Here is a 72,089-nt window from a genome sequence, read left to right as displayed (position 1 = left end):
AATTACCTGGATTGATATTAGCGGGTTTTTATAACAAAGGTAAAGTTTTAAACCCGAAATATATTTCCGTGACTGATGACAATTTTGTTAGATGGGCGTATCGTGTATACTACGGCAAAAAGGCGGTCAAATCTAACGATCTAAAATTTGCAAAACTTATAAAGGCAATGCAGGGGATTGACAAAGGTAGACAACCACAAGATCCTCCACCTCCCTATTCACTGCCTGAGCAAACTTCATCGATGCAGCAAAAAGGATCTCGACTCACACCTGTAGGATTTTTTTACCAATAAAGCTCTTAGTACTTTTACTGACCGGGTTAAATTACTCAATATTGCTGCACATGGTTATGATTCTAGAAAAGATTATCTAGAACCTCAACACGTTAAAGAAATAAAACCCGAACATTGGGCTCCTTTATTATATTTCGCTTCTAAAAATTTACCTGTTGATGTAGAAGATCCCGGGTATAAAAAATTGAAGGGAGATGTAGGGGAGAAAAAACGACCACAATCTCCAGAAGTATTTTACGATGCACCCGACACCGGCGCAACTGGTAGTGGTTTGGGGGGTGATTTTATTCCCTGCCCTAACAATATCATTAATGACGTATCACGGCTAGAAGTTCTCATAGGAGGAGCGCGGGCTGGAAATAACTCACCAGAAATAATTAATGAAGCAGCTGATATCTGTTAGCGATTATTTCAAGGTGGTATCATCGATACTAGTATATACCGAGAACTTATTGATGAACTCGCGGACGGTGACTACTACAGCGATTAGATAAATAACTAATTAAATAAAATGATCGTACACAATTCTCATCGTAGACCAGTTATGGTCAGGGTTGTAAATTCATGAGTACCCGTATACAGGATGACTTATGGAAATGGACTTGGTGATGTTGTTCGGGGTTTATTCGCGAGGATGGCACCTAAAGCAATACCAATCGCAAAACAATTATCAATGAAAGCTATTGACGTTATTAAAGATAAAGCTACTGGCGCTGTAAAGCATTCTTGGCAATCAAGGACAGACTAGCACGATTAATACGTAGACCCCAAGGGGGTCCACCTCAAAGGGGTTCATCGGTAAAATTACCAGCCACCGCAGACATGCCTGCAAATATTAGTAAAGTAATAAATGAAGCTGCAAATCAAAAACTAGCAGCGCTGATATTTCCTGAACAAATAAACACGAGTTTGGTGGCGGGAAGTGGTCTTCGTTTTAGACGATAACTTCTATAATAAAATGTTTAAACGGGAATCCGACACAGCATTCGATATAGACGAACCGGCCCTAAAATGAATCAGTGCGTGATTATCAGTATTATTCTTATGACGCACGAGAACCAAATAAACGAGGACAAATTGAATTACAGGTTCAGGATACAAGTAGATATTTCTTGCCCGCTGAAGCCTTTATTGAAGTAGAAGGTGAAATTATAAAAACAGATGATACAGTATACGGGGATGCGGTTAAAATCGGTTTTGTCAATAACGGAATTATGGCCTTGTTTGATAGTGCTGTCTACATGATTGATGGAAAAAATATTGAATCGATTCAGAAGGATGTCGATGTTGCTACAACAATAATTGGTCTAGCAAGATATTCTGATGATTATACAAGATCAGCTGGTCCATCAATGATGTTTGCCAAGGACACTTCTAATTATCCTAATAGTGATCAGTACGATATTAGACGACCAAGACACTTTGGCAACACCGCTGACGCTGATGTGACGCCGGTGGTTCATGGTGCTAATGCAGAATTTAATTTAGGTTTCGCTGCACGTAGACAAATGTTGAGCGGGAATCGTAGACATTTTTCATGTGCTATTCCGCTGTCGCACATCTTTGGATTTTGCAGAGATGTCAGAAAGGTAATTTTTGGAGCAATACATACGGTCGTGCTTGTTAGAAAAAATAACGATAATGATGCTTTATGGCGACCTATGGGTGACCCTGGTAAGGTAGAAATAACAAAACTATCACTGTGGATGCCGGTAATGACTCCTGCAATTGCTGCAGAACAGCGACTACTTTCTTTTATGGATCAGGGTGGTAAAGTGTTGTTATCGTGGCTTACAACAACCACAGATAGTATTCAGAGTAATATTAATGGTTTATTTACGTGGCATATACCATCACAGCAGGGAGTTTCCGCGCCGCAACATATTTTTATTGCTCTTCAGGATGCTGCACGAGTAGGTAATGAAACACGTTCGCATATGATATTTGATCAACTTGGTATCACTGACGTTTCTCTGAGAATAAACGGACATACTGTTAACATACTGTTAAATTTTGGTAATAATCATGTTGCACGTGTATATCAACGATTGGCGAAATATCTAGAGCGTGATCTAAATATCGATACTGGTTTGCAAATATCACAATTGAATTTTATATCTCATTGTCCAATCTATTACTTCTCACTAGAGCATCTTGATTTAACTAGACAGTCTGTAGTTGATGTGCACTTTCGGGCTACCGTGAATAGAAATGTGGCTGAAGTAGCTAATTACAGAGCAATCGCTGTTATACTTTCTGATAGAACAATGTTACTTGAAGGTGCTGGCGGTCGAATGAGATTCGTTGATGCACCAGTGGAAAACATGTAACAATTAGATCGATCACGTTAATTATAAAAATGTCATAGTCATGTTAATGTCACTCTGACTCCTGGTCAGGCCAAGAAATTACAATCGAAGAACGCGAGCACATGTGGGACAAAAATAACACTAAAACATGATCAAATCGCTAATGGTGGCCCAAACAAACTGTTCTTAACTAAAACACAACTTAATCATTTCAATAAGGCAAAGCAAGCGAAAACTGGGACTCAGCTTGATTTATCTCCTGCAGCTGTCAAAGATATGGTTAAAACCGGCGGTATCTTTCCTCTTACCAGCACTGATAGCTGCTGATGACCCAGCTGTTGCCAAAGCCGCCGCGTTAGGAGCTGTTAGAACCGCTGCTGGAATAGCACTAAAGAAAGCCACTGGGAAAGGATACGAAAAAAAGGGACGCGGGCTAAGACTTCCAGGAACTCCACCATCATGGTACCCAAATCGGTTTTGAAAACCACACCGATGTCCAATTTTGATTTGCTCGATGCTGTTAAACAATTAAATATAAAATTTTTTAGAGGAGTCTTTATGCGAGATCAATTACCACGACAACCGAATAATCCAGAAACCGGAATTATTAATCTTGATAACAGCGATGGTCCAGGAACTCACTGGGATGCTTACACGATCGATCCACGTAGAATCATCTATTTTGATTCGCATGGGTTAGCATCGCCAGTTTAATTCTCCGATATACAAAAGACGTCCCCGCGTCAGGGTCAAAAGTTTGGTACTCAACGCTGCCAACACAAACACTGACCGATCCTCCGATATGTGGCCGTGAAGTATTAAATGTTCTCGATGCGATATCAGCGTCAACCAAACCACCTCACAAAGTCGTGCACGAGTATACCACGGGTCGATTTAAACAGTTTCCTATCAAATAATGGTTGATATTTACGGAAGATCTCTTCTCAACAGAAAAGTGAAGCGCGCCAACGTGGATTTATCAAAATATGCAACCAAGGATGAAATCGATAATCTTTTAAGTCTGACCGGGATAGACCCAGATGAGGTTGTTATTTTTCAGGACCGACACGAAAAACTAAAACCAGTGATATCAAATGGCATGAAATAATTCGTAGGGTCATTGGAGCTACTCCGGGTAACATCCCTGTGTTCACTGACAGCGGAAAAATCAGAGATTCGCTGATATCAATCGCGGCGTTGCGAGATGATATGCAGAAAGTTGCAGTAAAAAAGACCGGTGATACAATGACAGGTAAACTCAGCATCAACGGTAACAAAATAACCGTTTTAAGAGATCCAACATCCCCGGAAGATGCCGCAAACAAACAATATGTTGACGCGTTATTTACAACCGTCGGAGACATACTCGTTACTCGTTTGAGAAATACCGGCGACACAATGACAGGTGAACTCAACATGAACAAAAATAAAATAACCGTGTTAGCGGATCCAACATCCCCGGAAGATGCCGCGACAAAAAATTATGTTGACGCCATTGACGGTAAACTATCCACGTTGCGGGTCGCTTATGACAAGCACATAGAAGCGTTTACAAAACTTCGTAGAAACTTTCAAAAAACCGATGAGACCACGGATGAGTTCTTTGGAACTCCTCCCGTCATCGATATGAAGCTTTCTGATATCAAGACCAACATTGACACGATCAAACAAACACAGTAGGATATCGTAACGGGGATTCTTGAGATCGTTAACAAAACCAGCTTGATTAAAGTCCCCACTGGAGTTACTCCCGGGCATATCACCAACATAGTATACACGATATCATCTGGATTTGCAACATGGTCTTAACAAAATAATACTATCAAATATACAGCAACAGTCACTGGAGTGTATAGACTGTCTGTGTTCAGCGCCGCTAAATTTGAAATCTTCACAACGTATCCCTGGCCACATTCCACTGACAAGTATTCCGGGGTTGTGACTATCATATTAAATAGCGGAGCCGAAGAAACATTTATACTGGAATCCGCCGACAAGAAATTAACCGCAACATCTTACTGGTGGTGTTTGGAATTTGTAGCTGAAACGCCTCAATTGGTTACTGCGTAAAATAATAAAATGGCAGCATCAACGACTACACTGGATGCGCAACAATAGAGATATGATCAAGTACGCGAATGGCAATCAGAGTTAAAAAAATACCATCAACGAATGCACAGCAAAGGTAAAAAAAATACCAACGGCGTGTAACTATGTTAGACACAATAGTGTATTCAGTGTCAGCGTTAGTTGCATCTACGGGAGTATTGTTATCAGCATTAACACCAGTGACAACTGCAATCGCGGTCACAATTACAGTTTCAACATCAACGACAATTGCAGGAGTTGCTAGTATTATCGCGAAAAAAATATCCTCATGCGCGCTAACAAAATTGCACGAGTATGAAAAGTTGAACAGCGCGGCCACGAGCACCTACTCGAAATTGTCGTCGTTGATATCATCCAGTCTTGACGATACAACAATATCAGATTCCAAATTCGCCGAAATGGTAAAGATGTATGAAGACTACACTGGTCATTTGAAGCGACAAAAGATAAATAATGACGGAATTACTTCAACAGATAGTCGCAAATACAAGCCCAGCGCGAACTTCTTTAATAACAGTAACCTGAACTAGACCAGAATTCAATATTAATTTTCCAACTGCGATTCCAGTAAGCGAGATCGCGTTAGCACAATTACGAGTAAATCACAGTTGGCCCAATATTAGATCAAAATCGTTTGGTGGATTCCCAGCAAATAATTCGTTTGTGTTTGCATATAAAAATAAACCCGATGGCACGCCAGACTGGAACGTCATTGGGCTACCAACCGGGTCTTATCAAATCGAAGAAATCAATGAGGAATTACAACGTCGAATAAAAAATATCACAACAAAGGAATCCAAGATAACAATAACTGTACATGAGCCAACGCTGTCTTCTGCCATTGAAATAAACACCCCAGACTACGCCGTGGATATATACAATAGTTCGATCAGAACAGTGTTAGGATGGACTGAAACTGTTCCACCGCCACCACCACCGACACCACCAGCGCCAAAGAAGTCTGATTATATCACTGACAAACAATCATATCATGAAATTACTCCAGATTACGAGGACATGTTAAGTAACGTAAAAACTACCATAACGATAGGTAAGATTTTCACATTTGTCGACAAAAACGATATAAGTTGGGAATTGCGTTATAAACCTTTTTTAACCCCGGCTCCCTCTACGCTGCCTTTAGTTTTACACTGGATTACATTACCAGATGTTTTGAAGAAGTTAATCAATTACATCAAACACAACTACAGAGGTTACGGCAGCATTTTCAAGAACATCTTTTTGATACATCGCTACGCAGTGAAATCATCAAACACGTTGAAAAGTTAATACAGCTTGTGTTTGATATGGAATATCTCAATCAGTGGGCAGTTCAAGAAATAATTGATGACAAGAGTAACAATAAGCAAACATTTCTAGCTGCATATTCACTGACAGAAGCCACGCTGCCGAAATTTAAATTTCCCTGGTATAATGCTCCCGAGCTAAAGAAATCCGTTACTGACCTCATCAATGAGTCCTTCGACGACATACTCGCACAATACAGAAAAACACTACCGGAGCAAAATATCCTCATACACAACAATAGTGTTTCGGGTGATGGCCGGCATGTATCTCCGGGCATCGTAAATATAACTGAAGTGGTCGCGGTCAATCTTGTGTGTAATGTCATTGATGGCAGTTACAGCACGGACACGACAGTGCCAAATCAAGCCCAGCAAGGATTTGTTCTTTGTTCATTTACTCCGAAAGATGTACCAACTGAATTTCTGATTGTGCAAGAGCCGATCAATCCGGTCTATCTACGATGTCATAATCCGTGGCTGACCAGGATAAATTTCGAGCTGACAGACCAGCGTGGTCATGTTCTTGATTTTCGAGGTGAAACGCTTCATATTAATCTGCTAGTAAAGTCTTAAGACTTTCAATCCTAAGGATTTTTCAGTGAAAAATTAATTTTATTTTATATTTTCTGCAACGCTGACAAATTCACTGAAATTTATAGGGTAATTACTAGTAAAAATCACAGAAATCGACCAATTTCTCAATTTGGAAAGGTAATTTACTAGAAAAAATCACAGAAATCGACCAATTTCTCAATTTTGATAGGGTGTTTACTAGTAAAAATCATGCGAATTTAGTAAAAAGCCAAAAAATATATAAAATAAAATATTTTTACTGTCAGACCGAAAATCATTTACGATTTCACAATTAATCAAACAAGTATTATATAATGTATCACCGCGTGAAATGTTTCATACATAATAAAGAATTTCTTGATGAAGCTGTCAGCGGGGGGAAAGTTACCCCGGAAAAAATAATTGTTGATGAATACGGTAATGACGATTTTATACTGACTGATACGCAACTACAGCGACTAAAAAAAGATCATATTGTGATCGCGCATTGCTGTATACATCAAATTTTAGAATATATACGCGTATTTAGATCTTAGATTAGATTTATATGTACCACCACATAGATGTTTTCGTGTATGACAAACAAGCGCTCGAGCAAGCGGTTAGGGCTGCATTTGCACAAGAAGAAATTAACGTTAAATTCATTATTGACGAATACGGAGACGAAGACTTCTTACTAACACAGCAACAGTTAGATAGTCTCAGACGCGAGCATATCATTTCAGTTGTATGCGACAGAGATCAAATTCTCAATTATGCACACTCCTGCATTAAACCCCACCGACTAAGGGAAATATTATCTAACTCGGACTGACGCAAGTAAAAAAGATATACCGTTTTTTTTACTTTCAATTTCATTTCCAAGTACTTGACTTCTAGGTATCCTAATCAAGGTGAGGTATTTACTTCCTTGACTTCGTCAGCCTTGACTTTATCAGCTGACATACAATTCATTAATCTTCTCACACGAGTATTTATTATCATTTTTGTTTCATACTCTTGAGCTAATTCCAACCTAATTTTTCAATTGCACAAGACAATGAAACAAATTCATTTATTTGTGCTTCTTCTACTGTAGCCAGCGATTTATACAAATTAGCCTGAATTCTTTTGATAAATCGATACTGAGCAGGAAGAATATAACGCCCTGCGCATTTAGCTTCATGTAGTGATTCAAAATCAGACATAATTGTTTCAGGATTTAGTGATATATTAAATCCGCGCTCTTCTAATTTTTTAATAGCAACAATCACATCATTGATATTTTCGTAATTCATATATATAATATTATATATTTAAAAGAGAAAAATGCACACCACATCTCCTTGAGTCTCTAGCTTATCAAATGATAGGCTACCAAACTCAGGAGCGGAAACACAATCCCCATGTGAGCCCCTAACCTGTCAAATAACAGTCTAGAAAGCCCAGAGGGTGTGTTTGCGAAAGACGAGACATTCCCCGTGTTGAGCCTCTAGCTTACCCAAATGATATGCTAGCGGGTTCATATAGGGACAATACAACATATAGTATTTACATTTGTAAAGCTTCTAAAGTGCCACCGCATCTTAGCAAGCTTACAGTAGGACAGTACAACATATAGTATTTACACTATTATACATAGTATTTACATGTATTTACATTTGTAAATCTTCTAAAGTGCCGCCGCATCTTAGCAAGCTTACAGTAGGACATAGTATTTACACGTATTTACGGTAGGACATAGTATTTACATGTATTTAAAGTAGGATATAGTATAGTAACTAAGGACGGCACAGACAGATACGGGGTTATATTCTACGCTCAACAAAGTTGCACACCCTCCCCCAAAATCAATCCCGCGGAGTGCAAAATGTCACCCCGTCAGGGTGATAACGCGGAAAGTTGTGCATTTTTGTTGGGTTTCGAAACCCCGTACATAATTCGGACGCTATAGTATATAAACCGACTGATACTTGGAAGTTCAAAAATGGCTCACTCGGTTTTTCGTACTTGTTTTCTTAAATATAATCGCAGAAAAAATACAGATGAACCAAAAAACCAAACGAATGTAATAAAATAAGGATTTTATCTGTGAAAAAAATATTATGTATTGTACACCCGCCTGCGTTGACAGTTTTTGATAAAGTCACCTTGACGAAGTGAAAGGGGAACTAATTGGAAACCGTGTTACCTGTACACGGAGAACTGTTTACCCGTTTGTAGTACATATCGTTAACAAATTCTTAATTTTAGCACGGTTTATGAAAAATAATACTTACCTATACTGACAAACTCGGAAGTGCAGACTGTAAAAAAAAAAAAATAATATACCGTTCTGCCGCGCTCGATAAATTGACATCTCAAGGAGTGTTGCGCAACACTTCCTGATGAAATCACCTTGACAAGGGGAAATAATTGTATCATTGACTTTTACACAGTCGCTGTAGAGTTATCTGCATCTACATAAGAAAATATGATCCAGCTATCAAGCTTGTATGAAAATGATGATTTGATTATATTTTCTGCAACACGTTGAACCGAACGCGGGTTAATATCAAAATACTTGGCAGCTGAGTTCATCGATTGAAATATTTTCTCTTCACAGGTACTTATGTTGAAAGATCTGACACCTCTTCTTGCAACGCTCTTAAATTTACCGGTATCACCTCGTGCACAATTCTCACTCTGTGTGATGGCTTGTAGATTAGATAATCCATTATTAAGTCTTTGTCCATCAATGTGATCAATTACAAGACCGTCTTCGATCTTCCCCAAGAAACACTCGAACACGAACCTGTGATTATAATAGCTTTTATCCCCAGCAACAGTAAATCTAAGATAACCAGAAGTATTAACAACACCAACTGGGTTTTTCAATCTACAGTGCCTAACTATCCCCTCACGATTCGCTTCGTAATTCTTAATGATAGGATGTGGGACAAATTCTTGGCTCATTTATATAATAATGTATTTGTCTAATTTATAATTTGTCTGAAAACTTAGTTAAGTAATCACGCTCGTATATCAGTGCAACATCGTTATTTTTTTGTTGTAATATCGCTTGAGTTCACGGTATCTCTTTCCATCGCAACTTTCACATAACTGTGTTTTACCCCTGACCCCAACACCACATCGCAGGCAGGGTATTGGTCCTAAACTTCCCCTTCGGACGCTTTGGGAATGGTTCCCGCAGAATTCTTTTCTGCAGGATTTATTACAATGAATTACGGATCCAACTTGAAACCACTTGCATTTATTCATTATATATAATATTTCTTATTTAAATTTTTGTCTTAAATATAATATGGAGGAGTTTGAAAGATTATCTGCCATTGGCACCGGGAAAGCTTCTAGATTCGATCTTGACAGACTAACCCCTGACTCGCGGAGACGGGCCCTGACTGATCTGTTTAATATTATCAGGAATGCCAAAAAATTAATTTCGTAACGACGACGCATCTCACGTATGGTCTACATTTAAAATTATACGCGACATTGACAGAGTCAATATTGACGAAGTCATTGATGCTACAATGAATGATGCATGAGCGAAAACAATTATTGATTATCTCTTTGATAATCAGAAATATCTTTTCAGAATAAAATTTATTGTGCAAGCAGATTCCGATACGTGGATTATCCGTGACAAAAATGACCCTGTCCTTGCTAATGGAAAAACCGTTCTGTTAAGTAAAGATTCCAAACCAGAAATGCTGACTGGGATTGATAAACCATATTATGTTCGAGCGTATCCTGTGACTGCGGTCATTTATGGAATCTATCCAATAAAAAAACCAAAAATCAATAAACTTACCCCAATGAGATTTTCAAGGCTGAATTGTGTAGCCGAACGAGTAATGGAACATTTTAAAAATGCGATGCGGGGAAACGGTCTAACTGATTTAAAACGTTCCAAGATACAGCGTGGGCTGAGTGAGTCAAGGACACAGGAGCATCAATAAACGATGTTGCCGAGCTAGAAAAAGCATTAAGATTTCCCATAACCGTAACAACGATAACAGAGGAAGTATTATACAAATCGAAATATAATCGAAACGGAGCTCCAATAAATATCGTTGATCATAACGCTCACGCTTGGACTAACGCAGTTACGATATTTCCGCGGGATCGTGTTGTGAAATATTATTCGGGAAATATATTTGATTTTATTAAACAAATAAGTAAAAATGACCCTGTGTCGATATGGTTGTTTAAAAGTTCCGAAGATGGCGAGTATGATCAATTTGTAAGATCTAACGGTGAATTATACCGAATCTCTGCAACAACAAATGAAAAAACTCGCAGAGAAATATTCAGAAAACACTGAGCAGTTATTAACTAATTGTTTTACAGTTCCGAGTGTTGCCGCTCACACCGACAGAGAAAGAAATTCGTGGAGACCAACACGAAGTGAGTTTCTCGAGGATATACAATTGAGTTATGTCGAGTATGGACACGGCGGTTTGTGGAATACCAAGTATGACCACAGCGAGATGATTTCCGTGGATATGATTGCGTGTTATGCGGGAAGCTTTCTTGGAATGGGCGAGTGTAACGAATACTTTAAAAGATTTGGACGTCCCACGAACTCGATGACACGAGTTGCTATAAACGGTCCTTTACCCGATTTTTCCCAGGCAGGATTTGCTCGTGTGACATCGTTTGAATTTGCTGAAAAACTGCATCCATGCTGTTATGTTTGGTTTGGCAGACACTTTAATAAAAAGCGCTGGGCACGAATAGTGTTATTGCGATATATGCTTGACAGCCGAATACTGGTTTCGTTGACGGTCAGTGAAGCATATCGACCGCAGACCTCAGTTTGGTTACCAACACCGGAGCGTATCAGTCTCGATGAAGTCATTGAAGAGTATGCACGAGAGAGTCCAAATACTCCCATGGATGTCATTGTCGGTGAGGCTCCTAAAGTTCTTAAGATTAAACTCAGCAATAGTGAAAAAACAGTAAAGTATCTCGGGAGAAGAATAATCGGTAAATTTACTCAAGGTGGTGCATATGATGATAAACTAGATCACTCACGATTGATTATCGATGACGCTGAATTAAATTTTATAATTGCTGATGCCACTGCGAGAAATATATTTTGTAATCGGGAGGACGCGCTCTTGTCCGACGGGAAAAAGTTAGGCACAATTGTAAGTTATATTAATGGAGAATCGGCTCAATACACACGTTTAAGATCTTCGATGCTGGCTTATGTTTCTATAAATTTGCTATCAATGATAAATCGATTTCCTAACACTGCAGTTACAGTTGCAACGGATTCATTTTATATCAATAAAAGATATTCAGAATCACTGGCTCGTTTTACAAGCAATGATGAATCATGGAGTTCGTGGAGAATAAAAAAGGAAATGTTATATGGATACTGTGAATCCGCTGATATTGAAATTAAGGATAATTATTGCAAATCAGAATTATCAGAAATGTCGAATGCACCATCTGTGTATGATCCAATCACCAGACACAAAACCGTTTATTTGAACGGAGCGGGTGGGTCTGGTAAGACAACTCGAGCGATTGAATTATTTCGTGGAAAATCGAATATGATTGTACTAACACCTACACACATACTCGCCAGGGAGATGAAACAACGAGGAGTCAGTTCTTGTACTTATCACAGCTTTTTCAAATACAGCTGCGGTGTATGGACTCCAGATCGAATGGGAACAAAATATATTCCTGAGAAAGTAATCTGGGACGAAATAGACACAGTGTCGTTAGATATATTAAAATTGTTCCAGGATTGGCCGCTAACAAAAAATACAGCTGTGATAATGTGCGGCGATCACGGTCAGCCACCACCTTTTGTTGGTCCATCTCCGCATTTGTGGTTAAAAGATTTTGTTGATTATTATGAAGAAGTGTCTGATGATCATAGAGCACTTGATGCAACGTTGAAGGAATTTAAAACATTAATCAGATTACAATCGAATAAAATTCAATGCGAAATTATTCGCGAAATGATTCCTGAAACTTCAATGAGCGACTTTTGGAAAACATGGAAACCAGACGATTTGATAGTGGCAAGTAGAAAGATAGTTAGAGGCACACTTCAACAGCAGTTATTTCAATTACAACAAGAACAGTTTCCAATGTTGCCAACGCCGCTGTGTTATAGACCAGCTGATACGCGGTTACAGAATATAGATGTTGATATTCCTGGGACAGAGTCAAGGAAACAGAACTTAGTATTGAATGATATTGTGCTAGTTGACATTGATGCTGTCAAAGACGCACTTAAAATGAATAAATCCCCATGGACGCTGGGATACGCAATGACGATACATTCATCTCAAGGACTAACTATCTCTGATACAGTTGTCTGGATCGTTGATGATCGAATCGAGTGGTCAAAGTTAGTTTACTTGGCTGTGTCCAGAGTCAGAAGAATATCTCATCTGCGAGGAATTGTCTTGGAAGAGTCAGTAGCTGATAATAATGAAAACAACAGTGACATAATAAGAAAAAAATTAGCCGGTTACAAACAGAGTGACAAAAAAAACTACAGCAGAATAATCACTGTGCGAGCTGTAATTGTATAATGTTGTGGCAGTATTGGAGTAAACACCCAAAACAATTTACCGTAGACAGAAAAGATAATAGTCACGGTCATACACGCGATAATGTGATGCTGATCTGTCTTGAATGTAATCGAAGTCGTGGTGCAGGCACCCTTGGTGCTAGTTAAGTGATTGGGTGGTAATTGTGTGTCCTCGGGAATTACTTGTAATTGCTCAAGTGTGAATCCACGTTGAATAGCAGTCGAATCCAGCCTGTAGATTGCTGGTCTACCAGTGGATCTAGTAATGTTAGATATCTTGTGTGCGGTAATACTCCAGATAGGATCAGTCGCTCTTTTTTTACCACCTTCAAGTTCACCTGGTTCATATAAATATCTCACAGTGACATCACCCAATATTGGCTGCGCTGGGAAATCACGCCGTGGCAAGTTTATGTATTTTTTAGTGACCGCGATGGCAGGTTTCATGTTGGTTGTTCGAGTAATTTCATTATTTAGCGCAGCTATCACGCTTGGTAATCTTGCTACCCATTCGCGCGATCTCTTGTCCTGAATGAATTCCTTCGCATACTGATATCGCTCAACAATTGCCTGATCACGGTGAATTGCAGTATGCCCTCGCCTGATGGAGACATTATGTTGCTTCATCAGTGATGATACTGCGCCTTGAAATTCTTTGCCAGGATCAACTTGTAATAGATTTGGCCATTGTAGACCACCTCGTTGATAATTTCATTCAAACGCAGAAGCAACCTCAGATGCTGTTTTAGTTGTTAACGGTTCCGCATCTTTGTATCTACTTGCAACATCAACTACAGTTAACGCGTAGTTGTATGTTCGGCGACGAATGGTATCATGTGGTAGAAATAATATATCAGCTTGATGAACTTCATTTGGCACACTAACATCAAAATGTGCAAAGTGAATTTGTTTAGGCGGTGGTTGGTAAATTTGCCATATTGCCTGTTTGGATAACCAATTTTTAGCAGTATCACGTGTGACTTTTGCTGCACTGGCAAGTTTACTAATTGCTGCGCTACCTCTCCAGTATCCTTTTGGGGAATAATAAATTGACTCCATTATAATTAATTATCAGCACAAGCTTAGATTTCATTGCAGATTTTATTAACCAGCTAGCTAACTTTTCTTTGAAAGATTTATCAGTGATGGCATTTAACGCGTGAATTAATTTCACATCCGCGAGATGCCTATCTTGTAGATCCTTACTTCGGTAAGCTACATCATGGACATGGCATGCGCTATCGATAGCATTTATCGGATACTCACCTGGATTGGGTTGATTTAAAGCATCAAGCCTGATATCAAGTCGGGTTCCAGGACCACAGTAATTATATCCTGGGAGATGTTTTTCTCCTGGGTATTTAGCCCACGGAGTTCCTGGTAACTTTGTTAACTTGGCTGCGATATCACCTCCTTTTTTTACTTGACTTTGATTTTGGCGCTGACTTTGGTTTCGGCGCTGACTTTGGTTTCGGCGCTCCACCTGACGGAAGAAATTTAAACTTTTTTGTGCCCCATCGTTCACATTTGCCTGTAAGCGCTTGTCGATTATTTTGTGTTGTAGTGGTTGTTATGTCTGCAGTTGGGGTACGTGCTCTACATTTCACACAATATAAATCCATATTCTTTTATAATATATCTAATGGAGATCACTGACTTTTCTGCTACAAAACGACGAAAGCCAATCAAACATAACTCGGTGCTACCAAATTCAATTCGAATGAAAATTATAGGCCCATCTGGGAGTGGTAAGACGCAGTTGTTACTTAATTTAATAATGAAGTGGATGAAGTGGGATAAGTTGTGTTTGGTAGGTCCATCTGTGGACGATCAGCGATGCTACAGCGTGTTAAAAGATTTTAATGAAAGCGCAAAATCGTTAAATGAAAACGATGATGATGTTGTTGAATTTATCACTGACATCGATGAAGCACCAAGTATTGATGATATTGACGGGATAATTAACAATCTAGTTGTGTACGATGATGTGATGTTGGATAAACAATCAAATCCTGCCAGGATATTTTCACGCGACAGGCACAAAAACACTGATGTGATTTATGTAACCCAACGATATACCTAGATACCGAAAGTGATCAGGGATAACTGTAATATTCTTGCTGTGTTTAACGGGGTTGATACACACACGTTACGAAATATACATCAGACTTGGTGCAGCGGCGATATGGATATAAATGAGTTGAAACATTTCTTTAGTCTTGCTCAATCAAAACCGCACGGATTTGTAACGATACATTTCCATGATCCTCGGACACGGTATCGAGTCGGGTTAGATACGATTTTTGGATAGACGGCGGCGGAGGGCTGACGACAACAAAACTCAGCAACAACGGCGACAACAACAGCGTAAGGTTAGTCCTCGTATTCGGCGTTTGGAAGTTGTAGTCCATGCCCCTCTGACGACGACGACAACAAAACGGCGGCAATTGCGTTTACAATGAAGCGTCAACGCGATTTTTAAAGGACTTATTTCGGCGTTTGGAGGCTTCTAAAAGTTGTAGGATTCAGCCCTCCGCCGCCAGTTGTCTGGAATATTTTTATTTATTCGTGTACACTGATCTGACTGAGAGAGAGAACAGATCAAAAATTGCCTTCGTAATACTGACATACATATTATAGCTTTTTGTTGCCTTATTGGCAGGCCAATCATAACATGCCAAATACGTCAAAAGAACCTCTTTATCACCAATCGGAAAGAAACCGCAAATCCAGGTTTCAGACATCAATGACATCGATTATCTGGAGGAAACCAATATATCCAGTCACTTCCTCCGATGTAATCTTATATAGAAGATGGCAGTATTCAAAACGTGGAGAACACAAAATGGACATCAATCTATGATCCAGATTGTTTAGAGGTTAGGATACATCGTTCGAAACTCTTCATTACAGTAACGGATTTTAATTTACGTTTCTTGCTTTTCAATTAGATGTCCACGTTCCATGCTTTTAACTCATGGTAACATATGATTTACAAAATAAAGACCATAGATTTTGATGCAAAGATAGTAATTTCCCAACAAGAAACTACGTTATTTGAATTCAATGGAATAAGCACTCTTAAAACTGCCAGGTTCAACAAATTGACAATGCGATATATAAGTGACCTAATTTCACCAGGAATTTATGCGCGGAACGCCAAAATGTGTGCAAAAGCATGGTTAAAGTTCTTCTTTGTTATTTACTTCTGTTTTATTTCTAAAGAAGAATATAAGCGAGATCTATCTCGCTCCTATTTCGGACCAGTTTGGAAAGGTCCATCGCTATTTGGCATAAACAGATCTCTTATAGTTATCGAAATAGTGGTTGGACGTTATGTTTAAACTCTACACTTTATGTGCAAATCATAGCATTGTTAGAAATGCACGGAACTTTGACATGTAATTGAAAGTGTAAGAAAGTGACCTTGAATATCGCCATCTTAAAACAAGCATCGGGCCACGTTTCTCAAGGTAAAAGGAGCCTGAGTTGTAGAGAGATGGAGCCCCGCTTAATTGTTTGCTTTCCTTTCATTGATTTTGCGTAATGTATGGAAATGTCAATTATATATCGTCAACAACCCAAACGTTTAATTTCACTATGGAAGAAATTATACTTTACATTTGAATGAGTATTAAATATTAATTCATGTTCACGACATATTAGTTAATCGTAATACAAAATGTCAAACTGTGAAATTTGCAAAGGAATAAAATGAGGTATGCTACAGAGGTATGATAAAGGGTATGATGTGCTTACGTAGACCCAGAAGTTATAAGTAAAATCAACGCCAATAACCTGAGCTAAGTGTGTGGTTTAGATTTTAAATTTTGCATATTTAACTAGGATAGTCTGGATCCGGATTCAGAAGACGACACAGTATGCCATTTTGTATCAACGCAGCGATCGGAGGACAGCAATGGAAAACAAAGATCGATATTGATGACAATACAGTAACAACGTCGATGGTGAATTGTTATCTGACATTAACAGGAAAATAACGTTGAAACAGGAACACTGATTTTTCACAGTATCTGTAGTGTATCCCAACGCAGAATTGATATTGAAAATGGCCATTGAAATGCATTCTCCCTTTGCCAGTGGTCTTTAGAGTGTCGAGAGTAAGGTCACACTGGAAAGGTTATTATTAATAACTACTCTATCAGAGCTTAATCTCTTATTCTTATTAATTGTTAAAACAAATATATGTTAATATTCATCGCCGATTATAAACTAAATCAAAGAAAACACATTATTATTCCCACTATCTATCTATCCAAACAAACAGATATATTATATTCTGATTATATTTGTTATCCGCAAATGTGTGCTTCAATATCTCGGATTACAAACATATTAATTAATCTTATTTAGACCACATATCACATATCAGACAAACAGCAGAGAAATATTTCCCTCTGCTTGATGGAGAAGTTTCGTGCGCAATAATTAGCTGATAGAAAATGATGAACGATTGTTTATCTGCACTGCTGATCCGTCATCACACAACGGGTCAGGAGAGCGACAAATAATATATCACTCTGTCAATCTCTCTATCATACCTCACCCTATGCATGCAAGATTATATTTAGATAAACGATAGAGGGAATGCATGACAAATTCATCAATGAGAGTTAATTCTCTGTGAGATAAAGGGAAAGTATAGGAAATACACCAATCTGAGTTGATTCTCTGTGATATATAGGGAAAGCATAGAAAATACACCAGTCTGAGTTGATTCTCTTTGAAAGCATAGAAAATACACCAGTCTGAGTTGATCCTCTGTGAGATAAAGGGAAAGCATAGAAAATATACCACTCTTGAGTTGATTCTCTGTGTGAAAGAGGGAAAGCATAGAAAATATACCACTCTTGAGTTGATTCTCTGTATGATAGAGGGAAAGCATGGGAAATACACCAGTATGAGTTGATTTTCTGTGAGATAGAGGGAAAACATGGAAAATACCCCAATCTGATTTAATACTCTGTCATATACAAAGGAAAACATGGAGAGAAAACGTTGAAAATACATCAGTCTGATTTGATACTCTGTGAGATGGAGGGTAAGAATGGAAAATACTCAAAGCATGTACTAAATATCTTAAGTATCTAGACTGAAGTTATTTGACTACAACAATCGATCTTTTTATGCCAAACGGTTAAATAAATTTGGAAACCGTTTTGTACAACTGATAGGATAGATAATACTCATATAAATCTTTGACATGAACGGCATTACATAACAAAATGGTCGTGATTATTTTGGAATTTTATTTTAACAAAATGTTCTCATAAAAATATTGAACTTAGAACGAAGTATATACAATTTTCATATATGGTATCACTTCTACACAGCAATTTTCTTCTTCAATTTAATATAATTCGAGGGTTTCGTGTTGGAAATTTGTTTATCACTTCTATAACCTCTATGATGCCAATTAATATACCCTTGATATATTAAAGAAAATCAAAACAATAAACCTTATAATTGTTGTTAATTTGGGTTCATACTAGGTATCTTAGATAGTAGAGAGATTGTATAGCATATTTTTATCGTCTTGACCTTTTTCATTCATTTCGTTTCTTTTGTTTGTGTAGAAGTATAATGTATGCAACTGTTAAGTGTACATCATAAAGAATTCAATCTTTTAATTTCATTTTGCGAGAAGTTTTGTTCGATAGATGTATGTCTGAATATAATATAATGTAGTATGGATGCTCTAAAGATGATAGATCAGTCATTATTCCTTAACTACAATTTATTTGTTGTATATATATATATATATATATATATATATATATATATATATATATATATATATATATATATATATATATATATATATATATATATATACATATATATATATATATATATATATATATATATATATATATATATATATATATATATATATACATATATATATATATATATATATATATATATATATATATATATATATATATATATATATATATATATATATATATATATATATACATATATATATATATACATATATATATATATACATATATATATATATATATATATACATATATATATACATATATATATATATATATATATATATATATATATATATATATATATATATATATCTATATATACATATATATATATACATGTATATATACATGTATATACATATATATATATATACATGTATATATACATATATATATATCTATATATATATATATATATATATATATATATATATATATATATATATATATATGTATATATATATGTATATATATATATATGTATATATATATATATGTCTATATATATATATATATATATATATATATATATATATATATATGTATATCTATATATATATATATGTATATCTATATGTATATCTATATATGTATATATATATATATATATCTATATATATATATATATATATATATATATATATATATATATATGTATATATATATATATATATATATATATATATATATATATATACATGTATATATATATCACCTTCCCTCTAGGACATACGGTACTAATTATACGGAAGTACTGTGAACCAGTCTAGAAATGGGTGAAGAAATAATAGAGTATTTACGGGTTTGGTGGTCCATAATTGGTTAATAATGAAAATTAAAACTTTAGTAAAAGTATCTTTTGAGAGCTTATCCTATATGCAATTTTAAAAAAATATAGACAAATTTCTACTGTTGCAATTTTAGCATTCTTATAGGCTTGACTCAGGAGTACTCAATACTGAAAGTAGCACCTAATTCATTTGGTGCAGAATCAATAACATGTGTTTCATGCCCATATATGTAAACAAAATGCCGCTTCCATATGTTTACTATTGGAGTTGAATTAGTACCGTGTGTCCTATATGCAACCTATACCATAATAGGAGCTTGTTGTTTACATGGTTACCATGTGCATCCAGAGTATAATTTTGGTGGTTTTTGCATATGACAATCATAATGGAGTCTTTATTTCATGGTTTGCATGTGATTTTGGAGAATAAGTCTATACAAAAGACAGATGGGGATGGTTTTATACACTGGAGAGTGGAAGTAGATAGCTCAGGCCATGGGGAAAAGAGCATAGTATGGTCTGATGTCAGAATTTCATATGATGGTGCCCACAGATTGGCCTATATGGTTAAATACCATTTAACACGTGCAACAATTCCCCAAAAGGGGGGTGGGGGAAGATTTTATATGTAAGCCACTTATGTCACAATCACTTATGTATCAATACTGATCATTTAACTTTAGAGACACACTTAGCAGATCAAAGCAGAGAACATTGTAAAAATAAGGACTGTGCACAAAACTGCATTGCCTCAACCTGTAAATTGCATTACTATATGTCGAGTCACGGTGAATATCAATTATACCTGTCTTATTTCTTATCCTAGAATTAAACTTCTTGACATCTATTCTATGTTCAGCATGTTTCTCGTATTGGTACATTACATTTTTGGGCAAACAGTATTGGAACGTTTCTGCATCCCTTTCGTTGAGGGAGCAGGGAGGGACATTTTCACTTAAAATAATAGTTTTCTGCCCTTCATTCCCAATATAAGTCTGCAAAAGTCCTATCTGTATTGCATTATTTACACGGGCAGTTTTTCTTCCCCAACCTGTCTTCATACAGTTGAAACATTCTTGATGTATAATTGCATGGTGAACATACTGCTCTCTCCCACCACACCAGATCTCTTTATTCTTCATGTACCAAGTCCCATGATAGAAAACTTTTATAGTCAGGGTGTTGCAACTGGTGCTCTCAGAACACATTATTCCAAATCTCAGCATTTCTTTCTTGTGTGCACTAAGCGATATGTGTTTTGTTCACCATATATGTTGTTGTGAATAAATGAAAACAAGCTTCCTGTCAGAAATATGGTTTCATATTTGAAACAAAAGTATTTATAAAGCCAACATTGCTCTGCACTTACTATCAAGTAATAGTAGTTAATCATTTAGCTGTAAATTAGAGCTTGCTATTTGGTTTGCCAAATCAAGGTGTATTACCTCCCCTTTGACTGTAATTGAGTGATTGCAAGGTTTGCTTTGTTTCTCTTTTGTTCAATAATGTATGCATTTTATTCAGATTTATATTACAAAGTAAGTAATTTAACACTGCTTATAGTGGAAAGTAGCCACAGTAATGATTTTGAGACTTTTTCTTAACTTTTTATGAGTTTTGGGTAAATGTAGGTATATATTTATGTATTAGACAACTTTAATATGCAATTCAATTCTATTACTTAAATTTAGCAAGTAGTTTATGCAGTGACAAATTTTATCAGTGTCTGCATATTGCATAGAGACATGGACTTGTCTTGGCATAACAAAGTTTTTCACACATTTCTTCACCTCCAGCATACTTAATAGCTTGAGGCGTAATAGTTTGTGCATACACTTTCTGTCCCCAACATCAATGCAAGCATTATAGGAACTTTGGATAGCTTTTCAAATTTGTCTCTTGTTGTCCTTATGTAACAAACCTCATGTTGATGTGTCTTTTGGGTTGATACACATTTCCCCCCTTGTTGTGGGGAACATTACCAGTCTTGAAGAAATTACTCTGTCTATTCTTTGATTCCTCACCCTTCCCCATAGTGTTATACTAAAGAGTAGCACTATGTTATTTAATTATTCAGTATAATAAAGCTTATGGAACTTTTCTTTGGCTTTTATACCTTTTTATTAACATTTGGGGGTGATGAATCACATGTGATGATAGTTTAAATAAGTTTGGAATGTCAGCATCTCTTGATGCTTCATGGGTGTGTGTATTTGTTTTAGTCACAAAAGGGCAATGGCCTCTTATCATTTTGACCTGTCATGTGGCACACTTATTTGTTTTGTTTGATTGATGTGAATAGGGATGCACTGCATCTTATTTCTGTGAGAGTCAGCAAAAAAAAGAAATGCAATTTTTGAAATTTAAAACATTTAAAACTTGTCTTATAGCCAGCGAGAGATGAAAATACAATGCGTCATGTAATTTGATACCCTGTGATGTCATAATTGCTGATGTCAGCATGCTTGTGTTTCTTTTGTGTAGCATGCATGCCATAGAAAAATAACATGAAGATACAAAGGCAGAAAACAATTATTTTAATAACAAGAATAAGCCACTAATAAGTACAATACAACACAGCAACATGTAATGCGGATGCAATTTGACTATAGATATTGGTATCACATAAAATGCTATTGCACTATTATCCATGCACAAGCATGGCCAATTCTTTCTTACAAATATGCTCAATATCAAGGAGTAAAATACATTTTTTTCTAAAAAAATTAAACCTGATTATAGGACACACGGTACTAATTATACGGAAGAACTGTGAACCAGTCTAGAAATGGGTGAAGAAATAATAGAGTATTTACTGGTTTGGTGGTCCATAATTGGTTAATAATGAAAATTAAAATTTTAGTCAAAATATCAGTTGAGAGCTTATCCTATATGTAATTTTAAAAAAATATAGACAAATTTCTACTGTTGCAATTTTAGCATTCTTACAGGCTTGACTCAGGAGTACTCAATACTGAAAGTAGCACCTAATTCATTGGTGCAGAATCAATAATATGTGTTTCATGCACATGTATGCAAACAAAATGCCGCGGGTCATATTATGGTGTTCTCCACACATAAGCTTGCACCAAGGTTAGATGTGCATGGAGAATTATAGGTCTCATCATCAGCACCCAGAAATTTTAAATTATTGAATTTTGAATATGATGGTGTTTCCATATGTTTACTATTGGAGTTGAATTAGTACCGTGTGTCCTCTATGGACTTAAATATGACACTTAAAGAAAATGTAACTCATGCATACATATATATAGGTTCTAGTCATTTTGTTATAAAATGTGTCACTGCTCAAGATACGAATTTGAATTATATCTTCCGATTTTTTGTTTTAAAATAGATCTTCACTATGCTACAGTAGAAAATTGTATATGATATTTTAAGTAAAGCCTGGATATATCTACATGACTGTTAGTAACTGAATCATGGAGTAAAAAAAACTGTTATGCCTGTGCTAAACTATCCCGACCGTGCCATCTAGGTTTCACGTTTTCGAATTTTTTTCTTTGCATTTAGAATGTAGAAATTAAGTGCAACAATGTATCCCTTATATCTCATCTATTGGAACAACACATATTCTTTCATTTTAATAAAATAAAGTATAATCAGTACGTTTATTAATGCAAATTCACCTTTATTGTAGAATTGTAAAAATCAGTAAATACTATATGGTCTTTTGGAATCAGAATCAAAGACGAACTGAACGAGAATCATGGCCTAAAACTCCCACATAAACTTTATTCTTTGCTCGCTGTTCATTTTTATATTTGCATTGAACGTGCACACCAAAAGGAACTAAAACTGATGATAGCAACACACGTCAGAAATATGGATGCGACGTTCCCATCGATTATGGAGCTGCAACGTATCACCCGTTCATACGCCGCCGCAAGTTAGAAGTCTTTAATACTTTATTGAAATGAGGTCCGACATAACATGTGAATATTTATTCAGTTAGGTCCTTTTTGATAGATAGAAGTATTTTCTTTAATACATGTTCCTGTTACAGAAGATATTTTCTAGAAATTATTAATCGGAAGACAGATGAAATTTAAGTTATCAAATGTATCATCGTTAAACTTTTTTATTCGTTTGAAAACGTGGATAACATTTGCAATAAGATATTATCGTTCTTTCACTTAGTTTCATTCTTCACTATCAATCATCCTGAAAATTAGTTATGCAAATGTGTAAGAAAATAGATACGCGGATAAATATAACAGCACCAGCTATCCAACAGACGTTCATGATTCAAATATATATTCTATTTTGGTAAGTTTAGTTTAGAAATATATGCAGAGTTTCGCTCTGTGGACACGTGCCTAGCCCTGTATGTGAAAAACAATACCTTTCACGCATCTTCCATATTTGCGAGCTGTGCTCTGTTGTAAAAGATAAAATAGACAACAGGCAGCCAAATAAATTTCATTTAAATGACTATTTGTCATCGAAAATATGACCTGTAAATTCTAATCAGTTTCATATACGTCCGAATTTCGGATTATTTTCCTTTTGCTAGTATAGCGTTATTTATTCAAAAAGGACCATACCTTCCGTCAGCAGTGTCCCTATCTTCCAGTTAGCTTTACCAACTATAAATGTCTAAGTATTTATATATGCAACTATTGTTCTTTGTTTTGTTTATTTTGAAACATGAAATTAATTATAGGTTATCAGTACATCGCTTCAAGGAGTATAGAAGGTGGAATCTAACGGAAGCAGCATTGCTGGACGAAAACATCACACATATATACTTTATTTACTTCATATTATCTTCCAAACGTTCATTAACCATGTGCACCAAAGTAAAATGATTTTCGAAAATGGTTCTCAAAGCTCGATGCTAGGGCGACTTCAGTTACGACAATATCTAGCTACAAAGAAATATATTATCCGAAAAACCGCAAAATTTTAATACGTTAGTGAAAAGCAGATTCAAACATCACGTCACATTAATTTACAAGGATATTCTATGAATATTAACCCAGCTTCAGTACTCTTTTATAGAGCGGTGTATTCTCTCCATTATATGTGTCACTATTGCAGATTGCTAGACATTATTAATCTCTGATAAATATATATACTGCCTGATTCGCTTGTGTTTGTTCCGTCGTTATCAATCATCCCGTTGGATTCATTTTGGTAGTCCCTTACTTTGATAGTTTATAAGAGAAACGTACGAGAGATGTCTTAGGAGACCATATAGTCAAGGAGCTAGCACATACGCTGCCAATCGGGAAAAATGATATAAAAAAGTCTTTCTTAAGATCTCCCGTACCTTGTTACCGCACATCCATGTTATGTTTGTGAGCAAGAAACGTGTTAATATCTTTAAAACATGTTGTACTTGTTTTAATATTTTAATTGACTCACTCCTGCGAAATAAAGGCTAACAGAATGTCACACAAAGGACTATAAAGTATGAATAAAAATAAGTTTTGAAAATAATTTGCATTTCAGTACTATATTGTGCTACCATATTTTTATTTGTTTTATGTTTACATTTATTATCCGAGGACCGTTTCAGACGGCTATTTTCAATGATGTGTTTCCCGAAATTGTAAATAAACAGGAAACAAAATAAAGTTGAAAACAAACACATGGATAGCTTAATAAAAACGTATGAAGTTCAATGTGGGAAATATAACATAAATGTAAAAAGTTCAGAGATCATCAGTGGTTTCAGCTGTAAAATCTCATGTCAATATGGCGTTGGGGATTCGATGGTTGTGCTAGAGTCTGTCGCGTCAAGACCATCGCAAGTAGAACTAACACTCTTCATGTTAATCATATCTACGGAATCGACATATTTTGCCTGTTCAGTATTACGTTATTGTATAGAATTTATCAGTCCACCCAGTACAAATATACTTCATTCCTTTTTCTTATTTCACAACTATGATAAGATACCAATAAAGACTGGACCAAAATCAAAGGAATTATGACGCCTTAACTGGAGTATTGTTACATTTCATTCTCGTCTAGTACTGCAATAAATTTATTTGACTGATAAGACATACATGAATCGGTTTATTGTCACGAAATTCATTCTACTTTACAAGCTTCAATCCTATTTATCACTGTTTTGGCAGATATTACTTTCATAAACCTATAGTTTTCTATAAATAATTTTAAGACCTTGATTTATGTTGTACGAGCATTATCTGCAAGAATTATAATTGTAATTATACGAAATGTTCTTTTATTACTATGATTAGAATGTAGTTAAATATATCGTGCATGGGAATGAAAGTATTTCTGGACTAAATTTGAGGATGTTAGAAGGGAATTCTCCTTTCTTGATATGGATATACGTTTGCAACATATTTTAAGATACTTGAATCCCTCCTGCATAATGATCTGGGGTCTCATATTAGGACAGATGTTCCTTGTTTGTCTTCGCATAATTGGACATCGGATAAAAATATGCCGTCGTACTATTATCATATTATAAGGCAGATAAAAACATATAGTCGCATAATTGACCAATGAAACATGATATACCGGTGTACAATACAGAAACAAATCTATAGTTGGTGTTTCATAATAGATCAGTAGATCAAAGCCTATTGTATTGCTTCAAGGAACAGACGGAACCCAGTTTGTTCAAAACTTAGCTATAGGCGGCTATAAATGATGATTATTAGATGTACATGTTTCCCATATCACTACAAAATACCATATAAGAAATGAAGAGTAAATATTGAATCAAAATCCAAATTAAGAGGCCGCAAAAAAAAGCTACAAATCATGACCGGCGATGTAATTGTGCAAGGTGATAGTGATACTAAGCCAATTAGCAGACAACTTTGTATAATAAACATCTACTTTTCTAGAAATATTATTAAGATTTTTCATTACGTATTGGGTAAAAGAATTAGGATTGAAACTAAACAAATGCTTTTATAACTATGCGTATAATGCTTTGATGCATATCATGCATACGAATGAACGTATTTCTGGACTAAATTTAGCTAAGATTGTCCTAGCTAGTGTTTGAGAATGCTAGAAAGTAAATCTCCTTTCCTGAAATTGATAGACTTTTCCAGCAGATTTGAAGATATTCCAATGTCTCCTGCAAACATATTTAAGATGCGGTCAAGCGTTTATCTGCGTCTCCAATGATCTGGGGTCGCATAATAGCCCGGAATTTCCTAGTCTGTCGTCGCATACATGGACTGCAGATACGAAAGTACCGTCAAATTATTAACCGGCTGTTCAGGCACATTGGCGCATAATTGGCCAGCACATTATAACGTACCGGTGCATCATAAACCAACACATCTATGTTTGCTGTCAGATCAAAACCTATTATATTGCTTCCATATATAATTTAAAGAGGATAATGCGGACCTCAATTTTGTTCAATTTTGTGTAATAATCAGCTACAATAGGTGAATATTAGATGTACCTTTTCCCCATATCACTATCAAATACCATACCAAAAATGAATTTTATATTGGAAAACAAATAATAATCAGTTTAAAGGGCCTCGAAATAGTATTGGTATATCAAATTGTGATTTGCCCATGGCGTATGAATACGCATAATGAAGATGTTTTTATAGCTATTGTACTCTCTGAACATGGATATGAATTTCTTGTAATATTACATTTAAAAAGGAAAGAATAACAAGATAATGATTTTCTTGTGAAATATTTTTATAGAAACTAACATTTTTATACAAAAAATCAACAATACTCAATTCAGGAAATAAATATTATTGAGCTCCACCCTGTGTCGTCTCCTGTCATCTCTGTCAACACTGCTGTTTCTAGTCTCTCCGTCTGGCAGAAATAAAACATTGCAACTCTGTGGAAAAAAGAAAACAATGACATCAGATAGAGAGCAAGATAATGAAGCAACATTTAATCTACTAAACTGTGAGTTAATTGGAGAATTTGATAGAGACATGGCTGAGACATTTGTAAATGAAAATGATCATTGTGTTAGGGAAGATAGATTTGTACACCGTGAGCCTGAGGATATACTGAAATTTATTGAAAAGTAAGCAGAATGCAAACACTTTGAAAAGACACTTTTTGATGTAAGGCTAGTGTCAGAATTCTTGCAAATAAAAAAAATGAATTCAGAAAGTTAGACAAGATACACCCATCTGAACTTGGTCAGCACCTGGTTTGTTTTATACTCAGTGTTAGGAGAAAAATTGGATCGGAATTTGAACCGAACAGCTTAAGAAGCATCATCAGCTCCATTGATCGCTTTCTTAAAATCTAGAAATATGCAAGTACAATCATGAGATGAACAAACACAAATTTTGCATTAAAAGGGAAGCTCTTCTGGCTAAGCAAAAAAGATTTAAAATCTAAAGGAATAGGAAATAAACCCAATCGGAGTCAACCGATCACAGATGAAGAAATAAATGCTTTGTATAATAAAAAACTAATGGGGATGGAAACACCTGAAGCCATTGTTAACATATTGTGGTTTAACAACTCTGTACATTTTGGTTTGAGGGGAGTGACTGAACATTACAATCTGAAATGAGGTGATGTTACACTAAAGAAAGCGACAAACCAAAAATGGTTTAGGAAACAAGTCGATGGAATTAACAAACTTGGATGCTTCATGAAAAAAAAGAAAGAGAAGGCAAATATTACAAAGAGAGAAATTAACAAACACAAGTAGCCAAGTAGCCGCAAGTACTTAATTCAGAAGTTAAGAGACAAAAACGTTCTCCCAACTGATGTCATGCAAATTTCTGGCCACAAAAACGTGCAGTCTATAAACAGTTACTAAAACATTAGTGAAAAACAACAACAGACGTACTCCAATTACCTGAGCAACTCCTGCCACCCAAGTAATGATGATATCAACCCCCACCCCCACAACAAAGAAATTTCCAACTGCACAGCAGCAGACTGCAGTATATCAAGTTCCCAAACGTGTAATATTCAGAAGAATACAATTATCAGCAACCCATTCTACAGATCAAATATCTCCGTACAAAATATGTTTGTTATGAACCTAAAGGAAAACATGAACGAGATCCTTAACCGGGTCAACTTCTTTCAAACAGGCGAATTCTCAAACAGGCCCACACAGCGTAAAAGTAGGAGAATTACTGAAAGTGACACTGACAGTCAGTAGGAATAGCGAAATAGGGACATAAACGATATCAGTGAAATGTGGTTAAGGTTAAATTGTTTAACTACCTATTGTTCCTTCATTATTTTGATGTTGTTTGGCTCGAATCGTACTGTTCTATAGATGCAAATGGCCGCCCTGTTACTGTTCATGACAACGAACGCTGCAAATTCAATGTTTGCGTTCACATTAATAAAACAAAATCTGAATGTTGACTATCAGCCTTGAGTTTTCATTTCATAAATATTGCTAAAGGAAACATATATAAATTAATATGAATGAAGTGTACAGGAAATTATGAATAACTACAGAACTTCTTTTTTGAGCGCACATTCATGCGAGGGTTTGTGAAGAGTTCACTCCCTTAAAGTGCGCTGTTTGTGGCCGTCAGTTTTATCTCCCATATAAAATGAAAACTATGATGTGGTATAAATAAAATATATGTATAGTATGTACGCTGTATCAATTTATACCACTCGTTGTATACATTTTTCATTAAAAGGAAACTCGGGCAAGCCTCGTTTCCTTATAATGAAAATGTTATACATCTCGTGGCATATCATTGGCACAGCGTACATACTATACATATATTATATATATATATATATATATATATATATATATATATATATATATATATATATATATATATATATATATATATATATATATATATATATATATGTCTGTTTAAATATACAGAATACAGCTTGGATTGCAAACTTTTAAATCGATTTATCAGGAAATCATATCAGAAATAAAGCAGAGAAAGCAATGTTTCTCTCTGGATATTTCCATGTCCTTGATTCAACGGTTTCTTCCAAATCGATTAGCTGATAGAAGATGATACATACTTACATGCAGTTTTGCATCTAAATATACATAAGGGCCACGTTCTAAGTGTTTATTATATCTATCTATGTATCTGTCTACCTCTCTCTCTCTCTCTCTCTGTATATATATATATATATATATATATATATATATATATATATATATATATATATATATATATATATATATATATATATATATGTCTGCTTAAATAGACATAATACAGCTTGTATTGCAAACTTTTAAACCGATTTATCAAGAAATCGAATCAGAAATAAAGTAGAGAAAGCAATGTTTTGCTCGGGACATTTGCACGTCTTTGATTCAAAGGTTTTTATCCAAATTGTTAACCGATAGAAGATGAGAAATACATATTTCTGTCATCACGAAAAAGAATGAGAAAAGTAAGAACTAATATCTCACTCCGTGTCTCTCCACAATCACACCTCCTATACATTAAATAGGGCATTTAAAAACATTACATCGGTAAATGCATATTTTTAATTTGCAATTAATCAGAGACGCTTTAAAATTATGTACAGAACTGTCTTAATATATCTAAATGACAGTCATTTGCTAAATGATGACAAAGTTTCCAAATCCTTTGCAAAAGTAATCAGATTGATATCAAGTATATTAGTGTCTGGAATCAACAGTATTATCGAACACAAAATAATTGTAACCATGTTTTATGAAACATTTTGTATTTGTTTTTCTCTCCAAAGTACTGCTGAACTAAATCACAAATAAATTGGATTAGAGTTTATAACATCATTTCTATGCAGCAATTTTAAAATAACTGTCTTGATGTTTGCATAGAAAGAGTTTCTTGTTGGCGAGGTGCTATCATGTGCAATTGTTATATAAAATCTATACCCTTTATTATGAAAATATTACTTAACGATGTGCGCCAAGCTGGAACCTTAAGATTGAAATGAAATAAATACCAAGTATATTGTAACTTGTTACTGTAACTTTGAGTTTGTGGACGATGTATCTTACACTACAAATAAAGAGCACACTATACTGTTTCTTTTATCGTCGTTCCTTTTCTATTCGTTTCTGATTTACTTTCTTCTCGAAAATGTATTATTTATATGCCAGTATCTTGCAGACAATGCAATGCAGATCTGATTATGATTAATGAGTAACGTCATTTATACGTGCGAGGTAAATAATGTGATCAATGCAAATTTGATTCATTTTCTCATAAAATATTTTGCAACTAAAAAGACGAATTTAAATTGAGCCATCTTGCGATATACGGTTTTCTTTATCACTACTTAAATTCATGGCAAAATGACATGTAAATCCCGGCTTATGTCGACTCGGCTTGTGTAGCATTATTTTCACTCAACAATTGATAAAAGTACTTCCTCCATGCAGTTTGAATATTCCTTTGTTATTAAACATCAATTCTCTTTTGAGGAATCATATTTAACAAACAGACATGCAGGATATATATTCAATTAAAAAACACTTATACAACATCGGTTTCCTGTGCGACACATTGAAATAGAAACTTTAAAGATAGTTCGAAACCTTAAAGAATAGTAGCGAGAAGGACATCTACATTTCTCGCATTTTTTTGTAATCCTCTATCTTTTATGCTTGAATTTATGACAGAATGTAAGGGTTGTTTTCATAAAGACATTAATAACGCTAGGGTCATAACCAGACGGGGATCATACATATAAATGCATATTTTATGAACCATTTTCACAAACGATCTTTTAAAAATGATTAGCCATTGATAAAGAATTAAAATCCATTTTTGTAGGGTATAGAAATGGAAAACAAACTTTATACCCGTTTTATATCCTCTATTGATAGAAAGAGTGTTTCCTCCTTTGGATAAAATAAAGTTTACATGAGTATCTTTATACACGGCCAAATCGCCTTTATTGTAGCATTGTAAAATATTATAAAATAATGCTTGGTCCTTTAGAATAAAGAAGTGTGCTATTACAAAATGACTCAGAGCTTCCAAGTGAACGTTTTCTTTGCAAGCTGTTCATCGTTTTAACCAACGTTGAATGTGAACGCTAATAGGAAAGAAAACTGATTTTTGCAACACACTTTACATTTAACTTGACATAAGGTGACACAATTTATATGTGAATATTTATTGAGCTCTTTAAGTTATGTTTGATAGATCCATGTATACTCAATATATTTTAATATTAATGTAGTTTCTTTAGGAATTTATCAAAGACAGACAAAATTTAAATTCTCAAATGTATTATCTTTAAAGATACGGGCTGTGTTAAAAAATTAAAACCTTATTATAATACATTACCAATCGATCATATTCTTTAATTCTTCACTATCAATCATCATGTCAGTGTGTAAGAAAACAAACCAGTGGATAGGTATAAAAGCACCGGCTATTGAACAAGCCATCACTGCCACTTCAAACTCCGAGACGAAATTAGAGCTCCTTGTTACCACACATTGAGGTAAGTAAAAGTATTCGGCAAATTACTTGGCGTTCATGATTTAAACGTATAATGTGCTGGGAAAAGTTTACTTTCGATACAACTGTGCAGTGTTGCTCTGTGGTCGCATGAAAAACTATATCAATGTCAAGAATCTTATTAACATCCTGCATATTTGAAAGTTGTGATCCCTGTTAAAAGAGGAAGTAGACAATATATACGCATACCAATGTCTTTCAAATGAACATCGGGTAATGAAATTATCGCCTCTAAATTTCTTATGAATGTAAGATACTGCAATCTCTGGTATAGCATTGTTTATTCAAGACGGACCATACCTTCGAACAGCTGTATCCGTATCTTGCTTTTCCCGTCAGCAACGATTAATATCAAAAGTTATAAAATGCCAAAATGAGATCAATATGATTCGCGCAAACGGCGTTAATAATATCGATGCTAGGTTATCTTCATATATGTCAACAAAAAGCTATAAGTAGCATCCTGTCCGGAGAAATGTCAAGTTTGGGTGTTTTATTACGCTAGTGAAACGTTTTGTGAAATATCACTTTACAGTACTTGATACGGGTAATATATGACTGACCAATGACTCAGCGTCTTCGGCCTTCTTTGATAGAGCTGTGTATTCTCATTAAACAGCGGTAAACAATTTTAATCTCGATAATAAAGACTGCAACTATTCATTCGCTTGTGTTTGTTTCGTCATCATCAATTTGTCCGTTGGACTCAATTTGACAGTCTGTATAAGATAGGTCTAAGAGGACCATCGAATCCACAAACGAGCACAAAAACTGCCAAAGTAGGTCGTTCTTTATATCTCCTGTACCTTGTTACCGTTATCAGAACTGTTATATTTGTGAACAATACGTGTGTTTATCTCCTAACTATAGCTTTGTACATGTTTTGCGTATTTAATTGACACATTGCATATGAAATAAAAGATAACTGTATATAGCACATATGAGTAATGATTGTGATTTAACATAATTATAGAAAATCATAATAGATTACATTTCAATGCTATGTTATACTTCCATATATTGCATTTCTTTTATATTTACATCTCCTATTGCGGGCTTCATTCAGGCATCTCGTTCTAAAGATACTTTTCCACAGAACAGTAAATCGTCGGGCAACAGAGTAGTAGGGATTATACGTGATTGTCCGTGAGAAGAAACCCATGAATAACGTTAAATACATATGAAATTCAAAGTGGGATATCGAAAATAAATTTATCAGGTTCAGAGCTTTGCACAAAATGAAACTTGATTTTAAAGGAATATAAACTTTTGTTGATAACGGATTCGTCTGCATTCGTTATCATACGTTAATTGGTGTCTATTAAAATAAGGCATGTCATTTACTGTGAATTTAATTTTGTTGGGCAGACGAAAATGAAGGCTGTACTAGTTCTCCTAGCTTGCATGGTTTGTGCCATCGTAGCCCTCCCACAAAGTGGATACAGCGGCTTCAGTGGATTTGGTGGATACAGCGGTGGACTCCCCTGGGGATTTGGCGGTGGATATGGTAGATATGGTGGGCTTTGGGGTGGACAAGGAGGTTGGGGTAAATTCCCTCACATCAAACCCCGGGCTAAGTAAGAACTACTACTCTTCATCTTTGACTTTTATATCATATATTAGAGATTTAACCTAATGGGTTTGTTCATCATTAGGTTCTTCACTACAATGTCTTCTGAGTCGCTGTACATCTGAACTCTTAAACTTCGAAGTAGTCACATAATCGCTTTCGGAGTTCATATTAGTAGATAATTATTAATATTGAATGGAGCTTAAGAATCCAGCCAGCACATGTTCACTTTATTCTCATTTTTATTTTACAGCTATTAACAGGAAAAGCTACTCATAAAAACTGGATCACAATCTGAGGAAATAAGACGCCGTACTTGGAGTAATGTTACAGTCGCATTCTTATCTAGTACCCCAATAAATTATTTGACTGATCAAAGATACCTGAATTGTTTTTGTCATGATATTCATTCCACTCTACAAGCTTCAATCTCTCATTATCAGTTTTAGCTGACAACCTTGTGTGATAAACCTCTACTTTTCTAGAAATATTGTTTAGATTTTTCATTACGTATTGTGTAAAAGAATTAGAATTGAAACTAAACAAATGCTTTTATAACTATGCGTAGAATGCTCGGAAGTATATCCTGCATGCGAATGAACGTATTTCTGGACTGAATTTAGCTAAGATTGTCCTAGCTGTTGTTTGAGAATATTAGAAAGTAAATCTCCTTTCCTGAAATTGATAGACTTTCCCAGCAGATTTGAAGATATTCCAATGTCTCCTGCAAATATATTTAAGATGCGGCCAAACGTTTATCTGCGTCTCCAATGATCTGTGGTCTCATAATAGCCCGGAATGTTCTAGTCTGTCGTCGCATATATGAACTGCAGATATGAAAGTACCGTCGGACTATTAACCGGCAGTTCAAGCACATTGTCGCATAATTGGCCAGCACATTATAACGTACCAGTGCATAGTAAACCAACATATCTATGCTTGTTGTCCCGTAATATATTGGTTGATCAAAACCTATTATATAGCTTCCATATATAATTTAAAGAGGATAATGCAGGCCTCACTTTTGTTCAACTTTGTGATATAGTCAGCCACAAAAGGTGAATATTATATGTACATTTTCCCCATCTTACTATTAAATACCATACCGAAAATGAATATTATATTGGAATAAAAATAAGAAAATAATAATAAAGAGCCTCAAAATGGAAAGGTATAATGTTTTGGCTAAATATCATGACCAGTTATGTAATTGTGCAAAGCGATAGTGAACATGCTTCGATGGTGTTCATTTCTTTCCATTCTAGCCAACTCTTAAAATCATCGTATTTCGCTACCGGCATAAAGTGAAATAAAACTGGACCACGTGTAAAAGCACTGTATCGGGAGCCGACTCAGTTCTCATAGTAATGTTGCTATGCAAGTTTAGTAGCTGAAACTGTAGGGAGAGAATACAATCCCATATGACGAAGATGAAACAGTGGAGGAGACAGCTACCAAGAATAAAGACATAATGCAAATTATTAGAAATCGAGAATTAAAATGTAAGTAGAAATGAAACAAGAAATAACAAGTCTTACCCAAGATCAACGAACAATAAACCATACGACGGAGGAACCTCTCTATGCGGATCTGCATGGAATACGGAAAACTAAGGACCGAACATCAATGAGATGTACAGGGATCCAGGATTCCCAGCCAAGTGCTCATATGTCATCAGATAATGACAATGAGAATATTCAGATCTTGGGATATACATCTTCGAAATCAATTAGCAAATTATTTCGGCCTTCTCCATATGTGAATGAAGGAAACACAATGAAATAGCACAACACTGTTGTGACAGGATTGTAACCGAATGAATATTTAGACCAGGTGAAGACAACTCAGTGTGAGCGAATGAAAGTTCATGAAATTAAGATATTTACGACAACACATGCACAAGTAGGCTAAAATCTCATACGCTACATATAAAACTATCATGCTGAACATGTTATGAAAGGAAAAGAGATTCATATATACAAACATGAGTATGGATCATATAAATATACGATACAAAGATATGATCATAGGTCATACCTGCTCGATATATATATATATATATATATATATATATATATATATATATATATATATATATATATATATATATATATATATATATATATATATATATATATATATATATATATATATATATATATATATATATGAACAAATAAGCATGGTCCATGCAATCACATGTTCTTGTCAACGCAGTAATGCAGTTTGCCCTTATGCAGAGTTGGGAATTCATATCACTATTCTTTGTCCTCCTCCAAAATCTGATGTTCCTACTCTTACACATCCAGTCATCTAGTAACAGATACACTGTCGGTTGAATTTAGTTCAATGGTTACGCTACCACACTGCAGGTCAGGCCGTTACTATTCTGGTTCTTTCAGCCCATCCATCCAGCTATAAATATCCCGAGCTGGTCAGAATAAGAAATAAACTTATTGCAGAGAGGAAATCCATAAATACACGCTACCATATATGTTACGTCAATATAATGTCCCCAACGATGAATTTTAATAGACCAATAATTTTCTAGTGTTTTATATCCGAAGAATAAAATGTAAAGACGGTATATTGATGGGAATCATTTAAAATATATATACGCTTGCATTTGGCTTGTATATTATTTACCACTTACCCCTATGGCTGTAGTAAGTCGTACGATTATTGTCACTCCTTGACAAGATCCAAGCGATCAGTGTTTTGCCTAAGACAATACGTCTTTTATTAATATATAAAAATGTACAAGACCAGTGGTAAAATATATGTGCACATCGTAGTGATGAGTATATCGTCGCGATAGACCTACGACGAGATGCATGTTTTGCACTGTCACCATACAAAACGTGAACCACCTTAGATAACACGATATGCATCTAAGAAACCAATTACACAATTTGTTCTAAAGCATGACCAAATTATGTTCTTGCCTTATTCCTTATTCCGTGAAAACTGTTCTGATCCATCTATTTTAGATTTTGAAAATATCCGACTCATCGAATCTGTATTGTTTTGAGAAACGGAATGTCGCCCTTTAATCCCAAAAACACCATGAAATTCACCCAATTATCAGAATAAACTTGGATATTGGAGACTTTATAACAAGTTTTACCAAACTGAAGGAAATGATAAATTAAGAGACATATAAAAAAATAACAGACATAAAGAGTTCTCACATATCAAAAATGGAATCTAAAGTCCAAATAAAAACAGCACGTGACTGAAGTATTCAAACATATACATTGAAATATAATAATTTCCCAAACTAATTATGTTCTTTCTTTTAACGAGGAAGATTATTTTGGTACATAATGTGAAATGCTTATACAAAGATTGGGGTGAAATTGATAGCCAAATGTTCAATATTCTATATCTTTTGTTTAAATTCATGTATGGCCAGCACCATTTGATGATGTTAGTGATACCGAAATTTGATATTGAAGGAAGACATTACATGGAATCTCAAGAAGCATACAAAGTTATCGAAATTGTGTTTGTTAATATTTTTGTAAGCCGTGGTTGATTAAAGGGTTAGAAATAAATACAAGATAGGATTGAAGGAAAACAGGAAGAAGATTCAATTAAATGTTTCTATGAATCAAAATTATTACGTTTATTTATGTTATGGGTTTTTTGTGTTGCGTTTTTGTTGAGGCAGGTAGATGGCATATATTAAAATTTAAATTACATTTTAAAAAATCTTACATGGAAGACTTATCGTGTTATTTTTCACGTCTTACTTTAAAATATTCCTCTATCACTGGCAGCATTGTGACATCCTTAAGCAAAGCTCATGAACGTTTAACAAGTTTTTTGTCCAATCACATAACTTTAACACACGTTTTCATCTCAAATGATAATTTAGTTCTTAATTCTTATTAAGTCTTAAAATCTCAGAGATAAGTTTTAACGTAACCTTCCAAACGTCACTGTACGAGAACACTAAAATATGAAACAAAAGTAAACTTTATAAATAAACACATTATGTTTATACAAGTGCAGCTGTCGATGAAGTGTTCATATTAAACGAAATTGAACGTTTGCATTCTTGATGTACAAAGAAATTGTACATTTCTTATGCATCTATGAAAATGAAAGGAAAATTACAAATTCAAGATATAAGAGGTCTAACATCAGTTTATTATTGAGGATGTTTACCATTTAGGATACATCGCCAAAAACCTTTCATTATGGCATTTAATTGCAATCTGTTTTTCACCTTTCACAATGACATGTCACGGTTACCGGACTTTTGCGCATGGTAAAATATGATTCGCATAATGAAGGTTATGGGTTTGGTATCAAGGCTGCAAAAGTCATTCATTGATAACGAATAAAATCAATATTCAATGGACTGAAGTGCTTTTGAAGCTAATTAGTAAAGGTAATGCCAGAAATGATCAAAGTCCATGTCTCAGTGACTTGATTTCCGAGGACTATACGAGCGGAAAGTCACGAAGTTAAGAAACTAGCATATTTAAAATTCTCTTTTGTTCTTTAACACCTTCTAGTGTTGAAGGATAAAATTATTGATACCTAATTCATTTCTTTTCTCAAATAAGTTGAAAGTTCGTTCCCTATTTGGCATAATTATATCTTGGTGGTGACTGACTGGTATTTAAGAATCCGTAAATTTGTATTCGCTCTTAGAAAGAAATCTTTTGTTCCAAACACATAGCCATATATAGACATTTTGTTGAACATTTACTTTTTGATGTACAAACTCATATCAGTTATGTTGCAAATGCACAATGACATGTAATTAAAAGTGTAGGAAAAGCGATCTTGAGTACCGTCGCCCTGCAACAGGGATTGTATTTCTTTTCTGTTTTCTTTTGATTGAAATTTAAATCACATGTCGTCTAGAACACAAACTTTACTTTGGTTTGAAGTAATTCATTAAAAAATATTGCAGGTGGATTCAGTATTAACTTATTATTCCCATACACGTGTCGTTATTCGTAAACCGCATGTCAACTCTCAAGATATGAGTTTTGCGTAGGCATAAAATGACAGGTGCTGCAGATGTGTTATAAAATAAAAATATTAGCAATTACCATTATTTGCATCTGAGACACATATTCCAACATAAGATTAATTTTGACATTAAAGAGTATTATGGGTAATCTCCAAGCATACTCATGCATTTACATGAACTTAAAAACTAAACAGTTTGAAAACGTCGTCAAAGTTCCTACAGTATCTTATCGATTAAGCACATTTTCATCAACCCCATCCGTGTCATATATTATGTAGGGTAATCAATTCCTTCTTAATATTATAAAACTCTACAGAGTATTATTCAGAATATAAAAGATTTAACTGAAAATACATGTTCTGAAAATAGATGTAAAATGTTTTGTTCTTGCGTCGCCATGGAATACATGAAGATGTGACACACTAATCTCTGAGTCTATATCTTGCGGCATAAATAATTGTGTATAAAATAAATAAGATGCATAAATATATACTAATAGGAAAGCTAAATAATATATACAGATAGTTCTTAAATGCACGAATATGAGAATATTGTCTTTCCGTGGGATAATATTCATATTTCACTCGCTTATGTTTGATTGTTCTGTCATTGGATCACAATCAATGGTACCGTTGAAACTATTTCTACCACCAATTTAAATAGAATATTTCAAACATTAATCCTAATGTAAAGTGTATTTTTTCATTTTGGATTGGTCAAGCTTAAATTTTGCCCAGTAAAATAGTTTGATTGCAGATTCTGTTTATGTTGGCAATGTGCGTGTATGGCTTTGGTATCATACATTTTGATGCCTACACTTGGCAATGTGCTGAGAATAAGACTATAAATGAAGACAAATACAATTCAGTTCCTTGCGTCCGATACACGTGATACATTACCAACATCATAACATACGTCAAATTCTAGTTTTATATCATCTTCTGTCGGTGACAAACACCTACTCGCAATGAACGGCGAATATATGTTGACGACATTGAATACTGCAATGTTAGGCGGAAATAAATTGTATATTAATGATTGTTCGAAATAAACATGTTAATATTTATCGCTGACTTGATCGCCGATACGAATTGAACTTTTATTGATCCAACAGTATATTTCGTTCTATCTATATATGTATGGGTCCATGCATTTTTGCATCTAAATATACATAAGGGCCACATTCTTAGTGTTTATAATATCTATCTATGTATCTATTTATCTATATATTTATATATAAATGTCTGCTTAAATATACAGAATACAGCTTGGATTGCAAACTTTTAAATCGATTTATCAAGACATCATATCAGAAATAAAGCAGAGAAAGCAATGTTTCTCTCTGGAAATTTCCACGTCCTTGATTCAATGGTTTCTTCCCAATTGATTAGCTGATAGAAGATGATACATACTTATGTCTCCGTCATCACATCAAGAATGAGAAAAGTAAGAACTAATATCTCACTCTGTCTCTCTCCACAATCACACCTCCTATGCATTCAATAGGGCATTTTATAACATTACATCGATGCATGCATATTTTTAGTGTGCAATTAATCAGAGACGCTTTCAAAAAATGTACAGAACTGTCTTAATATATCTAAATGACAGTCGTTTGCTAAATGATGACAAAGTTTCCAAATCCTTTGCAAAATTAATCAGATTGATATCATGTATATTAGGTTTTGGCATCAACAACAGTATTATCGAACATAAAATAATTTGACCATGTCTTATGAAACATTTTGTATTTGTTTTTCTCTCCAAAGTACTGCTGAACTAAATCTCGTGTAAATTGGATTAGCGTTTATAACATAATTTCTTTGCAGCAATTTTAAAATAACTGTCTCGATGTTTGCATAGAAAGAGTTTCTTGTTGGCCAGGTGCTATCATGTGCAATTTGTTATATAAAATCTATACCCTTTATTACGAAAATATTATTGAACGATGTGCGCCAAGCTGGAACCTTAAGATTGAAATGAAATAAATACCAAATAGATTGTAATTTGTTACTGTAACTTTGAGGTTGTGGACGATGTATCTTACACTACAAATAAAGAGCACAATATACTGTTTCTTTTATCGTCGTTCCTTTTCTATTCGTTTTTGATTTCTTTCTTCTCGAAAATGTATTATTTATATGCCAGTATCTTGCGGACAATGAATCGGATTATGATTAATGAGTAATGTCATTTATACGTGCGAGGTAAATAATGTGATCGATGCAAATTTGATTCATTTTCTCATAAAATATTTTGCAACTCAAAATACGAATTTAAATTGAGCCATCTTGCGATGTACGGTTTTCTTTATCACTACTTAAATTCATGGCAAAATGACATGTAAATCCCGGCTTATGTCGACTCGGCTTGAGTAGCATTATTTTCGCTCAACAATTGAAAAAAGTACTTCCTCCATGCAGTTTGAATATTCCTTTGTTATTAAACATCAATTCTCTTTTGAGGAATCATATTTAACAAACAGACATGCAGGATATATATTCAATTAAAAAACACTTAAAAACATCGGTATCCTGTGCGACACATTGAAACAGAGACTTTGAAAATAGTTCGAAACCTTAAAGAATAGTAGCGAGAAGGACATCTACATTTCTCACATTTTATTTTTATCCTCTATCTTTTATGCTTGAATTTATGGCAGAATGTAAGGGTTGTCTTCATAAAGACATTAATAACGCTAGGGTCATAACCAGATGGGGATCATACATATAAATGCATATTGTATGAACAATTTTCACAAATGAATAATTAGCCATTGATAATATATTAACATCCATTAGTTATCTTCAATGTAATTCTATCGGATATTAAGAACTTTAGGGTCATCAGCAGATAACATTTCATACTTATAAATGCCATATAAGTAGATTATATAATGATGAAAACACAAAGCTAACATAACATATCGCATATTTCCCGTTTTAACCGAGGGCTCGATTTTCTGGTAACAAATATGACTTTGCTCTACCCAAAGGAAGGTGGCCCCTTCAAATTGTCGGATCTTTGGAAGTAATCTTTTTTCATAGGCAGCAATTGCGCGTAGGAATTTGTTATGAGATATTCTTTGAAAAAACGAGTTGACGGTACCCATTGAAGAAACAATCAACATTTACAAAATTCGAAGCAGATCTGCTTGTATCACCCGAGTTAATGGACAATCACAGGTTATGCTACAGCAGATATTTTGATGTGTAATTTTAAGCAAAGCCTGGATATATCTGTTGTACAATCAGAAACTATATCATGGAGTAAAATAAATATATTTGAGCAACTTTGCTAAACTATACCAATCGTGCCATCTAGTTCTCACGCTTTCAATTTTCGAAAAGTATAGAAATGTAAGACACACTTTATACCCGTTCTATATCTTCAATTGATAGAATGAGTGTTTCTTCATTTGGATAAAATAAAGTATACATCATTACCTTTATAGACGGCCAAATCGCCTTTATTGTAGCATTGTAAAATATTAGAAAATAATGCATGGTCCTTTGGAATAAAGAAGTGCGCTATAACGAAATGACTCAGACCTTCCAAATGAACGTTTTCTTTGCACACTGTTCATCGTTTTAACCAACTTGAATGTGAACGCTAATAGGAAAGAAAACTGATTTTTGCAACACACTTTACATTTAACTGGACATAAGGTGACAAGATTTATATGTGAATATTTATTGAGCTCTTTAAGTTATGTTTGATAGATGCATATATACTCAAAACATTTTAATATTAATGTAGTTTCTATAGGAATTTATCAGAAGACAGACAAAATTTAAATTCTCAAATGTATTGTCCTTAAAGAAACGGGCTGTGTTAAAAAATTAAAACTTTATTATAATACATTACCAATCGATCATATTCTTTAATTCTTCACTATCAATCATAATGTCAGTGTGTAAGAAAACAAACCTGTGGATAGGTATAAAAGCACCGGCTATTGAACAAGCCATCACTGCCACTTCAAACTCCGAGACGAAATTAGAGCTCCTTGTTACCACACATTGAGGTAAGTAAAAGTATTCGGCACATTACTTGGCGTTCTTGATTTAAACATATATTGTGCTAGGAAAAGTTTACTTTCGTTACAACTGTGCAGTGTTGCTCTGTGGTCACATGAAAGACTATATCAATAAATTCGTTGTCATGTATTTTATTAACAAAGTCACGCAGGCATCCTGCATATTTTAAAGTTGTGCTCCCTGTTAAAAGAGGAAGTAGACAATAGATAGTCATATCAATGTCTTTAAAATGAAAATCGGGGAATGAAAATAGCGCCTCTAAATTTGTATCAATTTAAGATACTGCAATCTCTGGTATAGCATTGTTTATTCAAGACGGACAATACCTTCGGACAGCTGTATCCGTATCTTGCTTTTACCTTTTGCATCTATTAATATTAAAAGTTATAAACACACCCACACACACGCACACACACACACACACACACACACACACACACACACACACACACACACACACACACTTTAGCGTATTAACAGGAGTGAAGGGCTAACAGTATGTCACTTCGAGAATTTAGTTATAACTTAAGTAGAATGCGGTCATAAAACCTTAAATGTGTACTTTTTATATGCTTGCTATTCATTCTGTTTGAGCTTTTCTTGAAGGTTTTTGCCAAAATGAGAGCAATATAATTCGCGCAAACGGCGGTAATAATCTCGATGCTAGGTTATCTTCGTTTATGTCAACATAAAGCTATAAGTAGCATCCTTTGAGTCGAAATGTCAAGTTTGGGTTTGTTATTACGCTAGTGAAACGTTGTGTGAAACGTTGTGTGAAATATCACTTTACAGTACTTGATACGGTTAATATATGACTATTGACGCAGCGTATTCGGTCTTCTTTGATAGAGCTGTGTATTATCCTTATTTAGCTGTATACAATTTTGATTTCGAGAACGAAGACTGTAACTATTCATTCGCTTGTGTTTGTTTCGTCATCATCAATTTTTCCGTTGGACTCAATGTGACAGTCTGTATAAGATAGGTCTAAGAGGACCATTGAATCCACAAACGAGCACAAAAACTGCCAAAGTAGGTCGTTCTTTACATCTCCTGTACCTTGTTACCGTTTTTAGAACTGTCATATTTGTGAACAATACGTGTGTTTATCTCCTAACTATAGCTTTGTACATGTTTTGCGTATTTAATTGACACATTGCATATGAAATAAAAGATAGCTGTATATAGCACATATGAGTAATGATTGTGATTTAATATAAGTATAGCAATATCATAATAGATTACATTTCAATGCTATGTTATACTTCCATATATTGCATTTTTTTATATTAACATCTCCTATTGCGGGCTTCATTCAGGCATCTAGTTCTAAAGATACTTTTCCACAGAACAGTAAATCGTCGGGCAACAGAGTAGTAGGGATTATACGTGATCGTCCGTGAGAAGAAACCCATGAATAACGTTAAATACATATGAAATTCAAAGTGGGATATCTAAAAGAAGTTTATCAGGTTCAGAGCTTTGCACAAAATGAAACTTGATTTTAAAGGAATATAAACTTTTGTTGATAACGGATTCATCTGCATTCGTTATTATACGTTAATCGGTGTCTATTAAAATAAGGCATGTCATTTACTGTGAATTTAATTTTGTTGGGCAGACGAAAATGAAGGCTGTACTATTTCTCCTAGCTTGCATGGTTTGTACCATCGTAGCCCTCCCACAAAGTGGATACAGCGGCTTCAGTGGATTTGGTGGATACAGCGGTGGACTCCCCTGGGGATTTGGCGGTGGATATGGTAGATATGGTGGGCTTTGGGGTGGACATGGAGGTTGGGGTAAATTCCCTCACATCAAACCCCGGGCTAAGTAAGAACTACTACTCTTCATCTTTGACTTTTATATCATATATTAGAGATTTAACCTAATGTGTTTGTTCATCATTAGATTCTTCACTACAATGTCGTCTGAGTCGCTGTACATCTGAACTCTTACACTTCGAAGTAGTCACATAAACGCTTTCGGAGTTCATATTAGTAGATAATTATTAATATTTAATCATATTAGTAGATAATTATTAATATTGAATGGAACTTAAGAATCCAGCCTGTTCATGTTCACTTTATTCTCATTTTTATTTTACAGCTATTAACAGGAAAAGCTACTCATAAAAACTGGATCACAATCTGAGGAAATAAGACGCCGTACTTGGAGTAATGTTACAGTCGCATTCTTATCTAGTACCCCAATAAATTATTTGACTGATCAAAGATACATGAATTGTTTTTGTCATGATATTCATTCCACTCTACAAGCTACAATCTCTCACTATCAGTTTTAGCTGACAACCTTGTGTGATAAACCTCTACTTTTCTAGATATATTGTTAAGATTTTTCATTACGTATTGTGTAAAAGAATTAGAATTGAAACTAAACAAATGCTTTTATAACTATGCGTAGAATGCTCGGAAGTATATCCTGCATGCGAATGAACGTATTTCTGGACTGAATTTAGCTAAGATTGTCCTAGCTGGTGTTTGAGAATATTAGAAAGTAAATCTCCTTTCCTGAAATTGATAGACTTTCCCAGCAGATTTGAAGATATTCCAATGTCTCCTGCAAATATATTTAAGATGCGGCCAAACGTTTATCTGCGTCTCCAATGATCTGTGGTCTCATAATAGCCCGGAATGTTCTAGTCTGTCGTCGCATACATGGACTGCAGATATGAAAGTACCGTCGGACTATTAACCGGCAGTTCAAGCACATTGTCGCATAATTGGCCAGCACATTATAACGTACCGGTGCATAATAAACCAACATATCTATGCTTGTTTAATAATTTAAACAGGATAATGCAGACCTCACTTTTGTTCAACTTTGTGCTATAGTTAGCTACAACAGGTGAATATTATATGTACATTTTCCCCATCTCACTATTAAATAACATACCGAAAATGAATATTATATTGGAATAAAAATAATAAAAAGGTTAAAGAGCCTCAAAATGGAAAGGTATAATGTTTTGGCTAAATATCATGACCGGTTATGTAATTGTGCAAAGCGATAGTGAACATGCTTCGATGGTGTTCACTTTCTTTCCATTCTAGCCAACTCTTAAAATCATCATATTTCGCAACCGGCATAAAGTGAAATAAAACTGGACCACGTGTAAAAGCACTGTATCGGGAGCCGACTCAGTTCTCATAGTAATGTTGCTATGCAAGTTTAGTAGCTGAAACTGTAGGGAGAGAAAACAGTCTCATATGACGAAGATGAAACAGTGGCGGAGACAGCTACCAAGACCAAAGACATAATGCAAATTATTAGAAATCGAGAATTAAAATGTAAGTAGAAATAAAACATGAAATAACAAGTCTTACCCAAGATCAACGAACAGTAAACCATACGACGGAGGAACCTCTCTATGCGGATCTGCATGGAATACGGAAAACTAAGTACCGAACATCAATGAGATGTACAGAGATCCAGGATTCCCATCCAAGTGCTCATATGTAATCAGATAATGACAATGAGAATATCCAGATCTTGGGAAGCAGCAGAGGGGCTGTACAGACCGAAACTTTTTGCACAATAAACCCCTCCAGGAAACTATTCCTCGATAGAGGGCTTATTTCGACGAAATAAACCCTTCTATTCAGAATACAGGACAAAAAAAAATGTCCCCCGAAAACTCGAAGAGTTTCCAGGGACAAACTCGTTGAGTTTGCACTGACAACTTGGGTTACTTCAATAAATCTGAAACAGTTTCCGTGGCGGGGTCGTTATTGAAAAATCCATGGGTCGGGTCCATCCCCTCTGCTGCTCTGGGAAATGAGTTTCCAAGGAAAAACATTTTTATGTTAGCGGAATTAAATCATTGACAAATAAATAATGGCAAATATTGGAGAAGCACATACGACTAGATTAGCTCGAGAACGTCTCGAAGCAATTCAGAAATTTCTTCCTGTCCGTGATAGTGTCAGACAAAAATTACAACTAAGACAGCAAGCACGGGAAGGCTTTGCAGAGACTACGGAGGAATTATTTAAACCCGTGACCAAAGCTACTGAAAAATCCGCAGCTGTTACCAAAGAGGCTTTAATAGAGCAAAGGAAAATTTTACAGGATATTTCAGCTGGACTTAAACCCCCGCCTCCACCCGATGAAGTTGTTGTGTCAGTACCTGCTGGTAAGCGAGTAACAGGGAGAATTACTGACCCCGCCAAAAGATTTACGCCGGATTATATTGAACTTCTTAAAAATGTACCAGAAGAGAAATTACCTGAGACAATACTGTTAGGATTGATTAGAAGAGATGTGTCTTTAAACCCAGAACACGGTTCTATGACAGATGATAATTTTATCAAATATTCGTATCGTATACGTGAAAATAAAAAACAAATCAGCAGGGACGATACAAAATACGATAGACTTGTAGATGCTATACGTAAACTTGAAATTCCACCATCGCAACCTCAAGAAGAAAAATCACCGTTGCAACACACAGAACGACAACAATATCCTTCACGGCGAAGAGCAATAGATCCTGACCTAACTCCGTTAAGTGAATACGAGGCTGCATCTGAAGGAAGTCCGCGGGGCCAAAAATTCAAACAAACTAGGTCGCCGATAATTAGCTTAACAACATCTTCTGAAAGTTTGCCTCAAGACATTTTATCCCCAAGAATTGTACCATCAACAGGGGAGGGTTTAGGATCCGGTTTTATTGCCTGCCCTAATAATATCATCGATGATGTATCACGGTTGGAAGTTCTCATCGGAGGAAGACGTGCCGGAAACAATTCTCCGGAAATTATAAATGAAGCCGCAGATATCTGTCAGAGACTATTTCAGCGTGGCATCATGGATATCAGCATCTACCGGGGGCTCATTGATGAACTCGCAGACGGTTACCACAGCGACTAATAATTAAATTTGCTAGCAAATTCAGTTAGATAAACAATAATTAAATAAAATGATACTACACGATTCTTTTCGCAGACCAAGAAGTGTCAGAGTAGTAAACTCACGATTACCAGTATACGAGGTTGTTTACGGAGATGGAGTCGGTGATGTTGTTAGGGATTTAGTCACAAGAATCGCTCCGAAAGCTGGACCGTTAGCAAAACAATTCGCGATGAAAGCCGCTGATGTTGTCAAGGATAAAGCCATTGGCACTGTTGGTAGTCTTGCCGGGAAAGCATTTCAATCAATCAAGGATCGACTAGCACAGCTGATACGAAAAAAAAACCCAGTCGAGAGGTTGGTGCCAGTAAAACTACCATCCACTGAAGCTATGCCGGCAAATGTTAGTAGCGTAGTAAATAAGGCCGTAAATCAGAAATTAGCTGAGATCGCAACAGCAGGAATTACCTCCAAAGCGTTGCAAGATAGTGTAACTGCTAATTTGATAGCTGGTAGTGGTTTCCGGTGACGATAACATTTTAATTAGATCATCACAAATAATAATAATGTTTGCACGAAAATCCAATGACGCGTTTGATATGTCCAAACCAGTACTTAAAGATGATTCTGTACGTGATTTTCAATATTATTCTTATGAAGCACGTGATCCTAACCAACGCGGAAGAATTGAACTACAGGTCCAGGATACAAGTAGATACTTCTTGCCCGCTGAGGCCTTCATCGAAGTTGAAGGTAGGCTTTTAAAGAATGATAACACTAACTACGGAATCGGCGACCGAGTTGGATTTGTTAACAACGGCATCATGGCGTTATTTAAATCCGCTATTTACATGATAGATGGAAAAGAAATTGAAACAATTCATGATAACGTCGACGTTGCCACAACAATTCTCGGGTTGGCGAGATACTCGGATGATTACACCAGATCAGCCGGACCATCAATGATGTTTGCAAAGGATATAACCGACAGCCCCGAGAACAGGAATGTAACAATGAATAATGCCGGTGACGCAGTTGCATCGATGAACGAAAATTTTAATTTGGGTTTTGCAACACGTAGATCGATGTTAAGTGGAGATGAAGAGTTCTCAGGTGTGATTCCATTGTCTCACATCTTTGGATTCTGCAGAGATGTCCACAAGGTCATATTCGGTGCCAAACACACAGTTGTACTTGTGCGAAAACCTGATGATAATGACGCTATCTGGCGAGATGCTGCTGTTGCCCCTGGTCAGGTAATACTAACTAAACTGTGGTTGTGGATGCCAGTGTTGTCTCCGTCAATCACCGAAGAACAACGACTGTTGTCTTTCATGGACACGGGCGGTAAATCACTGCTATCCTGGAAAACAACAACCACAGACGTTATTCAGGGTGATAATGGTGGGTTGTTTACATGGCATATATCATCGCAACAAGGAGTATCAGCACCACGACATATTTTCATTGCATTTCAATACCGTGCTAGAACAGATAGCCAGGAAAGAAATCCAATGGTATTTGATACACTTGGAGTTTCTGAAGTTTCGTTGAGAATAAATGGGCATCAGGAGCCATCTGAGGATATATTAATAGATTTCGAACATCATCGTGTCGCACGCGCGTATCATCGTCTGATGTCATTTATGGGGCGCGACCTTAATGTAGACACTGGCCTGCAAATATCACAGCGAGACTTTATGAGTTTATATCCGATTTATTACTTTTCGCTGGAACATCTTGATCTGGTTAAACAATCTGTTGTCGACCTACATTTCCGAGCTCGTGTAGGTGTTCCTGCTGGTGGTTACAGAGCGATTGCTGTCATACTCTCCGATAAAGCAATGCTGCTTGAAGGTGTTGGCGGACGAATGAGGGTCATCGACGCTCCAATCGAGAATATGTAACGCAATTAAAATCAAACTTAGGATATAATGTCATACAGTCATGTTAATGTCACCTTGACTTCCGGTCAAACGAAGAAATTGCAATCAAAGAACGCAAGCACGTGCGGGACATCAATAACACTAAAACGAGATCAGATTACTGGTGGTCCAAACAAATTGTCGTTGACTAATACTCAGCTTAAACATTTTAATAAGGCACTAACAGCAAAAACCGGTGTCCGACTTGATTTCTCTGCTGCAGCTATCAAGGACATGACTAAAACCGGTGGAATATTTCCTCTTCTCGCAGCAATACCGGCGTTGATTGCCGCGGCAGCACCAGCCGTAGCAAAAGCCGCAGCACTCGGTGCAGTTGGAACTGCAGCTGGAATGGCACTAAAAAAGGCAACGGGAAAAGGATACAAGAAAAAAAAGGGACGCGGTCTAAGACTACCAGGAACTCCACCATCATGGTATCCAAAAAAATTCTAACGCCGTTGAGCAATTTTGATTTACTCGATGCTGTTAAAAAATTGCGTGTAAAACATTTCAGAGGCGTATTTATGCGAGATCAATTACCGCAACGACCGAATAATCCAGAAACTGGCATTATCAATCTCGACAACAAAGATGGTCCGGGAACTCACTGGGTTGCTTACGCGATCGATCCACGTGGAATTATCTATTTTGATTCGTACGGTTTAGCACCGCCAGTTGAGTTTCTCAAGTATGTCAGCAGATTTTCTAATGTTCCAGTGTGGCAGTCGACGTTACCAACACAAACATTAATTGATCCGCCCATTTGTGGGAGGGAGGTTTTAAATGTTCTTGATGCAATCTCAAGAAATCCAGCAACTCCTCCTCATAAAGTTGTGTATGAATATACCGCATCGAGAAATGCTAGCATTTGAAAAACAGCAATAAGAATAATGGTGGATATTTACGGAAGACCTTTCACACGAGGAGGTAAACCAAGCACAGATGCTGATCTCTCAAAATATGCGACCAAAGATGAAGTCGATAATCTTTTGAATATAGCTGGAGTTGACCCAGATGAAGTTGCTATTTTCCAAGACAGGCAAGGAAAACTAAGAACGAGCAACATTAAGTGGAATGATATAATTCGCAGAGTTCTTGGAGCTACCAAGGATAACTTCGTTGCATTTAGTGATGGCGGCCGGATCAAGGACTCGAATATATCAATCGCAAGCATCAAAGACAGTATTGATAAAGGTGTTGATAAATGTGTGAAAAAAGCCGGTGACACGATGACAGGCGAACTCAGCATGAGCGGCAACAAAATAACCGCGTTAGCGAATCCCGAATCCGACCAGGATGCGTCAAACAAACAATACGTGGACATCGTCAACGGTAAACTAAATACGCTGCGTGCAGAGCATGATGTTCACGTGGGCGCGTTTACAAGATTTCGAAGAAACTTCGTAAAAACTGATGAGGTCGTGGATAAGTTCTTTGGGACTCCTCCAGTCGTCGATGTAAAACTCGCTGATGTAAAGACCGACATTAACACGATCAAACAAACACAGCAGGATATCGTATCGGGTATTCCTGATATCGTTAACAAAACCAGTTTGATTAAAGTTCCCACTGGAGTTACTCCGGGGCATATCACCAACATCGTATTCACGGTATCATCGGGATTCGCAACATGGTCACGACAAAATAACACTATCAAATATACAGCAACAGCCACCGGTGTTTACAGGTTGTCTGTGTTTTCAGCCGCTAAATTTGAAATCTTCACAACATATCCTTGGAGACATTCCACCGATAAGTATTCCGGGGTTTGCACTGTAATACTAAACAGCGGAACCGAGGAAACATTTATGCTTGAAGCCGAGGACGATAGTTTAACAGCAACATCTTACTGGTTTTGTTTGGAATTCGTCGCTGCAACGCCTCAATTGGTTACCGCGTAATTGAATAATGTCAACGACGCCAGATGCTCAACAATATCGATACAATCAAGTCCGTGAGTGGCAATCTGAGTTAAAAACTGTCATCGAAGTAACTAGTCAAAAAGTAAAAAAATACAAGCGCCGCATAACAGTGCTGGATATTATGGTTTATTCAGTATCTGCCGTTGTTGCATCTGCCGGAGCAATACTATCAGCGGTCACTCCGGTAACTGCAGCAGTCGCCGCCACGATCTGTGTTTCCGCGGCCACAACAACAGCTGGAGTTTTCGGCATCATAGCAAAAAAAATATCATCATGTGCTAACACAAAATTACACGATTACACGACAAAATTAAATACAGCCACGACCGCATATCAGAAATTATCATCGCTGATATCATCATCGTTAGACGTGCAAAGTAGCGACGCTACGATATCAGATTCTGAATTCAAACTAATGTCAGATGCGTACAATGACTATTTGAAAACTAAACAAATAAATAATGTCAATAGAACTGCTTCAACAAATAGTCACAAACACAACACCGGTAAGGACCACAATGATCTCAGTGTCCTCGACGACACCAGAATTCGGTATTAATTTTCGAACTCCAATTCCAGTGAGTGAAATCGCGTTAGCAAAGCTCAGTGTGTATCACAGCTGGCCCAATGTTAGGTCGGCATCATTTGGTGGTCTGCAGCCAAATAATTCATTCGTGTTCGGGAAAAGCAAAGCCGACTCCGGCGAACAGGGTGAACTTGACTGGAATACAATTACACTTCCCACTGGGAGTTATCAGATCGAAGAAATCAATAATGAGATACAACGCCAAATAAAACGAATCACCGGCAAGGAAGCCAAAATATCTATAACAGCTCATGAACCAACGCTGTCTGCGGTCATTGAAATCTCAACGCCAGGATACGCCGTGGATATTTATAACAGCTCAATCCGAACATTATTAGGATGGCCAAAGGCCCCCGAGGTTAAACCTCGTCCACCAAAACCTGAAAAATCGGATTTTATGACCTATAAAGAAGCACTACACGACCTCGAGTACAATTATTATTTACTCCTTGCAGATCAATTACTAGCAAGAAAAAGTACTTTAATGCCCGATACTTGGAGTATAGAAGCTCCACGTGTTAAGGGGGGGCAGGAGCTCCGTGTTTACCGTCTAGATGATATAGAATCTGAATTATTTATTCCGATCAATCTAGTACATAAACAACAGCTACAACTCCTGCGAGTATATTTCCAAGATTATATTTCTGATTTAACAAGTCCGCGTGATAATATTATCACAACCATAGAAAAACTAAACAAACTCGCATCGGCCATGGAAACTATAAATCTAAGAATAATTCAGGCTTTACTGGATCTTAAAGACTATATCGATGATAATTATAGACAGATAGCCAGAGCAGATTTTGCAATTAAATATGGTATTCAAGTGAATGATATTTCAGATTTTAAATTTCCTGGATATAAGGTGCCCGAGCTGAGAAAATCAGTCTCTGATCTCATCGATCAATCTTTCGAAGATATTCTTGCCGCGTACGAACGAATAAAACCACAACCTGTTATTCTCAAGCACGACAACAGTACAGCATCCGATGGCAGACACAACTCACCCGGGATCGTAAATATCACAGATGTTATTGCGGTCAATCTTGTATGTGACGTCATCGATGGCAGTTACAGCGCATCAGATACTACGACGGCACAACAGGGGTTTATCCTGTATACGTTCACACCAAGAGACCCCCCTGGTTTTCTGATTGTGCAAGAACCAATCAATCCGGTCTATCTACGGTGTCATAACCCGTGGTTGTCAACGATAAATTTCAAACTCACCGACCAGAGGGGGAATTTGTTGGACCTGCGTGACGAGACTGTTAGTATAAACTTACTGGTGAAGTCCTAAGTCAAGGGATCCATAATATTTATAATAGTTTTTTTTTCTGCACTGATCCATTTTCGTCATTTTATCGTGCAAATACCCTATCAAAACCAGCATAAGTTATCGTTGAAAGTGCTAGCACGCATTTAAAAAAAAACGGTTGTGTATAATGTATCAACCCGAGTACATTCATGCACGAGTTCATATTCATGATAAGCAAATTCTTTACGAGGCAATAAAAACCGCATTTCAAATACAGACATTCCCAGAACAGTATTTCCCCGTTAAAATAGTTATTGACGTGTATGGTGACGAAGACTTCTTGTTAACTCCGTCACAATTAACAGAGCTACAGCAAAATCATATGATCATAGTTTGGTGTCAACGAGAACAGATTATGAACTATTCTCATTCCTGTATTGATGTTGAAACGCTTAAGCAAATCCTGAAAATCTGAAAGCGCCCTTCACTTGAGAAACTCTTTGAGTTTCCAAGGGCAAAAAAAATAATACACTTTTTTTTTACCCGTGGAAATGTGCTTTACACTCCAAGCGGGGGGGGGGGGGCGCTAGCGTTCTCAGGTTCTACTTTCACTTTGTGCTGTGAGTCACACGCTATGCGGTTTATACTTCCTTGTCGGCCTCGTAGTCAGAAACACTAGTATTTTTGTCAGAAATGCAAGGCATTTCCGTGTCTAGATTCTTTATATAACCTTTTAACCGTCTCACCCTGGTGCTAATTAATTTTCGAGTCTCATACTCTTGTGACAATCCAAGACGAATCTTCTCAACTGCACGGCACAGTGGAATAAATTCAGATACCTGATTTTCAGTTATCCCGGCAAGTGATCTGTAAACACGATCTTGCAAACCCTTAATGAACCTATAACGAGCAGGGAGATTGTTCTTCCCCAAGCGTGATAGCTCATTCAAGGATTCAAAATCTGACATAATTGTTTCAGTGTCTAGTAAAATATTAAAACCTCGCTGTTGTAATTCTTTAATTTCAACAAGTATGGTATTTATATTTTCGTGATTCATATTATTATATATTTTTATATTTTTAATAGAAACACTTTGCATGAGAAACGCTAGCTTTCCAAAACAAAACGAGACAGTCGGAAACATTTATCCCCTGCAAGGGCCTAGATCGTCAAATAACGTTCTAGAACCCCACGAGGACTGCTTCCGACATGACAATACAACATGTAACACGAAACACTTTATCCCCTGCAAGAGCCTCTAGATCGTCAAATAACGTTCTATAGGCTCAAGAAGACGTGTTTAGTGAATTGACAAGGACAAACATATAACACGTAACTTATCCTAAGGACGGACCCCTCTGACTGCCAAGTGACTCAGAGGCACATTTATTTACAAGACGAGACAGCCCTGGCTTCTAGGATCGAGTTCTCTAGCAGGCCCGGCAAACATTTATTTGACAACACAAACAACCTTTACCTCTGATTCGAGTATCACAGCAAGCAAAGGTACAATGAACATGTAATCTTATCCTAAGAGACGGTACAGAACAGACAACCTTTAACCTCTGATTCGAGTATGACAGCAAGTAAAGGCACAATGAACATGTAATCTTATCCTAAGAGACGGTACAGAACAGACAACCTTTAACCTCTGATTCGAGTATGACAGCAAGTAAAGGCACAATGAACATGTAATCTTATCCTAACTTATCCTAAGACCTTATCCTATGACGACACAAACATACACAGGTGGGTCATTTTCTACGGTCAGCAGCAGAGCAAAACCATCCATTGAATCGACCATTGGATGGTGCACAAAAGACACCCGCCATTGGCGGATTAAATTTATGGTTTTGCTTGCGCGTGCTGACTTTCGATCGACCCAAAGGTCTTAGGGAGCGATTTCGTATATAACCCAACTGTTACTTGCGAGTTGGAAATTCGCTCTAGCAGTGGGCGGGACTTGTTTAAAATATTTTAATTGTATGTTTTCTTAAGCGCGGTCATATAACAAGCACAGAAGAGCAAAACAGTCGGATATATTCAGTAAAACGAGGATATTATTTGTAAAAAAATATATATTCTACGGTAAATAAATGATTACATGTTATGAACTCGATAAAATATTTTATCAAGGTGGCTTTCTTAGGGGGAGCAAATCCTCTGACCAGCAACGACAACTCTGCAAAGCGTTACACACTCTCGGAGGAGTTATCGTCGTTTGTGTCAACGATAAGAGTTATATAACAGAATGAAATCTTCTGTTTGAGCTTCTTTGAAAATGCTGTTTTGTAGATCCCATCTGCGACATGCTGTACAGAAGGTGGACAAATACCGAAATACCTACCGGCTGCGCTCATTGATTGAAATATTATTTCTTCACGAGTCTCAACATTCACAGATTTCACTGCTCTTCTTATAGCTGTTTTACATTTAACTCTTCCTCGTATGGTATTCTTGCTCTGAGTGATCGCTTGAAGGTTTTCAATACTGTTATCAAGTCTGTTCCCGTTAATATGATCAATGACAAGGCCTTTAGGGATCTCTCCGTTAAAAACCTCATAGACGAAACGATGACATAAATACCTCCCTTTCCTAACAGTAAATCTTAAATAACCAGCATTATCAACTGTACCAACTTGTTTCCTCAGCCTGTAGTTTCTCACTATGCCATCTCGGTTTGCCTCATAATTTGGAATAGTTGGATGTCGGACGAATTCTTGATTCATTATACTATAAGCAAATCATTGTCTAATTCATAATTTGTCTGAAAACTTATTTATGTAATCACGCTCGCATTTGAGAGCGTTATCACAGTCTGGATTTTTTTTATCATAATACCGTTTTAGTTCTCGATAGCGTTTTCCACCACACGCTGAACATAATTGCGTTTTTCCTCGTACTCCAATGCCGCATCTGATACACGGTATCGGTCCTAGACTCCCACCGTGGACCTGTTGAGCATGTTGTCCACAGTATTCGCCTCTGCAGGGTTTGCTACACGGCGCTGATGAATTTAGTTTGATCCACTTGCATTGGTTCATCATATAATATATTTGTCTATTTAAATATTTGTCTTAATTATAATAATGGGTTTTGAAAGACTATCCAGAATAAAACCCATATCAGGTTCTAGATTCGATCTTGACCGGTTAACCGCTGATCCACGACGAGGAGAGTTAGCAGAGGTAATTGGTGTTATCAAGAATGCCAAAGAAGAGTTTCGTCGTGATGGTGCCGCACACACGTGGTCTTCGTATAAAATTATCCTCGGAAACGCGAGCGTTTCTCGGGAAATGCAAAGCATTTCTCGTGACCGTATCATTGATGCTACCATGAACGATACAATCGCGCGTAACATAATTGGGTATCTCGACGATAGAAGATATTTCGTACAGATAAAATTTATTGTTGGAGTCGGCGAGGGAACGTGGATTATCAGAGACAAACTAGACCCTGTTCTTGATGCCAGAGGCGTTCGTGGAAAAACCGTTCTGTTAAGTAAAGACTCAAAACCGGGAGTACTTGTTGGGATTGATATACCATATTATGCCAGAGCGTATCCTGTGACCGCAGTTGTTTATGGAATTTATCCGATGAAGAAACCACGCGTTGATAAACTCAAACCGATGAAGGTGTCGGTGTTGAATTGTGTAGCTGAGCGAGTAATGGAACATTTAAAAAATGCAATGCGAGGAAACGGCCTAACACCGCTAAGACAAACTAAAATAACAGCGTGGGCGACACGAGTAGCGGATAAAGGAGCGTCAATAAATGATGTTGCTGAGCTAGAGCGATTACTAAAATTTCCTATAACGGTTTCATCGTTAACCGGTGAGGTATTGTATGAGTGTAAATACAATTCCCGTGGAACACCAATAACTATTATCGATCATAACAGTCACGCCTGGACTGACTCGGTTAGGATATTTCCGCAAGACCGTGTTGTGAAGTATTATCCGGAATTGCAAAGCAATTCTGGGAGCATGTTTGATTTTATTTATCAGATAAGTAAAACCGATCCAGTGTCTGTGTGGTTATTCAGAAGTAGCGAAGATGGAGAATATGATCAGTTTGTGAGACCCAACGGGGAAATATACAGAACAATGGCGTTACAGCAGGAAATGAAAAAACTCGCAGAAAAATATCATGCTGGCAACACTGATACGTTACTGACACACTGTTTTACTGTCCCGGGTGTTGTCGCGCATGTCGCCCGGGAACGAAATTCATGGAGACCAACTCCGAAAAGTTTTCTTGCTGATATCCAGCAGAGCTGTGTCGAATACGGACACGGCGGTTTGTGGAATACTCAGTATGATCACCGCGGTATGATATCCGTGGACATGACGGCGTGTTATCCAGGAAGTTTCCTTGGGCGTGGAGAATGCAGCGAATATTTTAAACGGTTTGGCCACGCTGGCAATACCATGACAAGAGTAGCTGTCAACGGTGTTTTACCCGATTTTGACTTGACCGGATTTGCTTGTGTGTCGTCGTTTAAATTCGCTAAGGATTTACATCCTGTGTGTTATGTTTGGTTTGGCAGACATTTCGTTGAGAAGCGATGGGCACCGATAGTGTTATTGCGATACATGCTTGACAGTCGAATACTGTTGTCGCTGACGGTCAGCGAAGCGATTATATGTTATTGTCGCCAAACCGAAGTTTGGTTGCCAACTCCAACGCCGGTTACGTTAGAAGAAGTCATCGAAGATTGGTCACGAGAATATCCAGAAACTTCTATCGACGCTATCATCAAGAAAGCTCCTGAAGTACTTAAAAGCAAACTCAGAAATGATGAAAGCACAGCAAAAGATCTAGGACGAAGAATAATAGGGAAATTCACTCAAGGTGGAGCGTATGATCATAAACAACATCACAGTCGATTAATCATGGACAAGACTGAATTGGATCTTATTGTCGCTGATGCAGCCACGAACAACATGTTCTGTAACCGCAAAGATGTGTTTCTGTCAAACGGGGAAAAACTAGGGACTGTTTTTAGTTATATTGACGGAGAATCATCTCAGTACATACATTTGAGATCTTCGATGCTGGCTTATGTATCCATAAATTTGTTGTCGATGATCAATAGATTCCCTGTTGCCGCAGTGAGAGTTGCAACGGATTCATTTTATATTGATAAAAAACACTCAGCGCTGTTGGATAATGTTATATCGGATGATCCATCGTGGGGCTCGTGGAGAATAAAGAATGAAATGTTACACGGATATTGTAAATCGGCTGATGTTGAAATCGAGGATGAGTATCGCAGCGCAGAAATATCTTCGATGGTTTCGTCGGGGGCAACTTCGTTGTTGCCGCCGGTGCACGATCCTGTTACAAGACACAAAACAGTTTATCTGAACGGTCCTGGTGGTTCTGGTAAAACAACTCGAGCGATTGAATTATTTAGAAACTCTGACATGATTGTGCTAACACCCACACACAGACTTGCCAGGGAGATGAGACAACGGGATGTTAACGCGTGCACGTATCACAGTTTTTTCAAATACAGCGGCGGCACGTGGACACCTGAACGAATGGGAACGAAATATATTCCCGAGAAAATCATCTGGGATGAGATAGACACTGTGCCGTTGGATACATTAAAACAGTTTCTGGATTGGCTGCTAAAGAAAAATACCGCAGTGGTGATGTGCGGCGATCATGGTCAACCACCCCCATTTACAGGTGAATCTCCACACGAGTGGCTGAAAACTTTTGTAGATTATTATGAGGAAATAACTAACGATGTTAGAGCACTCGATGAAACGCTGAAAGAGTTTAAGGCACTGATCAGGCTACAAACCAATAAAGTCCAGTGTGAGATAATGCGTGAAATAATTCCAGAGACTTCGCTGAGCGACTTTTGGGAAACGTGGAAACCAGGTGATTTAATTGTGGCAAGTAGAAAGATAGTCAGGGACACACTTCAGCAGCGGTTATTTCAGTTACATCAGAAGAAATTTCCCATGTTGCCAGTGCCGTTGTGTTATAGACCAGCTGATACGCGATTGCAGAATATTGATGTTGATATTCCAGGGCGCCTGACTGCGTCGGGTCCGGAGAAACAGAATTTAGTATTAAATGATATTGTCACAGTTGATGTTGATGCTGTTGAACAGGCACTGAAAATGAGCAAATCCCCGTGGACGCTAGGATACGCTATGACCATCCACAGTTCGCAGGGACTAACTATTTCAGATACAACAGTTTGGATTGTTGATGATCGCATCGAGTGGTCAAATTTAGTTTATTTAGCCGTGTCAAGAGTAAGAAGGATAGGTCAGTTACGAAGAATTGTATTAGATGATGTTGTCAACGACAGCTCAATCGCTGATGACACAATAAGAAAGAAATTAGCCGGTTACAAACAGAGCGACAAAAAAAATGGTAGAGAGTTTGATCCCAAACAAAGTTTGGATGTTGAATTTGTAATACAATTACAACAACAGCAGAATAATCACTGTGCGAGTTGTAATTGTTTATTGCTGTGGCAGTATTCGAAAAACGACCCAAGGCAATTCACCGTAGATAGAATAGATAGCAGTCGCGGTCATACACGTGAAAATGTGATGTTGACCTGTCTTGAGTGTAACCGACGCAGAGGTGTTGCTGCAGTTATTTAAATGATTGAATCACTTCAGTGCGGATCACTTTAGTGATCGGGGTGGTAATTGTGTATCCTCGGGAATCACCTGAAGTTGCTCGCGTTTAAATCCGCGTTGAGGAGCAGTCGAATCTAATCTGTAGATTGCGTTTCTCCCAGTTGATCTGGTTATGCTGGATATCTTATGTGTAGTAACACTCCATGTGGGATCGGTTGCTCTTTTTTTTCCTCCTTCTAGTTCGCCTGGTTCGTATAAATACCTAACGGTGACATTACCCAGCAGTGGGGACGCTAGCGTCCCTGGCTGCGTTGAAACATTTTGTTGCTGTTGTCCGCGTTCACTGACGCGGGGTATATATTTTTTTGTGATTGCATTTACAGGTCTCATGTTTGTTGTTCTGGTAATTTCATTATTTAGTGCGGCTATCACGTTTGGCAGTCTTGCAACCCATTCACGAGATCTCGTATCGTAAATGAATTCCCTCGCGTACTGGTATCCGAATAATCTCTCAGCGAGTGTTCTATTAAATCGCTCAACAATTGCCTGATCCCGATGAATTTCAGTATGTCCTCGTCGTATGGTAACGTTATGCTGCTTTGTCAGTGATGACACCGCGCCCTGAAATTCCTTGCCAGGATCAACTTGTAATAATCGTGGCCAGTTTAGAGGTCCTCGTTGATAAATTCGTTTAAACGCAGAGGCGACTTCGGACGCTGTTTTAGTCGCTAACGGTTCTGCTTCTTTGTATCTACTGGCAACATCAACTACTGTTAGCGCGTATTTGTATATTTTTCTACGGACAGTATCATGAGGCAGGAATAGTATGTCAGCCTGATGAACTTCATTGGGCACACTAACATCAAAATGTGCAAAGTTGATTTGTCGAGGTGGTGGTAAGTAGATTTGCCATATTGCTTGTTTTGATAGCCAATTTTTGGCAACCTCGCGTGTTACTGATGCCGCGTTGGCGAGTTTATTAATTGCTGAGTTACCTCTCCAGTATCCGATTGGGGAATAATAAATCGCTTGCATTTTTATTTAATTATCCAGCGCCTAATACTAATTTAGATTTCATCGCTGATCTTACTAACCAATTAGCGAGTGACTCCTTAAATGATTTATTTTTTATGGCGCTTAGTGCATGAATTAATTTCACATCCGCGATATGCCTGTCTTGTAGATCTTTACTTCGATAAGCAACATCATGTATGTGACACGCTGCGTCGATAGCGTTTATCGGATACTCTCCCGGTTTTGGTTTAGATTGTTCATCAAGTCTGATATCTAGTCGGGTCCCTGGACCGCAGTAATTGTATCCTGGGAGATGTTTTTCTCCGGGATACTTTGCCCAGGGAGTTCCGGGGAGCTTTCCAAGTTTGGCTGCAATGTCACCTCCGCTAAATTCTCGCTTTTTTTTTTAAATCTAAATTTTTTTGTGCCACATCGCGTACACTTACCAGAAAGTGCTTGTCTGTTATTTTTTGTTGTAATGGTTGTTAGATCATTCGTAGGGGTTCGTGCCTTACACTTCACACAATATAGATCCATAATTATTATTCTTTATATACAAATGGAAATTACAGATTTTTCTGCGACAAAAAAGAAAGAGCCAGTTAAGCATAATTCAGTGCTACCAAACTCTATCCGCGCGATTATAATTGGGCCATCCGGTTCAGGTAAAACACAGCTGTTGCTGAACTTGATAATGAAGTGGATGAAATGGGATAAACTGTATTTGATAGCTCCATCTGTAGATGATCAACGATGCTATAACGTTATAAAAGATTTTAATGAGAGTGCAAGCGCGCTGAGTAAAGACGGTGAGGATGTTGTTGAATTTATCACTGATATCGAAGAAGCCCCCAGCGTCGAGGATCTTGATGAATCAATTAACAACCTAGTAGTGTATGATGATGTTATGTTGGACAAGCAAAAAAATCCCGCAAGAATATTTTCCCGGGGACGTCACAAAAACACTGATGTGATTTATGTTACTCAGCGTTATACACAAATTCCTAAAGTAATCAGGGATAATTGTAATCTTCTTGCGATATTCAATGGAGTTGATACACATACACTGAGAAATATTCATCAAACCTGGTGTGGTGGCGATATGGATTTAAATAAATTTAAAAATTTCTTCAGTCATGCTCAAAGAAAACCTCACGGATTTGTGACAATAAATTTACACGATCCCAGAACAAGATACCGTATTGGACTTGATACACTATTTGCAACATAAAAATGTTTTTCCTTGGAAACTCATTTCCCAGAGCAGCAGAGGGGATGGACCCGACCCATGGATTTTTCAATAACGACCCCGCCACGGAAACTGTTTCAGATTTATTGAAGTAACCCAAGTTGTCAGTGCAAACTCAACGAGTTTGTCCCTGGAAACTCTTCGAGTTTTCGGGGGACATTTTTTTTTGTCCTGTATTCTGAATAGAAGGGTTTATTTCGTCGAAATAAGCCCTCTATCGAGGAATAGTTTCCTGGAGGGGTTTATTGTGCAAAAAGTTTCGGTCTGTACAGCCCCTCTGCTGCTTGGGATATACATCTTCGAAATCAATTAGCAAATTATTTCGGCCTTCTCCATATGTGAATGAAGGAAAACACACTAAAATAGCACAACACTGCTGTGACAGGATTGTAACCGAATGAATATTTAGACCAGGTGAAGACAACTCAGTGTGAGCGAACGAAAGTTCATGAAATTAAGATATTTACGACAACACATGCACAAATAGGTTAAAATATCATCCGCTACATATAAAACTATCATGCTGAACATGTTATGAAAGGAAAAGAGATTCATATATACAAAAATGAGTATGGTTCATATAAATATACGATACAAAGATATGATCATAGGTCACACCTTCTCGGTATATATATATAAACAAATGAGCATGGTCCATGCAATCACATGTTCTTGTCAACGTAGTAATGCAGTTTGCCCTTATGCAGAGTTGGGAATTCATATCACTATTCTTTGTCCTCCTCCAAAATCCGGTGTTCCTACTCTTACACATCCAGTCATCTAGTAACAGATACACTGTCGGTTGAATTTAGTTCAATGGTTACGCTGCCACACTGCAGGTCAGGCCGTTTCTATTCTGGTTCTTTCAGCCCATCCATCCAGCTATAAATATCCCGAGCTGGTCAGAATAAGAAATAAACTTATTGCAGAGAGGAAATCCATAAATACACGCCACCAAATATTTTACGTCAATATAATGTCCCCAACGATGAATTTTAATAAACCAATAATTTTCTTGTGTTTTATATCCGAAGAATAAAATGTAAAGACGGTATATTGATGGGAATCATTTAAAATATATATACGCTTGCATTTGGCTTGTATATTATTTACCACTTACCCCTATGGCTGTAGTAAGTCGTACGACTATTGTCACTCCTTGACAAGATCCAAGCGATCAGTGTTTTGCCTAAGACAATACGTCTTTTATTAATATATAAAAATGTACAAGACCAGTGGTAAAATATATGTGCACATCGTAGTGATGAGTATATCGTCGCGATAGACCTACGACGAGATGCATGTTTTGCACTGTCACCATACAAAACATGAACCACCCTAGATAACACGGTATGCATCTAAGAAACCAATTACACAATTTGTTCTAAAGCATGACCAAATTATGTTCTTGCCTTATTCCTTATTCCGTGAAAACTGCTCTGATTAATCTATTTTAGATTTTGAAAATATCCGACTCATCGAATCTGTATTATTTTGAGAAACGGGATGTCGCCCTTTAATCCCAACAACACCATGAAATTCACCCAATTATCAGAATAAACTTGGATATTGGAGACTTTATAACAAGTTTTACCAAACTGAAGGAAATGAGAAATTAAGAGACATATTAAAAAATAACAGACATAAAGCGTTTACACTAATCACATATGGAATCTAAAGTCCAAATAAAAACAGCACGTGACTGAAGTATTCAAACATATACATTGAAATATAATAATTTCCCAAACTAATTATGTTCTTTCTTTTAACGAGGAAGATTATTTTGGTACATAATGTGAAATGCTTATACAAAGATTGGAGTGAAATTGATAGCCAAATGTTCAATATTCTATATCTTTTGTTTAAATTCATGTATGGCCAGCACCATTTGATGATGCTAGTAATACCGAAATTTGATATTGAAGGAAGACATTACATGGAATCTCACGAAGCATACAAAGTTACCGAAATTGTGTATGTTAATATTTTTGTAAGCCGTGGTTGATTAAAGGGTTAGAAATAAATACAAGATAGGATTGAAGGAAAACAGGAAGAAGATTCAATTAAATGTTTCTATGAATCAAAATTATTACGTTTATTTATGTTATGGGTTTTTTGTGTTGCGTTCTTGTTGAGGCAGGTAGATGGCACATATTAAAATTTAAATTACATTTTAAAAAATCTGATATGGAAGACTTATCGTGTTATTTTTCACGTCTTACTTTAAAACATTCCTCTATCACTGGCAGCATTGTGACATCCTTAAGCAAAGCTCATGAACGTTTAATAAGTCTTTTGTCCAATCACATAACTTTAACACACATTTTCATCTCAAATGAGATTTAGTTCTAATTAAGTCTTAAAATCTCAGAGATAAGTTTTAACGTAACCTTCCAAACGTCACTGTACGAGAACACTAAAATATGAAACAAAAGTAAACTTTATAAATAAAGACATTATGTTTTTCAGTTTGTATTCAGATACAAGTGCAGCTGTCGATCAAGTGTTCATATTAAACGAAATTGAACGCTTGCATTCTTGATGTACAAAGAAATTGTACATTTCTTATGCATCTATGAAAATGAAAGGAAAATTACAAATTCAAGATATAAGAGGTCTAACATCAGTTTATTATTGAGGATGTTTACCGTTTAGGATACCTCGTCAAAAACCTTTCAGTATGGCGTTTAATTGCAACCTGTGTTTCACCTTTCACAATGACATGTCAAGGTTACCGGACTTTTGTGCATGGTAAAATATGATTCGCATAATGAAGGTTATGGGTTTGGTATCAAGGCTGCAAAAGTCATTCATTGACAACGAATAAAATCAGTATTCAGTGGACTGAAGTGCTTTTGAAACTAATTCATAAAGGTAATGCCAGAAATGGACAAGTCCATGTCTCAGTGACTTGATTTCCGAGGACTATACGAGCGGAAAGTCACGAAGTTAACCCTTAATCTCACCCAAATAGCGACATCACAGTACATGAATGGAAGATAGCCCTACGATCCAAAAACGAAACATCCCCTGGTAAGGATCAGTTAGGTTACATTATCTGCAAAAAACTACCTATCAATATAACAATAGCCATAATCAAACTCTTTAATCGGATATGGGATAAAGGCCAACTACCCACCAAATGGAAACAGGCCATAGTAATACCAATCCTCAAGCTAGGTAAAGATCCCAACAACATAAATTCGTACCGACCCATCTCCCTTACAAACAATATTTGCAAAATAATGGAGACAATAATCGCAAATAGGTTAAAACACCATCTAGAAACCAATAACCTACTCTCCATAAATCAATGTGGCTTTCGGAACAAACGGTCCACCACTGACCAACTTCTCAGATTGGAAACAGACATCAAACTCGCTTTTAACGCACATAGGAAAACCGATCGCAACCTCATAGCGGATTTTTTAGACCTAGAAAAAGCGTTCGACCTAGTATGGACCAATGGACTAATGGCCAAATTAAACCAATTTGGAATAACTGGACGCTTGTTCAACTGGATTGGCGATTTCCTCACAGGCCGGAAAATTACCACAAAAATAGGCAACACCCATTCGGAAGAATTTTCACTTGAAAATGGAACACCGCAAGGCAGTGTAATAAGTCCCTTACTATTTAACCTAATGGTAAACGACCTTGACCTCAATGCAGCCTCCGCTAAAATAAACTTGTCACATTTTGCAGATGATAGTGGCATATGGAGGAATGGAAATCCTGCCAATAACACAGTAGTTAAAGAATTCCAGCAGAGCCTAGACAACATAGGGAGATTGGCGGACAAATGGGGTTTCAAAATATCTCATGACAAAACTGTGGCAATCATATTCACCCCCTAACGAAATACGAACCTAGTCTATCCAAACTTCTATATACAAAATCAATTAATCAAATACGTAACAGTAGTAAAATTCCTAGGAATGTTCTTTGACAACCACCTCACATAGAAACAGCACATTGAACAACTCACCCAGAATTGTAACAAAGATCTCAATTTACTCAGGAACATCACAGGGACTGACTGGGGATCCAATCAGGAAACCCTCCTCACGATATATAAAAGCCTAATTAGATCAAAACTGGATTACGGTTGCCAAGCATGTAACTCGGCTAAGCAACCTGTACTACAAAAACTTGACACTATCCAGAGAAAAGCCTTACTATTATGCACAGGAACACTCCCCTCAACATCATTAGAAGAACTACAAACACTAACAGGAGAACTACCCTTAAAATTACGTAGGCAAGAACTGCTCCTCCGATACTCCATTCGATTAGATACCCACCCAGACAACCATCCCACCAAAATAGCTATAAATAAGTGTAAAGTTGTCTTCAAACCCAAAGTCATACCCATCACACCAAGTGGCAAAGTAATCCTTGAACTAAGAGAAAAGATATCTCTACTAAAAAAACAGGTAACAAACAATACAGACCAGAACAAATTGCCATGGTTACAAAAACCACCAAGGATTAACACTGAAGCTACCAAATTAGGCAATAAAGAAGGACAAGAAAACTTACTAAAACCTGTACTGGCAAACGAAATCAACCCAAAATACCCGGACTATGTTAAAATATATACCGATGGATCAAAAACAAACAACCCACCAAGAACAGCAGCAGCAATAGTCATCCCTGAATTCAATATACAAACGGGATCCAGATTACCTGACTATTGCTCCATTGACACCACTGAATTCTGGGCTATACTTGAATCACTACAATGGATCAAAGACAACCAAATACCTAAAGCTGTCATTATAAGCGATTCCCTAAGCGTTATCAAATCGATCCAAAATCGCAATACACACTCTAGGGAACAATTCCTCGACAGAGCATGCCAATTAATCGATGATATCACCACAGCACATCAATTAGTCGAGCTCATGTGGATACGGTCGCACATTGGAATCTCTGGCAACGAAACAGCAAAGTTGCAAAAACCAAACTAAGAGATAAAAACTCTATCAAGCTTAACTATAGCTCTACAGAAGCAATAAGCTTCGCACAAACATATATAGACCAAACATGCTTTTTGGAACTCCTCCACAAAAGGTAAAAAGCACCATGAAACCCAATAAACGTAGATAGGAACATACAGCTACCTAAGGGTACCTATTTTGAACAGAAAACCATAAACAGGAAAATAACTGGAAAAACTAAACTAGCAAGCAGTTTTGAAAGGTTTATAGGACCCAAACCAGCAAGCATTAACTGCTTTAACTGCCACACCACCGAAGATCTACACCACGTATTCAATATATGCCCAAAATATCAACCCGCTCGGAAAATATTTATCAAAAACCAAAAAGAGATTGGATCACCACACACATACCCAGAGTTACTTATGGACTCTAATAAAAATAAACAATCAGCATATACAAATATAAATCAATTCATAGACTCAGCAGGACTTAGGAACAAAATATAATTACTATCCCCACAAAACCAAAAGACCCAGTAACTAGCTAAATAAATTTAGAAGCCACCACATAAAAGCCCATAATATATCATTTAATTTTATAAAAGTATTAATAAATAATTCACTTACGAAGCACCTATAAAAAACTAAGAAAACCGCAAAATCGGATGTCCTAGATGTCCTTAACGAACCGAGTAATCAGCTATTATTCCGGTCCTAGATGTTCTTAACGAACCGTGTAATCGGATAGGACTCCGGTCTCTTGCTAAATAAAGTATAAATAACATTCAATCTCTAAAAACATTGATTAATAAATAACTTAAAGAGGTAATATTGAAAAACTTATAAATAATATAACGTAGGAAACACTCCCTAAACACCTCAACTAGTAATACCATAATAACCTTGAAAATCTCTCTTCATACATGATTTCTACTAAGAACCTCTATAAATAGCAGAAACATCCCCCTCCTTTTAGAACATTTTGAAGAAAAAAAAAACAAAATTGCAAGAAACACCAGGCAAATACAACAAGAAACCAGCGATGTAAAACAAGCAGGACCGTTCCCGAGCTCTGCTTCCCACTAATGACAGTCAACCATTCAACTGTAGGGACCTTTATGGACCCACAGATTGAGGCCAAACTATCACGGTTCCTTGAATCCATAAAAGCCTGGGGAACAACTAGCAGGCTGCGGTGCAGTCAGAAAAAAGTGGCACATGCACAATTGTGCGCACGCCACTATAATTAAACTCAACAACAACAACAACGAAGTTAAGAAACTAGCATATTTAAAATTCTCTTTTGTTCTTTAACACCTTCTAGTGTTGAAGAATAAAATTATTGATATCTAATTCATTTCTTTTCTCAAATAATTTGAAAGTTCGTTCCCTATTTGGCATAATTATATCTTGGTGGTGACTGACTGGTATTTAAGTATCTGTAAATTTGTATTCACGCTTAGAAAGAAATCTTTTGTTCCAAACACATAGACATATATAGACATTTTGTTGAACATTTACTCTTTGATGTACAAATTCATATCAGTTATGTTGCAAATGCACAATGACATGTAATTAAAATTGTAGGAAAAGCGACTGTGAGTACCGTCGCCCTCCAACAGGCATTGGAAACACGTTTCAAAAGGATCCGAAGAGTAAAGATATGGTCCATATTTCTATCGTTTGCTTTTCTGTTTTCCTTTGATTCAATTTACTCAATTGACATTTAAACCACATGTCGTCTAGAACACAAACTTTACTTTGGTTTGGAGTAATTCATTAAAAAATATTGCAGGTGGATTCAGTATTAACTTATTATTCCCATACACGTGTCGTTATTCGTAAACCGCATGTCAACTCTCAAGATATGAGTTTTGCGTAGGCATAAAATGACAGGTGCTACAGATGTGTTATAAAACAAAACTATTAGCAATTACCATTATTTGCATCTGAGACACATATTCCAACATAAGATTAATTTTGACATTAAAGAGTATTATGGGTAATCTCCAAGCATACTCAAGCATTTACATGAACTTAAAAACTAAACAGTTTGAAAAGGTCGTCAAGATTCCTACAGTATCTCATGGATTAAGCACATTTTCATCAACCCCATCCGTGTCATATATTATGTAGGGTAATCAATTCCTTCTTAATATTATAAAACTCTACAGAGTATTTTTCAGAATATAAAAGAATTAACTGAAAATACATGTTCTGAAAATAGATGTAAAATGTTTTGTTCTTACGTCGCCATGGACTACATGAAGACGTGACACACTAATCTCTGAGTCTATATCTTGCGGCATAAATAATTGTGTATAAAATAAATAAGATGCATAAATATATACTAATAGGAAAGCTAAATAATATATACAGATAGTTCTTAAATGCACGAATATGAGAATATTGTCTTTCCGTGGGATAATATTTATATTTCACTCGCTTATGTTTGATTGTTCTGTCATTGGATCACAATCAATGGTACCGTTGAAACTATTTCTACCACCAATTTAAATAGAATATTTCAAACATTAATCCTAATGTAAAGTGTATTTTTTTCATTTTGGATTGGTCAAGCTTAAATTTTGCCCAGTAAAATAGTTTGATTGCAGATTTTGTTTATGTTGGCAATGTGCGTGTATGGCTTTGGTATCATACATTTTGATGCCTACACTTGGCAATGTGCTGAGAATAAGACGATAAATGAAGACAAATACAATTCAATTCCTTGCGTCCGATACACGTGATACATTACCAACATCATAACATACGTCAAATTCTAGCTTTATATCATCTTCTGTCGGTGACAAACACCTACTCGCAATGAACGGCGAATATATGTTGACGACATTGAATACTGCAATGTTAGGCGGAAATAAATTGTATATTAATGATTGTTCGAAAGAAACATATGTTTATATTTATCGCTGACTTGATCGCCGATACGAATTGAACTTTTATTGATCCAACAGTATATTTCGTTCTATCTAGATATGTATGTGTCCATGCATTTTTGCATCTAAATATACATAAGGGCCACGTTCTTAGTGTTTATAATATCTATCTATGTATCTATTTATCTATATATTTATATATAAATGTCTGCTTAAATATACAGAATACAGCTTGGATTGCAAACTTTTAAATCGATTTATCAAAACATCATATCAGAAATAAAGCAGAGAAAGCAATGTTTCTCTCTGGAAATTTCCACGTCCTTGATTCAATGGTTTCTTCCCAATTGATTAGCTGATAGAAGATGATACACACTTATGTCTCCGTCATCACATCAAGAATGAGAAAAGTAAGAACTAATATCTCACTCTGTCTCTCTCCACAATCACACCTCCTATGCATTCAATAGGGCATTTTATAACATTACATCGATACATGCATATTTTTAGTTTGCAATTAATCAGAGACGCTTTAAAAATGTACAGATCTGTCTTAATATATCTAAATGACAGTCATTTGCTAAATGATGACAAAGTTTCCAAATCCTTTGCAAAATTAATCAGATTGATATCATGTATATTAGGTTTTGGCATCAACAACAGTATTATCGAACATAAAATAATTTGACCATGTCTTATGAAACATTTTGTATTTGTTTATCTCTCCAAAGTACTGCTGAACTAAATCTCGTGTAAATTGGATTGGCGTTTATAACATAATTTCTTTGCAGCAATTTTAAAATAACTGTCTCGATGTTTGCATAGAAAGAGTTTCTTGTTGGCCAGGTGCTATCATGTGCAATTTGTTATATAAAATCTATACCCTTTATTACGAAAATATTATTGAACGATGTGCGCCAAGCTGGAACCTTAAGATTGAAATGAAATAAATACCAAATAGATTGTAATTTGTTACTGTAACTTTGAGGTTGTGGACGATGTATCTTACACTACAAATAAAGAGCACAATATACTGTTTCTTTTATCGTCGTTCCTTTTCTATTCGTTTCTGATTTCTTTCTTCTCGAAAATGTATTATTTATATGCCAGTATCTTGCGGACAATGAATCGGATTATGATTAATGCGTAATGTCATTTATACGTGCGAGGTAAATAATGTGATCGATGCAAATTTGATTCATTTTCTCATAAAATATTTTGCAACTCAAAATACGAATTTAAATTGAGCCATCTTGCGATGTACGGTTTTCTTTATCACTACTTAAATTCATGGCAAAATGACATGTAAATCCCGGCTTATGTCGACTCGGCTTGAGTAGCATTATTTTCACTCAACAATTGAAAAAAGTACTTCCTCCATGCAGTTTGAATATTCCTTTGTTATTAAACATCAATTCTCTTTTGAGGAATCATATTTAACAAACAGACATGCAGGATATATATTCAATTAAAAAACACTTATACAACATCGGTATCCTGTGCGACACATTGAAACAGAGACTTTGAAAATAGTTCGAAACCTTAAAGAATAGTAGCGAGAAGGACATCTACATTTCTCACATTTTATTTTTATCCTCTATCTTTTATGCTTGAATTTATGGCAGAATGTAAGGGTTGTCTTCATAAAGACATTAATAACGCTAGGGTCATAACCAGATGGGGATCATACATATAAATGCATATTGTATGAACAATTTTCACAAATGAATAATTAGCCATTGATAATATATTAACATCCATTAGTTATCTTCAATGTAATTCTATCGGATATTAAGAACTTTAGGGTCATCAGCAGATAACATTTCATACTTATAAATGCCATATAAGTAGATTATATAATGATGAAAACACAAAGCTAACATAACATATCGCATATTTCCCGTTTTAACCGAGGGCTCGATTTTCTGGTAACAAATATGACTTTGCTCTACCCAAAGGAAGGTGGCCCCTTCAAATTGTCGGATCTTTGGAAGTAATCTTTTTTCATAGGCAGCAATTGCGCGTAGGAATT

General features: G+C 36.2%; 2 long non-coding RNA genes across 3 annotated transcripts; both read left to right on the top strand.

Annotated features, from left to right (window-relative positions):
- The first annotated feature begins 32,111 nt into the window (after positions 1-32,111).
- On the top strand, positions 32,112-34,126 carry LOC149798198 (uncharacterized). The gene is made up of 3 exons (XR_016421609.1): positions 32,112-32,157; positions 33,543-33,751; positions 33,998-34,126. It is a non-coding gene; the product is annotated as an uncharacterized LOC149798198 (long non-coding RNA).
- Positions 34,127-42,709: 8,583 nt separating this feature from the next.
- Positions 42,710-45,012, top strand: LOC149798197 (uncharacterized). Of its 2 annotated transcripts, none has more exons than XR_016421607.1 (3): positions 42,710-42,764; positions 44,399-44,607; positions 44,884-45,012. It is a non-coding gene; the product is annotated as an uncharacterized LOC149798197 (long non-coding RNA). The 2 variants fall into 2 exon arrangements; XR_016421608.1 differs by having other exon boundaries at positions 42,719-42,764; positions 44,430-44,607.
- Positions 45,013-72,089: the final 27,077 nt, after the last annotated feature.

The sequence above is a fragment of the Sinohyriopsis cumingii genome, chromosome 6 (genome assembly GCF_028554795.1).
Source record: "Sinohyriopsis cumingii isolate HCF-2022 chromosome 6, ASM2855479v2, whole genome shotgun sequence".
Taxonomy (NCBI): domain Eukaryota; kingdom Metazoa; phylum Mollusca; class Bivalvia; order Unionida; family Unionidae; genus Sinohyriopsis; species Sinohyriopsis cumingii.
The sequence above is the reverse complement of the archived record's forward strand: the minus strand, read 5'-3'. Positions and strand labels throughout refer to the sequence as shown.